General features: G+C 32.3%; 3 protein-coding genes and 2 long non-coding RNA genes across 7 annotated transcripts in view; all 5 read left to right on the top strand.

Annotated features, from left to right (window-relative positions):
- Positions 1 to 2,939: 2,939 nt before the first annotated feature.
- On the top strand, positions 2,940 to 5,304 carry LOC108347721 ((+)-neomenthol dehydrogenase). The gene is made up of 5 exons (XM_017587142.2): positions 2,940 to 3,122; positions 3,232 to 3,478; positions 3,922 to 3,996; positions 4,400 to 4,576; positions 4,762 to 5,304. Exons 1-5 carry the CDS (start codon positions 3,103 to 3,105, stop codon positions 5,140 to 5,142), a joined length of 900 nt encoding a protein of 299 aa, XP_017442631.1. The 5' UTR covers positions 2,940 to 3,102; the 3' UTR covers positions 5,143 to 5,304.
- A 3,574-nt stretch (positions 5,305 to 8,878) lies between these two features.
- LOC108347720 ((+)-neomenthol dehydrogenase) lies at positions 8,879 to 13,872 on the top strand. The gene is made up of 6 exons (XM_017587140.2): positions 8,879 to 8,989; positions 11,487 to 11,541; positions 11,663 to 11,909; positions 12,352 to 12,426; positions 12,787 to 12,963; positions 13,313 to 13,872. Exons 2-6 carry the CDS (start codon positions 11,522 to 11,524, stop codon positions 13,691 to 13,693), a joined length of 900 nt encoding a protein of 299 aa, XP_017442629.1. The 5' UTR covers positions 8,879 to 8,989; positions 11,487 to 11,521; the 3' UTR covers positions 13,694 to 13,872.
- Positions 13,873 to 18,969: 5,097 nt separating this feature from the next.
- Positions 18,970 to 21,827, top strand: LOC128194020 (uncharacterized). Of its 3 annotated transcripts, none has more exons than XR_008245286.1 (5): positions 18,970 to 19,053; positions 19,912 to 20,113; positions 20,289 to 20,428; positions 20,563 to 20,667; positions 21,622 to 21,827. It is a non-coding gene; the product is annotated as an uncharacterized LOC128194020 (long non-coding RNA). The 3 variants fall into 3 exon arrangements; XR_008245287.1 differs by having other exon boundaries at positions 20,284 to 20,428; positions 21,637 to 21,827; XR_008245285.1 differs by having other exon boundaries at positions 20,284 to 20,428.
- Positions 21,828 to 52,002: 30,175 nt separating this feature from the next.
- Positions 52,003 to 54,488, top strand: LOC108346319 ((+)-neomenthol dehydrogenase). Its single transcript, XM_017585371.2, has 4 exons — positions 52,003 to 52,155; positions 52,281 to 52,530; positions 53,097 to 53,312; positions 53,422 to 54,488. The coding sequence occupies exons 1-4, from the start codon at positions 52,130 to 52,132 to the stop codon at positions 53,797 to 53,799; spliced, it is 870 nt and encodes a 289-aa protein (XP_017440860.1). The 5' UTR covers positions 52,003 to 52,129; the 3' UTR covers positions 53,800 to 54,488.
- A 5,315-nt stretch (positions 54,489 to 59,803) lies between these two features.
- LOC108346320 (uncharacterized) overlaps positions 59,804 to 60,948 on the top strand; it is a 4,743-nt gene continuing 3,598 nt past the window's right edge. The window contains exons 1-2 of the long non-coding RNA XR_001833799.2: positions 59,804 to 60,083; positions 60,177 to 60,280. This is a non-coding gene — a long non-coding RNA (uncharacterized LOC108346320). The remainder of the gene's footprint in view (positions 60,084 to 60,176; positions 60,281 to 60,948) is intronic.

The following is a 60,948-nucleotide window of genomic DNA, read 5'->3' as shown; positions in this document are numbered from 1 at the left end:
CCAACACATGCAACTAAGTCTTTCCAAATCAAAACACAATATCAACAGTCCAGTAGCACAACACTCAACATACAGTTCATGCAACCAATTAAAGAACATTCTAGCTCCCCTTACCTTGAAACTTCTTTGCTCAACTCAAAGACCCACAGCTCCAGTACCCCACACGCGAATAATCTAGACAGCACCCTACAACCCGCAATGCGGTGACTAAGAACAACTCTTAGAGTAGAATGAACGGAGGAAAACATAAAGAAGGGTACACTAGGCACATGCAACTTGCCCTAGGTCCCAAATAGCGGGGAACAGTGCTACTTACCCGCTGAAGAATGAAAATCTATTCGGATGGTTGCGAAGGTCTCTACGCCGCGGTCACTTCAGCACCACCTAAACCAACATGCAACCACTAAACGTGAGGGAAAGGTAGAGAGAAGGCAAAGAGAAATGGAGGAACAATCTTTTTAGAGAGAGAATGGGAAGCTGAGATAATGAACTCAGATCTGAAAAGTCCCTCCTAAGGTCATAGTGCCCTTAGTGTTATGGGCCTAGCTTCTTCAACATAAGGCCCAACTGTCATATATTTTCAGGCCCTTACATTCTCCCACTCATAAAAAAAATTTTGACCTCGAAAATTAGACTTACTAGTGAAAAGGTGAGGATAGGACTCCCTCATGACTCCCTCTAACTCCCAAGTAGAGTCACCAGTCCTACTATCCCAGACGACTTTGACTAGACTAATGGTTTTGCCTCTAAGTTGTTTGTTCCGGCTCTCCTCAATTCTGACAGGCTGCACTTCCACAGACAGATCTTCTCTAACTTGAACATTCTCAGCTTCTAGCACATGAGACGAATTTGGCACATATTTCCTAAGTTGTGAGACATGAAACACTAGATGAAGGTTTGCAAGTCGGGGTGGCATGGCTATCTCATAGGCAACTGACCCTATACATCTCAGGATCTGATAAGGACCAATGTACCTAGGAGACAACTTCCTAGCACGAATAGCTCTACCCACACCAGTAGTAGGAGTTACTCGGAGGAAGACATGATCCCTAACCTCAAACTCCAAGGGTCTACGTCTCTGGTCAGCATAGGACTTCTGTCTACTCTAAGAAGCACGCATCCGCTCTTGAATCAGCTTCGCCTTCTCCGTAGTCTGTTGTACTAACTCGGGCCCTGTTAACACATATTCTCCCTCCTGAAACCAACACAAAGGTGTCCTGCAGCGTCTTCCATATAGGGCTTCAAACGGCGCCATACCAATACTGGCCTGATAGTTATTGTTGAAGGTGAACTCCACCAACGGCAACACCTCATCCCAGACTCCCAAGTGATCCAAAATACATGTCCTCAACAAGTCCTCAAGTGATTGGATCGTCCTTTCTAATTGTCCATCGGTCTGGGGATGATACGCTGAACTCATCTGTAGCCTACTGCCCATCTCACTTTGAAGTGTTTGTCAAAAGCGAGATGTGAACCGCGGATCTCTATCTGATACGATGCTAGAAGGTACTCCATGCAGTCTCACAATCTCCTTGATGTACAACTGCGCCAACTTCGACATCCTCAAATTAATCGCTAAGAAATGGGCACTCTTGGTCAACCTATCCACAATCACCCAAATCGCATCATGACCTCTAACCGTGCGTGGTAAATGGGTAACAAAATCCATGACTATGTTGTCCCATTTCCACTCAGGTAAAAAAATAGATTAAACTGGATTGAATTTAACATAAAAAAACAAAGAAATTTAACTTGACTCCATCAAATATATTTTAAGTTGGATAGTGACTTTTTCCAAACCCATGCACTATAACTTTATTAGTAATTATTTTTTACTTTAAAACATTATAATTATTAAATATTTCTTTTAATTTATATATTTATTGTATAAAGATTCATGATGTTCTCGAGAGAATAAATTTTCTTGCAAATAGTGCAGAACTCGCTAGAGTCTGACATCAATACATGTATCCAAATGGTAAAGTCTAGTATTTATGAGTGCATGTGTTAGAATTCATTGATATGGATGTTTATGTGTGTTAAAATCTATATAAATGTTATGAAACCTCTTTTGGCACATTAGCTTACCATTTCTTCTTTGTTTGTATGTTTGTTTGTTTTTTCTTATTTTTGATGATCACCTAAATTGTCTGAGCAGAGGAAGATGTCTATGTATAGATAAGGTGCTAGTTGGTGATGATGCTGAAGCATAGAGTAGGATATTTAGAGGAAGATGTTTATGTATAGATAAGGTGCTAGTTGGTGATGATGCTGAAGCATAGAGTAGGATATTTAGTTTCAGTGTATAGTGATTTTTGTAAAACTCTATTACACTTTTAGTTTCAGTCCAATGTAACTCTTAGTAGTATGTACCTTGTAAACATACAATTTTGTTATTATAGTTGTATAAGGATAACTATCATAAAATTCTTTTAATTGTTGAATGCTATTAAAATCCCACGTTACAAGTGATATAATTTGATAAAAAAACGATATTATTTTTTAATTAAATTGATACTTGAAAATTGTAATTTTCAATTTTTTTTTTCCAAAACCTTAGTTCAATTTGTCTGATATAGTCCAATTCGCTCAAAAATAGATTGAATTGGATTGATGTTAACATTAAAAAAAAAACAAAGAAATTTAACTTTGACTCTTCAATTATATTTTAAGTCGGATAGTGACTTTTTCCGAACCTATGCACTATAACTTTATCAGTAATTATTTTTTACTTTAAAACATTATAATTATTAAATATTTCTTTTAATTTATATATTGTTTGTATAAAGATTCACGATGTTCTCGAGAGAAATTTTTTTTCTTGCAAATAGTAAATATTTTATTCTTTTTCTATGAAATTTATTTTCAACTTTTTTGTCCTTTTCATTTGGCATGGAAAGAAGCAAGACATAATCGACAAGCACTGTAAAATATTGTAGTTACAGACACGCCGGCTTGAGCATTGGTATTCTTAGTAATGAATAGGAAACCATAATTTGTGGAATTCATATTCAGAGCTCAAAGATATGCATAAATAACAACTTGGTAACCATAACAGGTTTGTAATAAGCTGCATACCACAGTTCAGAGTTGAAACTGAAGATGGGGGAAGCTACAGAGAGGTATTCTTGCTTTTTTTCTCGCAAGTTTCAAATACCAATTATATTGCTGCCCTCAAAATTTACATTTTCTGAGTCCTTTTGACCTTTGGGATGTGGTTGAATTTAACAGGTATGCAGTGGTGACAGGAGCAAATAAAGGGATTGGATTAGAGATAGTTAGGCAGTTAGCTTCAGAAGGAATAAAGGTGGTACTCACTGCAAGGAATGAAGAGAGGGGTCTTCAAGCATTGGAGACACTCAAAGCCTCTGGTCTTTCTCATCTACTGTTGTTTCATCAGATAGATGTGGCTCATGCTGCAAGTGTAGCTGCTTTTGCAGATTTTATCAAATCCAAATTTGGTAAACTTGATATTCTGGTAAAATCAGACTTTGATGCTTCTCTCTTTTGTTTGTTCTAAGTTAAAGTTTGTCTCATAAATCTTCCGTGCTTAGGCTTCAGTTAAAAGTGAAAGACTTTTGAATATTTCTTATTATTCCTCTTTCTAAATTTCCATAATTATCTCATCTCAAACAAAAGTTTTCTGTTTTTGCTCATTTGTTAAAAGAATTCATCGGATTTGGATAGAAATTGTTCAGTGCTGTTGGTGAGTGCATTAACCATTACTTTTAATGATACTTTTAAGATAGAAGAGGCACTAGAAGTTAAAAAGAGATTTCATTGAATCAATTTGACAGATTCCTTTTACATCTAGTCATTTGATTAGGATAAATTTTTGTGATGGCTTGAAGGGAATCAATTCTTTACATATGGTAACTTTTTGTGTTAGCATGTTTCAATATGAAATGTTGTTCTATGCAGGTTAACAATGCGGGAATCAATGGAGTTGTAATTGAAGACAGAGACTTATTCACTACAGTCATCGTGAATCGTGGGGTAAGAATATAAGCGTGTTCTGAAATCTAATTAATAGACATGGAAAGTTGCAGTGTCTAAAAGAGACCTAAAGTCTGCAACTTTTCTAGACAATTTGAAAATCTAGATCCCATCCCATGTCAACTATTGAAATGGTAAAAGTAGAGCTTATAAAGGCTTGGAAAATTCTCATCTCATGAACTTGCATTTGTTGTTAAGCCCAACACAAAGTCAAGGAATTATGAAAGCATTTTAACAACAGTTAAGGATTTTGGAATTGGCTCTTCTTTTGCAGTGTTAATGATTAGGTTATCCTGCATATTGTTACTACAACTCCATAGATTTCTTGAATGTACAAGAGACTTAAAAAGTTATGTGTAATTGTAGGATTTGCAAACCGTCATTGAGCTGGCACTGTTTTCAGGTGATACCAGATGAGGAAGCAACAAGGGCAGTGACTCAAACATATGAATTAGCAGAAGAATGCTTGCAAATAAATTACTATGGCGCTAAAATAACTATAGAATCCCTTATGCCCCTCTTGCAATTATCTGACTCTCCAAGAATTGTGAATGTATCATCCACTCTCGGGCAATTAGAGGTAGGCAACAACTTCTTCTGCAAATAACTTCATCTCATCTGAATAGTTAATGAATAGCCAATCATATGTTATGCAATGTAACCTTGAGTGTTTCAAAACTTTCCTGTAACAGATATTAGTTTACTATTGCATCTTGTTTCCTTTAATTTTCTGAAGGTCTTGTTGCTTGTTTATGTAAAATTCAGAGTTTCCCTAAAAAATCATGGGCAAGAGGAGTGTTGAGTGATGGTGATAAGCTGACAGAAGAGAAAGTGGATGAAATAGTGAAGAAATTTCTAAGTGATTACAAAGAAGGTTCATTAGAGAGTAAAGGGTGGCCAAGGTATCTAGGTGCCTATATTGTGTCGAAAGCTGCTATGAATGGCTACACGAGAATCCTTGCTAAGAAACATCCTTCATTCTGCATAAACAGTGTTTGCCCTGGTTACGTGAAGACAGATATAACATCAAACACTGGTGTTCTAACAGTTGAAGAAGGTGCTGCTAGTCCTGTCAAGCTTGCATTGCTTCCCAATGGCTCTCCATCTGGTCTCTTCTATTTCAGAACTGATGTCGCTTCCTTTTGATTTCTATTTATGCAATTTTCTGGTTTGCGGATAAAACCAGTGATTTTACTTCTCAATTGTTGAACCTGTTTCAAGCACATTATATCATGTTGTATTAAACTTGTGTTGTTTGTATCTTAAAGTCTAAACTGTGTATGCAATAAAGTTAATATTTAAGTACTATAGGCATTTGTTTTACTTTTGAGACATCAAAATATTTTTTGAATATTTGAGGAATAAAAGTAGATTTATTTTTAGATATAAAAGCAAGATATCATTTCACTATAAATATACATCAAATTTTGTGAAAAATATTAGTTCACATAAAATATCTAAATAGTAATATTAATTATAAAAAATAATATACATCCATATTTGTTTATCTTTTCCAAATTCATACAGTGAAGTCTTTGAACCACTCACTTGAGCTTAGTAAATAGATTGGAACATCTTAATTCATAATAGGCTTATTAATATCTTTTAAGAAAAAGTAAGGAGTTGCGTCAAGATTTATCATCTAATCAAAAGGTTACATCCACATATCACTTTTTTCTACCACCAACTCAAATTAATACTCTTAATTGTTTTGATTACTTTTATTATCTTATATTTTATTTTCGTGTTCAAATTAAAATTGTAATATTTTAAATAAATTATCATAAGTTAAAATAATCTTATACATGGATATAACAAAAAGAAAATGAATAATTTATTTTGGGTACCATAGATAAAATAAATGGATTTTTTTCATTATATTTTGACATCTATTTTTTTTTTTTACATTTGACGGTATCATTCCACTAACATAAAATTCAATGTTAGAGTTAGTGACATTAAATTGAGGTTAGAGTTAAAAATTAATATGTTTTAATGTCAATTACACTCAAGGCGGATGTCACTTAACGTTGACATCATATTGCACCAATGTCACACTTCAAACAATAAATATTTAGTGTTTGTTAATGTTTTTAACTTGCATTTTTCTCTCAAGTTTCATTTATCTTTACAATTGGTTTCAACCTAAAAAATAGAAAATTTTCCAACATAGTATATATCTCATAAAATTTCCCAGACTATATGTAATTCAAAACTAAAACTATTGTAACACAAAATGTACATTTCATAATCCAAAAATTATATCTTAGACAGTTTTCAATCAAATTCACTAATGTTAAACTTAAACCTAACTTCATGGTTCAAGTAGAAATATTACTCATTCTTGTTTTATTTTCTTCATTGTCTCGTTTGTTGTAGATGATGAATTCTTGAATCGCTGAAAAAATTATATAACTTTATTATATATATATATATATATATATATATTAATGTTTAAAGTTTGATATGATTTCTAATATGTTAAGCATATATATTATTATTTTTGTCCAATCATCTTTGATTCATGTTGAAATAATGGTTTTCATCTTAAACATAACATAATAGCCACATCCAAATGAATTTTTATGCTTGTTACACTAAATATGTTAGAAAATAATCATGTATTAAGGACATAAATTGACGTGTCAAAATTAATAACTTACATATCAAGAGAATTCCGACCTTTGGACATATTAGTTGAATTTGCATTGATTTGGACTTATCCACAATTCTAATTAAATTGAAAACATATGTTAGTAACAATATATAATCTAAGATAATGGAAAAGAAAAAATATACCAAATTCCATCGCACGAAAAGAAAAGGGACAAAGTACAATGTATGGAAACCAAAACTAACCTTATAATTAACAATCAATTAATGAGAACTAAGTATTGAGCGAAAAAGAAAAAGGGACACCAGAGCAGCGAAAGCAACCTCGTTGTCGTTGGAAGGTCACCTTTAAGCCTCGTTACCATTGTTTGAAGGTGACCTTGAAGCCTTTGGAATGCCCTTGGACGAAAACCAATAAGTGAAAAAAACACAATTAAGGCACCGAAATAACTTCAATGTTAGCTTCCCTTACCTTGAATTTGGACTCTTATTGCTCCATAGATTCTTCCTCCACAGTCCACTTGTATCGACGACTCAATCTACACAAAATAACTTCATATCAATTATTCAAAACTACCACTAGAATCACAAGTATGCAGAGGACCAAATTGGGGAAGATTGAGCTACATGTAGCTTGTCAAGCTCACATGAACAAAACAAACAGTTTGAATTTCTAGAAAAGGGGTAAAGGAAAAACTTACTCTAATTGTTATTCAAATCAGACGAATGTGTAAGATTCTTCATTGAACTCAAAGGTGGTGATGGCAACCTCCTTAGCTAGGTTAGGCCAAAACTAGGAAATGTGCATGAAGGTGTGTTTCCTTGGATGGATGATGTGGAAAAGTGGTGGTAAATCGTCCAAGGATGATGATCTAAGGTGTGGATGGTGTAGAAGCTCATGACATTTAGGAGGTATGATGGTGATGGTGTAGTGTTTGGTGGCTCCAAGAAAGGTGAGGCCAACTCAAGGAGGAAGGTGATTAGAGGAGCGTAGGGTTTCTCTAGTCTTGATCTAGGAAGTGTATGACCATAATTTGGCAGCATAACATTACATTAATCCAGTGGAGACACCTCTATTTATAGGCTAAGGGTGTCTCCTAAACCTAAAAGCATGATCTTCCATCTTTGCTCTCATTGGCCAAAAATGAGGCCTTCTAAGGAGTGGACAAATGTCCACAAATCCTCTCCAATGATGGAAGGACATGTGGCCACTAACAAAACACAATCATCTTCATTCCTAGAGTATCATGTGGCCATTACTAAAAGCAAATCCTCTCCAATGATGGAGGAACATGTGGCCACTACCAGAAAGAAGTCCTCTCTACTCCTAGGGTGCCATGTGACCACTTCTAAAAAGAAAATTCTCTCCAACTGAAGTATGACATATGGCACACACTTTCCACTTGGTTTGGATGTTTAACTTAAGGAAAATCCTATGCTACTTAGGTCTTAATACAAGCTTTAAACAAACTTACACACATGACCGAATACAATGGCCTAGATATCCTACACTACTCTTAAGTCCATGCTCTATGATGACTCCAAAGGTGGCCCACAAGGTAGAGTTGATGTTATCTTCGTGGATGACTTCCACTTTCTTGAAAGTGTTTGACCATGGCTAGGAGATTTATTATCAAGTGATTTCTGATTGAAGAACATATGACTTAGAGAGCTTAGAGAGACTCCAAGAAGATTGAGGGAAAAATGGTTTTAAAAAGATGAATAAGTTTTTTATATGAACTTTATATAAAGAAACCTATTTATAGTTTAGCCTCTCACTAATAAAATATTCAAGTGACTTCTTAACAACATCTTATCTAAATTTTTATATGTTCACAAGAAGTAGATTTCAGTATGACATTACTGAAACAATTTTATAAAATTATATTAAATTTAAATTTTATTTTCTTAAAATAATATTCAAAATATATATAGGCCATATTATATTATATTATATTATATTATATATATATATATATATATATATTTATTGTAAAATTTATTTTTTTATATGAGATTTGTGAGTTTGAGTTAGATTTAAATTTTATGTATTAATTATATAAATTATATAATTTTATTTATGGTAGAAATATCTAATATGAAAGTTTGAAATTTTTATAATGTTTAAAATATATATAAAAAAATTGAAAGTTATTAAAAGTAGTGGTTTAGAATGGTATGCAATTTGATTTAAATTCGACTTTCTTTTACACCATTCTGACTAGTATATGGTAATGGTAGGGTAGGCTTACCTTTCAGAAGTAAAAGCAGGAATAATCGTTTCATTTTGTGGTATAAAAGAAAAGAAGGTACAAAGAAGATGTTGAAAGGAAAGAGAAGAGAAAAGGGTGAAGATAAAGGTTCTAAGATTGGAAAGAAGGTACGTTTCTTCAGTTCTTCTTCTTCTTCTTATTCATGCACATATTCGTATCAATGGCTGAATCTTTATAGTTTCATACTAAAGTTTTAGAATTACTTGCTTATATGCTTCTTAGTTCTTCTCATGTTGCTTTCAAGATAAGATGACGTTCAATAATGGTTCTGCGAGGACCACTATTTTCCTCATTTTTCTAAGATATTTCTTTCTTTTTTTGTGAGAGATAAATTTTGAGCAACAAATGTTGTTTCATGATTTGTATAAGTTTGACGTAGATTGATGTATAAGTTTACACTTATATATATATATATATATATATATATATATATATATATATATATATATATATATATATATATATATATATATATATATATTTGGGATATTTTTTTTCATCCATTCTAGGTAGTGCCGTCAAAATGGGTTGAAACTCGTGAGTCAACCTGACTCACCACGGGTTTGAGCCGGGTTGAGTTGGAAAAAAATGCAAAATTTTTTATGCGAGCCAATTTTAACCCGGCTCACTAAGAATTCAGCTCACACGGGTTGAACTCGTGGTGGATCTGATTGGCTCACCAACCCACCTATTTTTTTTAATTAAATCAAATTAATTAAATTAATTATTCAAATCTAATTTTTTTATTAAAATTAAATTAATTATTCAAAACGCACAACCTTTACTTAGTAATAGAGTCTTTCGTGTTGCTGTCTTTCCAAAAGTTCCCTTCTGCAAATAAAACCCTAAGATTATAAATTAGATAATATTATAGATGGAGATAAAGAAGAAAATGTTTCAAGAGAGCATAATTCAGGACTCCAATTTAATAGATGGATAATATTATAGATTGGATAATTCAAGAATATATCATTTGTTTTATCTTGTTTTTAGACCTATCTAGAAGCATGACAGTTTTATCTTGTGCTATATATTTTTGATTTTTGTTAATAGCTATATGTAGTTTCTTGGTCAAATGGTTGTGTATGTCTCATTAAACTAAATTGGCAAGATTTTATGCTTGATAGCTTAGAATATATATAACAATGAGCCAACTCGTGGTGGGTGGGATCGGGTTCGAATTTTTTCGGCTCGCTAATAAATGAGTCGGGTTGGATTGGCTCAGTAAGTGACCAACCTATGGTAGGTCAGGCTAGGTTACCCATTTTGACAGCTCTAATTTTAGGTGCATATATATAATATTATCTTTTTAGTTTTTTATTTTGTTTTTATAATTTTTTATTAAATCCATAATGTTAATTAGAAAAGGGATAGGACATGACACTTTTTGTTTTTTTTTTTATTTTTAAAATTTTGTATACAAGAAAAATGAGCTATTTGTTTATTTACTTTTAACATAAAAAACTAAACTCTTCTAAATTTTGGGTAACGATTCTCTTGAATTGGTTATCAATTCGTACTTTGTCAATCAAATATTAAGACAAAACTTTTGTGTTGTTTTCTATGGATCATTATAACATGAAAATCATAAAAACATGAAGATCTTCTTAGTCAATGCATTTTTAATAATAACAATAAAAGTTATTTATCATTTCATTGTTTATATTAATCACAAAATATGCCATAATCACCACATCATTCAATTAACAAAATAAATCAAGCAGTAGAAACTTTATTAAAAAATATTAAAATTTGAAACAATTAATAAACCAAAAAATCTACTAAAAATATTTAAATTTATTATAATTTTTAACCTATTTACAATTATAATTATGATTCAGTAGGAGTTTCTTACTGTGTGCACTGTCGACAAAAGTTGAAAAGTTGAAGAGTTAAATATCACATGAGTTGAAATGACAAGCATTTAGTATAAATAAGCATTTTGATATGATTTTATTCTATGTAATTCATGCATCATGAGTGAAAAAGTCAACAAAAAAAAGAGGACAAAGTCCTCGACATACTCATCTTCATAGTAATTTTTTCCAATATTCCCCCATAACTTTGAAAATTGAGTTCAACAATTATCATAAGATTCTGCTCCCTTAATTTGAAAATTGGCATGCCAAATTTGCACTAAGAAATACTATAAAAACTGGCAATCAATTTAGAAGAGTAGAAAGTCAGGAATCAAAATTTGGTAGTTTTTCTTAATCTTTTGCTGCATTTCTTTTCTGTTTAGTGCCCTCACAATTCTCTATCTCAAAATAAATCATAGACTATCTCTTTCTTTTTTTTTTTAACTAAAATTGGTATTAATCGTTCTTAGATTTATTCTGTGTTCATTACTCATTCATTCATTTATAATAATAAAATAAAATAAAGACCTTTTGAATTTAGAATTTTTCTTTTTCACAACCTTCTGTTCTGTATTTTCATCTTTACTCAAAAAGATAATCATTAATACAAGGATACACAAATTACAAGGAAATGCAGCATTTGTCACTTTCATATTTAACAAGAGTTGCAGACATACTGATGGGGCATTATTACCGTCAAAATTTTCTCATTATAAAAAGAATATGACATTAACAAGCTCAACAGGTTTGCAGCAACAGACTTGAAAGTTGAAACTGAAGATGGGAGAGGCAACAGAAAGGTAGAACATTGGCATTCTTTGTTGTTTTTCAGTTTTGTTATTCAACTTTCAATTTTGTTGTTGAACTGAAATCTTACATTTTGCGAATTCCTTTTGATCTTTGTGGGTTTGAGTTTATCAGGTATGCAGTTGTGACAGGTGCAAACAAAGGAATCGGATTGGAGATAGTTAAGCAGTTAGCCTCAGCAGGGATCAAGGTTGTGCTCACAGCAAGAAATGAAGAGAGGGGTCTGCATGCAATGGAAACAATAAAAGCCTCAGCTCTCTCTCACCTTGTAATGTTTCATCAGCTGGATGTGGCTGATGCAACCAGTGTAGCTAATCTGGCTGATTTCATCAAATCTAAGTTTGGAAAACTTGACATTCTGGTAAAATTCAACTTTGATTCTCATCTCCCCTTTTAGTTTGGTTGTAAATGAAAGTCTGTCAAAGAAATGTATGCAGTTAGTTCTTCTTTTTGTATCATTCTGAACATGAAATTTACTTCTTTTCTTAGTTCTTTCCATTTGCTACGGCTGTTATTCGTTGTTAGAATGTTAGTTGAGGTTCTGCATGTTAAGAATGTATGAGATATTGTTTTATTTTGCTCTTTGTTTGATGTAAACCGTCTTCATTATGCATCAGGTTATGCTCTTTTCCATCTTCCATTATGTATTAAGTATGATTCAGTTTCGATTTACCAACTTGAAAGATTTCTTTCATATCTAGTTATTGAGTAGTGATAAATTTTCTTGATTGCTTCAAAGGGAATCTCATAATCTGTGATTTTAGATATTTGCATATTTCATTAAGGAAAATTGCACAATGCAGGTTAACAATGCAGGGATTGGTGGAACAGTAACCAAAGACGTTGGTTTATTGCCTTCAGTTATCCTTAGCCGTGGGGTGAGTGTCTAGGCCTTTTCCAAATGCTAGTTAATGGAAGACTTTATACTGTTCAAGCTCTCTGAACTACAATATTTCTCTATTAAACAGCCTATTCTTAACTTGATAACATGGTGAAAACTTCTATCAATTCTGGCTGGAGCTTAGGCATTTCAGAAATGATTAATTTCTCAATTTAGATTATCATGCTTATCTTGATAGTATTCAGAATGTTGAAGTTTCCCCTTTTTCCAATGTTGAAGTCATAGAACATTAGAAATGTAGCTCTTAGAAAGGTTGTGATATGTTTTATATTGGATCAGGGGACATTATTAGAGGTTTGAAAAACTTTCTTGATAGAGTGTTGTGAATATTCTGCAGGCTGTATCAGAAGAAGATGGAACAAAGGCAATAACTCAAACATACGAGCTAGCTGAAGAATGCTTGCAAATAAATTACTATGGCACTAAAATAACTGTAGAATCACTCATGCCCCTCCTTCAATTATCTGATTCACCAAGAATTGTGAATGTTTCGTCCTCTTTGGGGCAATTAGAGGTAGGCAATAATAGCTTCTTGTGCCAATAAATTCTTAATGGTTTTGCATGAAATCTGACTGGAAAGGATAATGGGAGATTGAATTTGAAATTCTTAATTTTATAGTTGAAACGGAGTAAATCTTATCTTACAAACTAATTTTGTAAAGTTGAGTTAAGTTTAAAGTTTTACGATACCTCCTCTTCTTGACTTAAAATCCTAGTTAAGTCTATATCGATCTGATAAATAGCCAATCCATCTCTTCTTAACATTATACAAAATTTCCTGTAACAGATATTAGTTTATTGTTGCATCTTGTTTCCTTTAATTTTCTGAAGGTGTTGTTGCTTGTTGTTGATGTAAAATTCAGAGTTTCCCTAAAGAATCATGGGCAAGAGGAGTGTTGAGTGATGGTGAAAAGCTGACAGAAGAGAAAGTGGATGAAATAGTGAAGAAATTTCTAAGTGATTACAAAGAAGGTTCATTAGAGAGTAAAGGGTGGCCAAGGTATCTAGGTGCCTATATTGTGTCGAAAGCTGCTATGAATGGGTACACGAGAATCCTTGCTAAGAAACATCCTTCATTCTGCATAAACAGTGTTTGCCCTGGTTACGTGAAGACAGATATAACATCAAACACTGGTTTTCTAACAGTTGAAGAAGGTGCTGCTAGTCCTGTCAAGCTTTCACTTCTTCCCAATGGTTCTCCATCTGGTCTCTTCTATTTCAGAACTGATGTCGCTTCCTTTTGATTTCCGGTGATATGCAATTTTCTGGTTTGAGGACAAAACCAGTGCTTTTGCTTCTCAATTGTTGAACCTATTTCAAAAACATTATATCATGTTGTATTAAACTTGTGTTGTTTGTATCTTAAAGTCTAAACTATTTATGCAATAATGTCAAATCAGATAAGATAGACATTTCGATCAAATTTTGAAAAAATTATAATTTTAAACTAAGTATTTTGTTTAATTTTAAATTAAAAATAAAACTAATTAAAAATAAAACTAATTTTAAGTAGTGGTTTAATTTATAAACTCTAAGAAATTAGGATAATGATACTTTGACAACATATTTTGACAACATTTTGACACGGCCACGTGTCAAGATTTCAGTGGACTAGATGGAAAAGAAATTAGAAATAGGAAAATGACGTGGAAAGAAAGTGTTACATGGTTTCAAGTGGCGAGGTTTATTTTGTGATTTCAAAATTAGAATCTAAGTTTGGGTTAGAGAGAACCCTAGAGAGAATGATGACCCAGTAGAGTCGCATGACGAAGAGGAAAAGCATCGTTTGAGGACGTTTTGACCGTTTCGTCGACCAGTGCTGTTCACCGGCTGAACATCCACCGTCGTTGGAACCTTTGGAAGCAACGAGCATCGAATGGGACGCGTTCTCTTCGTTACGTCGTCGTTGGAGCATTCGTTTGGGAATTCGTTTGTTCTTGTTCGGTGTGTTTTAGTTCTTTTCTAATTTTTTGATCATTTACTGGTTTAGTTCTTTTGACACAATTATTATGTCATTTATATACAATTTCATGTCCAAGGAACCATTCTTTGTAAAATTCATGGTGCAGAAACTGCAGTGGTAGCAAAGGCAAAATAAGTGGGGACTTCAGTCAAAGATTTTGCACAACCAGGTCAACTACGTTGCAGGTACAACACTTGCACACTCCAAGCCAACCATACTTGTAAGTTTTTAATGTTTATTTATGAAAATATAAAATTTTATTGTTTCATTGATATGTTAAATAACATTATTTTTATGTTGGACTTTGTTTGATGTAGATATGATTGTGGAGTTATTGTTTTGAAATTTATGGAGTTGTGGGATAGCGTTGAGAAATACGATTGCAACACAATGCCCACCTACAGAATTGTAAGTTATAAAAAATTTCATTTTTTGGAGCTTTGATAGAAGATGTTGCATTTTATTGATATGTTGTGCATTTATCACTTTTCAGGAGGAACAACAACAGGTTAGGAAGAAGTATGTTTGTGATTGGATTTTGTATGTGGACAATGTGCGGAGGGATAAAGTGTTGCAAGATTTAGGCCTTTCGTAGATGTTGTTGAATATGGATTTTTGCAATGTGATTGATGTTTTCTTTACAACTTTTTGAATATGCATTGATGAGGTCTAAATGTACATATCTTTTGTTAGAAATATTCAAAGAAATGTATTGGTTACATTTATTGATAATCAAATTTAAAGATGAGAATGATCATTGTTTACGATGTATGCACTGTAGTCCCCACGAAATTTGGATGTCATCTACGAAATTTGGATGTCATTATTTAGGAAATCTTGTATATACAGGGTTCTGTGTAGAATAAATGATGAAAGGTGAAAAATATTTGGCTTAAGTCTCAATGAATGCGTCAATTGTGCACTATGTCATTTATATACAAATGAATTGTGCACTTTAAAATGAATGTCATTTTCATAACTGACCTGATTTGAGGACAAAACGGGTGCTTTTGATTCTCAATTGTTGAACCTATTTCAAAAGCATTATATTATGTTGTATTAAACTTGTGTTGTTTGTATCTTAAAGTCTAAACTGTTTATGCAATAATGTCAAATCAGATAAGATAAACATGGCACCTTTTGATCAAATTTTGAAAAAATTATAATTTTAAACTAAGTATTTTGTTTAATTTTAAATTAAAAATAAAACTAATTTCAATATTTAAGTAGTGGTTTAATTTATAAACTCTAAGAAGTTATTTTAACTAGATATATAAGCTTTAAAAATTGGACAATGATACTTTAACAACAACATTTAACAACATTTTGATACTAACCACGTGTCAAAATGTGAGTGGTTCACGTGAAAAAAAATATTTAAAAATGAGAATGATGTGGAAAGAGAATTGGGGGAAGGGTTTGAAAGTGAGGAGGTTCATTTTCTCTCTTTAGAATTTGAATGAGGCAAGGTGTGAGAGAGAACCCAAGCTTAGAGATAGAAAGCAAACCCTAGAGTGAGTCTTGCTCCCTCCCACCCAACCAACCTGCCTCTTCCCAGAAAACGTGTCGGTACAAGCGTGGTCCGCCGAAGTTCCGCGTGAGGAAGTGGTGTTTGTTTCGGTGACCGGCGGTGTTGGAAGCTTTGATTGGAACCGCCACCGACAAAGGCGTGTTTTGAGCTACCGCCTTTTACGTCTACTCACCCACCTAGTCATTGTGGTTCGTCTTCCTCGGAGTGTCGCGGTTCTTTGTCTGCCGGAGTGCCGCCGTCGACGTTTACCCACCCACCCATCTTGCTCTATGCCACCCACCGAGAGGCGTTGGTGTTCATTAAAGCGTGGTCGGACTCTCTTTGTTCATTAAAAGTTAGTTTAGTTTGTTTAAATTTGTTAGGGCATTTATGTGTTGTTGTGTTTTTTGGGTATTTTTCATGGTATGGTTTAGTGTGGGTTGAAGTTGTGTAGAAGATTTAGTGGTTGATGGCATTTTTGGGTGGAAAGTATGAAATTCTTTTCTAATTTTTTTGACCATTTATTGGTTTAGTTCTTTCGACGCAATTATTATGTCATTTATATACAATTTCATGTCCAAGGAACCATTCTTTGTAAAACTCATGGTGCAGAAATTGCAATGGTAGCAAAGGCAAAATAAGTTGGGACTTCAAGCAAATGTTTTGCACAACCAGGTCAACTACTTGCAGGTACAACACTTGCACACTCCAAGCCAACCAAACTTGTAAGTTTTTAATGTTTATTTCTGAAAATAAAAAATTTTATTGTTTCATTGATATGTTAAATAACATTATTTTTATGTTGGACTTTGTTTGATGTAGATATGATAGTGGAGTTATTGTTTTGAAATTTATGGAGTTGTGGGATGACGTTGAGAAATACGAAGGCAACACAATGTCCACCTATGCAACTGTAAGTTATAAAAATTTTCATTTTTGGAGCTTTGATAGAAGATGTTTCATTTTATTGATATGTTGTGCATTTATCTCTTTGCAGGAGGAATTGCAACAGGTTAGGGAGAAGTATGGGACATGGTTCTGGCATCCATTGATTCTAGGTTTCTGAAATTCATGTTTTCTGAGTTACATACTTCTATAGATAAATCTACTAGATTTCTAATTTTTTGTTTTGGTCAATGTAGATTATCTTGGTCACAAAAGCATGTTAATGGTTCTTTTCTTCCATGTATGCTTCTTATTCCAAATGTTAAATATGAAATCCTTAGTTATTTTTGTTTCATTTATTTATTTTTCTTAACTAAAACAAGAACATAATATGCCATAGAAGCAAAGTCTACTCTAACATTTTCATTTGTGCTTAGTATTTTTGGACAATGCAATAGAACCTCACTTTCTACATTTAACTACAGGCACCCATATAGTGTTCCTGGCCCTGAATGTTGTTGAAGGACTTGGGATACTGTTAATGTTCAAACCATTCTTGAGTGTGAAGAATGAAACACCATCAGAGTAGTAACCCTAATATTAATAAATTTTATATAAAGGGTCAAACATTTAGGGATAAATTCTATTAATTGATTTTTGAGAGATCATATATGTATGATGAAATTATTCTGGATGTGTGTTAGCATCTTAATTTGGATAATGATTATTGAGATTTTAGTACGGATGATTTAATGTGTATTCAAAACAAGTCTCTTGCCTTGTGCATATACACACACAATAAATATGACCAAACTCAAAAGTGTATTCAATATACATTACACATGTGTAACGTCTTATGTCCAAAACTCATTCTCATGAACAATCCCCATGACAATGTTTATCTCATGATAAGCTTTAAAATATAATCTAATTAACACGATAAATACTACAAAAATTCAACACCTAATCACAATAACATGATAATCATATCAAACACCACATAGAATATTTATAATAACTTGACCAACAACTAACCAAGTTTATACAACAAATATGTCAATCCACCACCACAACTCATACCACATGGCATCATATAAAATAACACGACAACAAATAGAACAACTTTATAGAGAAACATCACAACCTCAAATAAAAATATTATAATTTCCTATAAAAACACTATTATTATAACTTCACATCTTATAAAAATATTACGACATCCTATATATCACCACGACAACATATAAAAAAACATTAAAATTTACAAGCAATCAATGTGAATTCAGTTCACATTGTTTGCATTCTTACGCTAAATTTAACAAAACTTACCAATTTGACCTGATATACATATAATGATATAACTAAGGATGGCAACAGGTCGGGTTGGGTACAGATAGTGCCTACCCGCAACCCGACCCGCAAAAAAAATATTCGTCCCACAATCCACTCGCTATCCGCTTAGAAAATACCCACAGATATTTTAAAACTCGTAGGTACCCGCAGATACCCGCAAAAAATTAAAAAAATATATTTTATATATTTTTTAAATAAAATGATAAAAAATATATATAATATAAAAATAAATTAAATATAAATTAAAATTTAACCTAATAAAATATAAATTAATTTTATTTTTAACTAAGTTAATTTAAATAAAAAATTAAAATAGGGATTAGGAGGGAATAAGCCCCATTCTGTTAGTCATAATGACCATGTGGATGACTGTGAAATTGGCCAGTTACTACTGGCAGAACAAGCATAGGCTCCACACATGTCTCAGCCACAAGTTCCAGCTAGTAGTGACTAGGGCTGGGCATAGTTAATTAAAAAAACTTAAATTATAGTTTATCTGTACTGTTTTAAACTTAAAAAACTTAAACTAATTTTACTTAAAACTAATTATACTTGTTAATAGTTCAGTTTAAAAAAAACTGAACTGCTTATATTCTAATACAGTTAACTGTGTTTCAGTTTTCCCAAATTATTTTTCTCAATCACAGATTCTCTCAAAATTAGGTTTTCTTTTCCTTTTCTCCATCACAATTTTCACGCTTTCGCTTGCCGCCTCGAAGGTTTCCGAAGGTTCGTCCCTTCCCGTTCGTCAAAGGTTCGCTCGCCGCCGTTGAAGGTTCTCGAAGGTTCGTTGCCGTTGAAGACTCGTTGTAGTCAAAGACTCGCCGTCGTCGAAGACTTGCTACATTTGAAGGCTTTGGCGCACTGTTGTCGAAGACTCGCCCTCGTCAAAGGTTTGTTTACCAAGTTGCTGTGAACTTTTGGTGTGAACCCTAGCTGCTGTGAATTTTCATTAAAACTCTAAGAACTTAGAATAAGGGTATAATTAGAATTTTAATTATAGGCTAAAGGCTATGTGTCTTTAACCTTTGCTGCTAGGTTCAGTGGTTCTTGAATTCAGGGATGTGTGGTGGGTGAGTGGGGTAGTGGGATAGTATTGTAGTCGGAAAGCATGTGATAATTTGAAGGTGAGATAGGGTAAGATTTAAGGTATGTGATTAATTGCAAGGTGGTGAAAAGAGATTAGGAAAGTGACAAGGAGATTATACATGGTTGGTTGCATAAATGATAGGGTCCAGGATTTGAGAAATTTCCTTCAGTCGGGCAGCCTTTTGTCAATTTGTATATGGAGTGTACAATAAGGGCGGACGCAACAGTGATGGCAGTAGCCAGCCAAAGCTGAACATTGAGTGGTGCTAGGAAACATATAAAAAAGTCAACAAATTCATTGTCATTCAAATAGGATTCTTTTAATCATGATCTTCTAAAGAGGGCCATTTATTTTTAAAGATAAAATAACAAACCTTAACCTGTTGAAAAGGAATTATATGTCAATATTGCATATCTATATATAATAAATCATACATGTATCGAAATATACGTAGTTTTTATTTTTTAATAAAATCTTGAAATTATATACAGTTACTTTTCTCATCAGTATTTACCAAAAATTGATAGATAAACAAACCAAATCCTTACATTAGATTTTGTAAGAACATGAATGAAACTTAATAATGAAGTTGTACCTCCAACAAATTTACAATTTCAAACAAATTTCACTCATTGTGTTAAGAAGTACATGTTTTTTTCAGCCTTGCATGTGCTATTACTTCCACAGCACGTGGCCTATATCCCCTCCAAATCTAAGGTGTACCTCAGGTCAAATTGGAGTAGAAGTGCTATCCACAGTTCCAGGTTTCAAACCAAAACCAAGGAATCCACAGTTTAAAAGTATAGGTTGATATAGACATTTAGACATTACTGAAGCACGCGTGAAGATCTTGTCATCTCAAGGTACCCTGTATTCATATTCATCAATTATAGGCCTTAGGAGACTTTACTTCATGGAAAATATTTAGCTTTTCCTATCAGCAGCACTCTGATGCATGAATCAATTTCATATACGTACTTTAATTCTGTCTAACATATGGTGGAACACTCGTGTGCGTGGCCTGATATTGAAGCATAGATTGAGGGGCCAGAGTGTGGAAATTGTAGTGGCTGGAATGAAAGTACAGGAAGCAGTGATGGGAAATAGAAAAATGGTATTGAGCATTAAATCTGTCTAACCAGCTATAACAATTTTGAGAGAGAATGGAATTTATTCAGGTGAATAGAAATGTGTGTATTTTGTATTTGTTATAATTAGCTTCAAAATATAGTATTTTTATATATAGTCCAGTATTATGTATTTGTTATAATCAAACTACTAAGCGTGACCTTTTATCCTTATCTGCTGATAGGTTCAAAATGGTGGTGACCACTCAGGGTTTGACAACTGCTATTCCAAGTAGCCTTTGACAATTTCTTGAGCCTCTCAGGGTTGCTTTTTCTGTGTTCTGCATCATGTACGTATTAATCTTTGTATTGCAATAGGCGTAATATTCTTCCTCATATCATTTTCTAGGATCAGTATCTTAACTTTCATTTGAGGGTATCTTTGATTTTGAATTATAAGTTTCAACAGACTGATTTATTTTTATTCAAAAGATTATCTTGGACATGATTCAATAACTGACTTCAACATTTTAACTCCACGACTATGATGTCTATGTTTGCAGATATTCTCAGTAGATAGAAAACATTTTTGGAAGTAATTAATAAGTATACATTAGCATTCTGTCTCTTTCAGTATTTTGTAAATTGAGCATGATTTACGCAACTTAGTGGAGTGGAGAGGACCTCTTTTTTTATTTTGAAATGTGAATCACATATGCCGGCCACCTTGAACACACCCCAGGTTCCATTGAATTCCAAAGACAGTGAAATGATGGGTATAGGGAATGAAAACAGGCAGTGCCTTAAGGCAAAGGGAATTAGATTCATTAAGATTAAAAAACGATACAGATTTAAAAATAGAAGAATTGTAATTCTTGTATTTGTTAGAATCACTTTGTTGTTTTTGTAATTCTTTATGTTGGAAATTACTTTTGCTAACATTCTTGGACCTTTTCTTGTCTTTATACTGAAATTGTGTCCTTAGCAAATGATCTACGTTCATTATTCATTATTCATGTGTTTCAAATGTGTTTCAATGAATGTTGTAGTTCTCAATCTCATAGTCTCTAAATCATATGTTTCTTCAATGGCTATAACCACGTGGTCAAAACTTCATATAGATGGCTACCTATCAAGTAGTAATATATTTTAATATTTATAAACTCTGAATTTGTTTTCAGAGTTTATCACAACACTTTCATCAATGTAGTGATGTGATTTCTGAATTTTTTTTCAGACCCTATATCATCATCATCATTTAGATAAGTTTACCTTTTGTTTGATTGAACTCTTAATTAATGTAGTGACGTGAATGTCAGAAACGGTAGAAACCCTCACACCAAATACTTCTAGAATGGATCATTTACCTTCTTATATCGATTCATCGTCAATTGAGAATAGTAAAGGTCGATCAGATGTGTGGGGACATTTTACTAAACAAAACCCTTATTCTGAGAAGAAGGCTAAATGCAATTATTGTGGTGATTTGATTAAATATTTGGCTGGAACAAGCGGGATCAGATGTGTGGGACCTTCAAGTGCTGCTATTAATTTGGATGATTGAAAATCAAAAAGAAGCATTGATGTAAGTCCTCGAGCTTAATGTAAGGCTATTGAAGATGTTATTCTTGAGCTTGAACTTAATGACTATTGTGTCTTGTTCTCCATCCACGGTTGTGTATAGAGAAAATTAGTATTTGTAGAGTTTGTTAATTTATGGATCACAAGTTGTTTTCCCTAACAATGGTTTTATGAAGTTTTTAATTCTTTACTCCATCTTCAATAGAGATTTGCAATTACTGTCAGTATGCTACATTTTCATGGCCATATTGTTATAAGATATTGTGATAATTTTTCAGGAATATTATGATTTATTTTAAAAATGTGTCTCTAATACTTTTTCTTTGGTTTAATTATATGCAATAGATGGGAGAAAATGGCTATGGCTCTATATCCTGGTATACCAACAAGCTATATGGAGGGTTAGTATTTGCAGTAGGAATTTCATTTCAATTTGATTTCTGGCTTGAGTCACTGAGCAACACTTTTGACAGCATACTGATATATTCATTTTCATGTAAAAGTGATTACAACAACGTTTTGTTTTACTGTATATTGAGTTTGAAGGCAATTAAACTTTTGTGAGGACTGTTTTGGTTTTTAGATGATTGATGGCTTTTTTGGTTCACAATAATAGCTTATTTCATTCAGTTATGGAGAGAGCTTTTGAAGAATACGTGATTTTTAACCAAACATATTACAACTTGAATATCCATGTCTGTATTCACTTGTTATTCAATAACTTCGGGAAAAAAATTGAATTTTGTGCTGAGATTATTTTCTGTATTACAGTAAACTTTAGTTTTATGAAATCATTGATATTCCCAGTTTAGATTATCTTCCCACATTCTCATTATCTGGGAAGGGAGGCATATGGTACCTCATCATGTGGGTGTCCCTTTTCTCTTTCTTCAATTTTAATGTTTGACTAGTAATTTCAATTTGTAGCAGAAAACTAGCTCTGTTGTAATCCTTGATTTTTAAATTGTAGTTAACTGAACTGTTTTGTAGTTAACTGAACTAAAAAATAGTTTAGTTCAGTTTTTTTGAACTGTTTTTTAGTTCAGTTCAGTTTTTTAAAACTATTTTATAGTTAATTGTAATAGATTTATAGTGCAGTGCAAATAGTGCAGTTTGCCCACCCCTAGTAGTGACCCTTTACAGGGCCTGCATTTCTACAGTAAGGGCCCGGGGACTTTCCTAAGCCCAGCAAGAAGCATAGGCCCAATCACATCTCCCATAATCCAGAGTTGCTATAGGGTCAGGCGTAAAACTTTATAAACGTATTTTAACTTTCAATTTCTATCGATGTGGGACTTTGGCAATGCAAATCATAGGTAAGTTATTAGAATCATGTTCCCTACATATTAATAAATATTTTTTAACCGGATCTTAATTAAAAAGAATTGGCGATCAATTTTACTTCAAAAATACAAAGAAAAATAATAGTAAAAGTATTAGAAAACATAAATTTTTAGTTTACATATAAATGTATATAAATGTTTCAAGTTTTACTAACTAACAAAATGTGCGAGGTGCATGGTTGCACTTTCATCATAAATTTGATTGTGCATGAAATATGAAAAATATTGCATTTATCTGAGTTCTTATTCATACAGCAACCCTATGATTGAAAATCCTATTCATTTTGATTTTGGTTGTTTTAGAATGGTCTTGATAAAATGACGTGAAAAGAGAATTGGGAGAAAAGTGGTGTTCGTTCTGGTGACTGGCGACGTTGGAAGCTTTGATTGAAACTGCCACCGACAAAGGTGTGTTTTGAGCTACCGGCCCACCTAGTCATTGTGGTTTGTCTTCCTCGGAGCGTCACGGTCCTTTGTCCGCCGGAGTGTCGTCGTCGACGTTTATAATAGAAAGTGGGTTTAAGCCTAACTCAACCCCACAAAACCGGCTTGTAAGGTGAGGTATGCACCTCACTTATATATTATAATTTGACCTTATCTCTAGTCGATGTGGGACTTCCAACACACCTCCTTCACGCCGAGGTATAAACATCTCGTACATGACAGTAGAAATTGGGTGGTCTGATAACAGCCCGATAGGGGGTGGAATATAAAAATAGAATGCCCACTTAGAACTCGCTAAGATAGACTCCAACTATGGCTCTGAACCATATTAGAAAGTGGGTTTAAGCCTAACTCAACCCCACAAAACCGGCTTGTAAGGTGAGGTTTGCACCTCACTTATATATTATAATTTGGCCTTATCTCTAGTCGATGTAGGACTTCCAACAGTTTACCCACCCACCCATCTTGCTCCGTGTCGCGACGCTCCGAGAAAAACGAACCACAATGACTGGGTGGGTGAGTAGACGTAAACGGCAGTAGCTCAAAACACGCCTTTGTCGGTGGCGGTTCCAATCAAAGCTTCCAACGTCGCCGATCAACAAAACGATCACCACTTCCTCACGCGGAACTCTAGCGGACTACGCTTGCACCTGCACGTTTCTGGGAAGAGGCAGGTTGGCTGGGTAGGAGGGAGCGAGACTCACTCTAGGGTTCGCTTTCTCTCTCTAAGCTTGGGTTCTCTCTCACACCTTGCCTCAGATTCAAATTCTGAAGAGAAAAACTGAAGCTCCTTACTTTCAAACCCTTCCCCCAATTCTATTTCCACGTCATTCTCATTTTTAAATATTGTGTTCCATGTGGACCACTCACATTTTGACACATGGTTAGTGTCAAAATGTTGTCAAATGTTGTTGTTAAAGTATCATTGTCCTTAAAAATTATACTTTAAAGCTTTGACTTTTTTCACACACTCTTTTTTCCTCTTCAAACTTCTCTGTTGTCTCTTCCAAGACTTGTTCCCATCTTCCAATTTTCTCCTCCATGTGTTTCACTTCAACTTCTTTTTTCTCCAATTCTGCCAATTTATCCTTTAATCCATCTTTTGTTGGAATAAAACAAAAATGGGACCCTCCACTTTCTCTCTACCACTCCACCGAAAGTTGAAGCCAAATGAAGTTGTCTCCCACCTTGCTTATTTTACGGAAAATGAGTGCACCATTACCATCCTCTTATTTGGACACTTGCATTTTCTCAATTCCATAAATTGAGAAGCAAAGGAAGTGAAGCCATACCAACACAAAAGAAGACATCCACCGTGAAGAAAAGAGAGCCACGGTGAAGGAGAGAAATAGAGTTTTTTTTTGTGTGTGAGAGAAATACCGAGAGGTGTAGACACAGTACAATAGAAGATACTATGAGTGTGAAAGTGAGAGTTTTGTATATCATCCGAGAGGGTGAGATTTATTGAGAGATCCTCAGAGAGTGAGAGAAACACTGTAATCCTACTTTCATAGTGGAGATATTTTTCTGGACTAGGTCCCGTGGTTTTTTCCGAGAGGATTTTCCACGTTAAAATTTCCAGTGTTAATTTTCTCTTTTTCTACGCTTTTATTTTTTACACTTTCATTTTTTACGCTTCCGCATAGTGTCCATTTTGGGGTTCACAAAGGAGGGAACAAATACCGCTGTTTCCCAACAGTGGTATCAGAGCTACCGGTTCGAAAAAGTCAGAATCCTGTGAAACTCAAGATGGAAGGAGACATGTTCAAGCTAACTGCAGATAATTATTCCTACTGGAAGCCGATGATGGAAGATCATCTATACTGCAAGGATTTGTATGAGCCGATCACAAATCAGGAAATTCCGGAAGGGAAGACCGAAAAAGATTGGGAGATTCTGAATCGTAAAACAGTGGCTATGATTCGGAAATACATCGACAAAAGCTTGTTTGAGCATGTATCGACTTATACCGATGCGTATGAGTTATGGACAAAGCTTGAATCTATGATTCAAAAGAAGACTCCGAGAAATAAAGCTCACCTTGTCAGACGACTCGTAAAGTTGGAGTACACTGACGACCAGAATATGATCGAGCATCTCAACACCTTCAAAGGTATTGTGAACCAACTAATGAAGGCGGATATGAAGATTGAAGACGAGTTACAAGCTCTTTTACTCCTTAGTTCTCTACCAGAGAGTTGGGACACGTTGGTGGTCACTCTCAGTAACTCAGCACCAGATGGAAAGCTCAGTCTGGATAACATCACAGACAGTTTACTGAATGAAGAATCCAGAAGGAGTGAACACAGAAGCAAAGGAAAACGTGAAAAGTCACGAGGAAGATTCAAGTCTCGTTCCAAAGGTTTGACATGTTTTTATTGTGGAAAAGATGGTCACAAGAAGCCAGAATGTAGATTCCTGAAGAGAGATCAGAAGAATGGAACTGTACACCCTGATGTGGTAGATCCCAAAAAGAAGCTGGAAGAAAAGACAACAACGGCGGTGGTATCAAATGATGAGAATGTGTTCCTTATCACTGAGGTAAACTATCTAAATATTGCTTTTGATGACTGCACTTGGATAGTAGATACCGGAGCATCATTCCATGTTACTCCTCATGAGGGATTCTTCTCATCCTATCAAAAAGGAGACTTTGGAACAGTGAAGATGGGAAATCATGTCACAAGCAAAATTGTGGGCATAGGAGAAGTGACTTTGACGACAGAAAATGGAAACAAACTTGTGCTGAAGGAGGTAAGACATGTACCAGAGATACGTCTAAACCTTATCTCAGTTGGCAAATTAGATGATGCTGGAATGAACAACCAATTCAGCGATGGAAGATGGAAACTCTGTCGAGGAAGCATGATTGTTGCTCGAGGCAAGAAGGAAGGCTCCTTGTACTGCATGCAAGGAAAAATATACAAAGGAGAGACAAATGTTGCTCAAGAAGAAAGTAAGGAGTTGTGGCACAAAAGACTAGGCCACATGAGCGAGAAAGGATTAGAGATCCTTGCGAAAGATCATCTCCAAAGTATAAAAGGACAACCACTTGAATTATGTGAAGACTGCCTAGCAGGTAAGCAGCGTAGAGTGTCCTTCCGTAGATCTGAAAGTGGAAGAAGAAAAGAGCATATTTTGGATCTTGTACACTCAGATGTTTGTTCAACATCTGAAAAGTCCCTTGGTGGTGCTCAATATTTTGTTACCTTCATTGATGACCACTCTAGAAAATTGTGGGTCTATCCATTGAAGAGAAAAGATGAAGTTCTACGAATCTTCAAGGAGTTTCACGCCTCAGTTGAACGTGAAACTAGTAGAAAGTTGAAATGTTTGAGAAGTGATAATGGTAGAGAGTACAGAGGTCCGTTCGAGCACTATTGCAAGACTCATGGGATCAAACATGAGAAAGTACCTCCCAAGACACCTCAGATGAATGGTGTAGCTGAAAGATTCAATAGAACGATTGTCGAGAAGGTCAGGAGCATGTTGTCTCACGCAAAACTTCCCAAGTCATTCTGGGGGGAGGCAGTGGTGACAGCAGCTGATTTAATCAACTTATCACCTTCAAGACCATTAAACGGTAAGATACCAGAAGAAGTATGGTCCGGTAAAAAGGCCTCATATCGCAACTTGAGATTCTTCGGATGTAAGGCATCAGTTCACATTCCGAAAGATGAAAGAGCAAAGCTCGATGCTAAAGCGAAAGAGTGCATATGCCTTGGTTCTCCAAGAGATGAATTTGGTTTCAGATTATGGGATCCTGCAAACAGAAAGATTGTTCGAAGCAGAGATGTGGTGTTCTTTGAAGATCAGACAATCCAAGACATCAAGAAAGTGGAGAAACCAACACTTAAGCTGATAAGTGATCAAAGCCCTATTATGATGAACAACTTAGGGGGAGAGACTCATCAAGCCAAACCAGAGTTACAACTTGATGAAATGGCTGAAGAAGCAGATCAACCTAATCTGACGGAAGAAGATCAAACAATTGAGGATGCTCCTCAAGAACCCCAATTGAGACAATCAACAAGGCAGAAGCAACCGTCAAGAAGGTATTTTTCAGATGAATATGTTAATTTTACTGATGAAGGTGAACCTCAAAGCTTTGTAGAAGCAATGGAGATGAAAGATAAAGACAAATGGTTGCAAGCCATGGAAGAGGAGATGCAATCCTTAAAGGAAAATCAGACTTATGATTTGGTAGAATTACCAAAAGAAAGAAGAGCATTGCAGAACAAATGGGTGTTCAAGCTCAAGAATGAAGAGAACAACCCAAGCCCAAGGTACAAAGCACGAATTATCGTGAAGGGGTGCAACCAGAAGAAAGGAATAGACTTTGATGAAATATTCTCACCAGTAGTGAAGATGACATCCATTAGAGCGATTCTCGGTCTGGCAGCAACACTAGACTTGGAGATTGAACAACTGGACGTCAAAACAGCATTCTTACATGGAGACCTAGAGGAAGAAATTTACATGAAGCAACCAGAGGGTTTTGAAGAACCAGGCAAAGAACACTTGGTGTGTCGTCTGAAGAAAAGTCTCTATGGTCTGAAGCAAGCTCCAAGACAATGGTACAAGAAATTTGATTCCTTCATGATCCAACATAATTTCAAGAAGACCTCCGCAGACCACTGCGTGTTTGTGAAGCATTATGAAAATGGTGAGTCCATCATACTTCTCTTGTATGTTGATGATATGTTGATTGTAGGGAAGAACAAAACTAAAATAGCTGCTCTCAAGAAGGCATTGGGCAAGTCTTTTGCCATGAAAGACCTGGGTGCAGTAAAGAAGATACTTGGAATGAAAATCTCCAAAGATCGTTCTAGAAGAATGCTATAGGTATCTCAAGAAGATTACATTGAGAAGATTCTCAAAAGGTTCAACATGCACAATGCCAAATCTACTCGTGTTCCAATTGCTGGACATTTCAAACTCAGCAAGTTGCAATATCCAAAGAATGAAGAAGAAAAAGAAGAAATGAGCAAGGTACCCTACTCTTCTGTCGTGGGTAGCCTTATGTATGCAATGGTTTGTACTAGGCCAGATATTGGCTATGCTGTAAGAGTTGTGAGCAGATTCCTATCAAATCCAGGAAAAGAGCATTGGGAAGCTGTTAAGTGGATACTAAGGTATCTAAGAGGATCTGCCAAAAGAAGCTTGTGTTTTGGCAATGGAGATCTAAAGCTAATCGGATATTCAGACTCAGACATGGCTAGAGATGTCGATTCAAGGAAGTCAACATCAGGTTATCTGATTACTTTTGCAGGGGGAGCTATTTCTTGGCAGTCAAAACTACAGAAATGTGTGACATTGTCTATCGCTGAAGCAGAGTATGTAGCAGTGACTGAAGCCTCTAAAGAGATGCTATGGATGAAGAATTTCCTAAGTGAATTAGGACATGATCAAGATGATTATGTGGTGAATTGTGATAATCAAAGTACCATTCATCTAACCAAGAACCCCATGTTCCATTCACGCTCGAAGCATATCGACGTGCAGTATCACTGGATACGAGAAGCGCTGGATGAGAAGAAATTGAAGATAAAGAAAATCCATACAGACTTGAATTGGTCTGACATGATGACTAAGTCAATACCAACTAAGAAGGTTGAAGACTGTTGCCAAGGTGCTGGTATCTTGGTACCTTCAAATTAAGTCAAGAAGGGATGAAAGACCCATTTTTGTTTTATGGGGGAGTTTTGTTGGAATAAAACAAAAATGGGACCCTCCACTTTCTCTCTACCACTCCACCGAAAGTTGAAGCCAAATGAAGTTGTCTCCCACCTTGCTTATTTTACGAAAAATGAGTGCACCATTACCATCCTCTTATTTGGACACTTGCATTTTCTCAATTCCATAAATTGAGAAGCAAAGGAAGTGAAGCCATACCAACACAAAAGAAGACATCCACCGTGAAGAAAAGAGAGCCACGGTGAAGGAGAGAAATAGAGTTTTTTTTTGTGTGTGAGAGAAATACCGAGAGGTGTAGACACAGTACAATAGAAGATACTGTGAGTGTGAAAGTGAGAGTTTTGTATATCATCCGAGAGGGTGAGATTTATTGAGAGATCCTCAGAGAGTGAGAGAAACACTGTAATCCTACTTTCATAGTGGAGATATTTTTCTGGACTATGTCCCGTGGTTTTTTCCGAGAGGATTTTCCACATTAAAATTTCCAGTGTTAATTTTCTCTTTTTCTACGCTTTTATTTTTTACAGTTTCATTTTTTACGCTTCCGCATAGTGCCCATTTTGGGGTTCACAGAGGAGGGAACATATACCGCTGTTTTCCAACATCTTTGAAGAATTTTCTTTTATCATTCAATTCCAACTTAAATTCCTACTTTACATTAAGAATAGCATTGTGTTCATCTAGAAGAAGTTTTTGCAACCCAACCTGCAAAAATCCAAGTTGTATTCGGCATAGGAAAGAAAAAGTAGAGGATTATAGGTGATAGAAAAACATTCTTACAGCACTAATTTTATGACCTGTTTGACAACTAAATAACATTCCAATGAGGCTTCTCCTTGTATCTTCAAGGTTTCTCTCTGTATTACTAAGTTCATAGATTTGCCTTTTAGTAAAAATCGTATCTAGTGTGTCATCTATCCCCAAGTCTTCACGTGTTTTGTATTTTCCTCTCGTGTCTTTGTTTCTTTGGTAGTTGTCAATGACAAAACCTCTCGATCTCTCCAATGCTTTACTCTGTTCAAGTTTATCTTTCATTTGTCATGTCCTAGATTTTGAATCGTTTAGGAAACAAACGAGATTTCGTAATCAATTTAGAAAGTTACTGAATTTTGAAACCAGACGTAGAAAGTTACTTGAAATCTATTTTAGAAAATCAGATTTTGATATCTAGTTTAGAAAATCATTAAATTTCAAAATCTATTTCAAAAATTTACCAAATTTTAAAACTAATCAGATTTTAAGAAAGTTATTGGATTTTGAAATTCAGTTAAAGAAATTATCGGATTTCAAATCGAATCAGTTAAATTTTGAAATCTAAATATGAACTTACTTAGATTTTGAAATCCAATAAGAAGTCATCAAATTTCAAAATTTAATTAATACTTATCTTTCATTTTGAAATTCACCAAATTTCGAAACTAACAACAGTTTAAAATCTGATTAAAAAATTACCGAAATTCTATTTAGAAAACCAACAAATTTCATAATTCAATTTAAAAAGCAAACGAAATTTAGTTAAAAAATCACTAAATTTTAAAATTGAATAAATACTACTCTCAAATTTTTGTAAATCTGATATTTATTTTTTCAGATTTTAAAATCCCATTAACATTTTTTTTCAAATTGCAGTATATTATATGTAAACATATATTAAAAAATAAAATCTAGTTAATATATAATATAAAATCCTCTTAATTATATATATATATATATATATATATATATATATATATATATATATATATATATACTTGGTGAAGTTTTGAACAAAGATTATTATTATTATTTTATTATTATTATTTTATTATTATTACTATTATTATTATATTTTATAATTATTATTTAATGCATGTTAATTAGTATCATTTTAACTAGTATAATTTATTATTATTGCTGAAATTTGGGGATGCAGTACGAATTGAATAGAGGTATCAATATCAAATCTAGAAATTCGGGCGAAATGTTAAGTGGATTTCAAAAAAGAAATGGTTATCAAATTTCAAAAATTAAAAAATATTTTTATCAAATTTCAAAATGAGTTTCTTAAGTGAATTTCGCAATCTAAGGAAATTTTTAAGGAGATTTCAAAATTTTAGTTCCTTTAAGGAGATTTCAAAATATTAGTGAGTTTATTAATTAGATTTCGGTCAATTTATTTACTAGATTTCAAAATTCGATAAATTTTTTAATCAAATTTTAAAATTAGGTGAGTTTTAAAATTTTGAGCTGAATTTTGAAATTCTTAAGTTCCTTTACCATATTTTGAAATTTGATAGAGTTTTAAAATCTTAAACTAGATTTCAAAATTGAGTGAGTTCTTAAAATGAATTTCAAAATTTAGTAAACTCTTAAATTGAATTTGGAAATTCTATGATTTTTTAAGTTGGATTTTAAAAACCTGTTAAGTGAAGGGAGGTGTGGTGGTAAGTTTAGATTAAGAAAAAGTAAATGTTAGGTAAGTGGGATAATTATAAGAGAAAAAAAATTACCCTTATAAAAAAAAAGGTAAATATTGAGAGAAAGTTTGGAGGTGCAAAAAGAAAACTTGGAAGTAGAAGGAAAAAGCCTCCATTCCAATTGCACAAGCACTAAGCACCACAAACTTTTGGAGGCCCAAAAGTTAAAAAAAGCCATTAAAAAAATGGATAAAATTCAGCCGCTTACATATGACCATTGACCGCTTTTTGTCCAAAAAGATATAGACCAAGAATAGAAAAATACATATAAAGACTATCCTCAAATGTTGTTTGCATAATGAGCAGAGGCAAAAGGTATTAAAACAATCTTATCACCAAAAAAGTAATAACAATTCAATTTGAATATGAAAAAAAAAATGGTTATGTTGTTGGCCAACAACAACCTAAACAAAAGAACTGAGAGAGTTTATACCTTAATCAATGGATTGAACTACAATTCATAAAACTGGAAAATAAAATATAAAAAAAAAAGTGAGAATTCAAGAACGAAAAAGGTTTCATGTTTTCTAGAGAAATAATAACACCTTAATCCGTGCTTAATCTTTTTCCAAAAACAAACAAAGAGTACCGAATAAGAAAATAGTCATGAAATTACTATTAGGATAAACTTAGATGTAACAAGATTAAATGAGTTGTTTGTTTTTTTAGGAGTTTTGTCTTTTTTAGAGTTTAATGTGTGATTGACAATAATAAATAATAATGATCTCTTAATAATAAAGTTTATGACTTTGGAGATGAAAAGTCAAGATGTAAGTCTATAAATGGTAAGTGTCTAGTTGACACATAATGAAATAACACACATAAAGCATATTCAGAATATAGGAGTGAGTGTCATTTTTCTAACAAATTGGCATCAGAGTTAAAAGCGTTTGTGTTGGAAGTCAAACATCGACTATATATAAGGTCAATTTATAATATATATATATATATATATAAGTCGGTTTTGTGAGTTTGAGTTAGGCTTAAAGTCCACTTATTAACATGGTATCAGAGCTAGGTTAGAGCCTATCCTAGCGAGATTTGTGTGGACATATTGTTCTACCCGCTATCAGGCCACTATCGGACTACCCATTAATGTCTAGTCTCACACTAGAGATGTATATATCTCGGGCGTGAGGGGGGTGTTGAAAGTCACACATTAACTAGATATGAGGCCAATTTATAATATATAAGTGAGTGCAAACCTTACCTTACAAACCAGTTGTGTGAAGTTGAGTTAAGCTTAAAATCCACTTATTAATAGTCTGCGTGTTTATCAACACTCAATTTCATTCGCATAAGTCAATAAAAATAAAAAATAAGAAAATAAAAAAAATAAAAGCATAATAATTAATAGTGGGTAAAAAAAAGGAAAAAAATAAAATAAATTTTCAAATTTTAATTTAGCCCAAGAGTTTTATGCATACCCATCAGAGGACAATCATTAGAAAATATGTTTGAAATATTGTTTCTAAATAAAGGAATGTTTTCTAATATGGTAATAGTTTGAATCAATATTATGCCAATAATTATAAGCAATATTCCTGACGATAATTAGAAATAATATCTTGGTATTATACTATAATTTGTTGCGTCAGTTTCCTTTTCTTTTTTAAAGATAACGATATGATCCTAAAAATTGACAAGATTTCTGACAATAATTATAATTAATGTCTTAGATATTATATCATTTGATTTTTTTTTAAATATATTGGAAGACCATTGCTTTCCCTATTTTGTTCATTGTAATTAATTCACAATTAAAACTAGATTACCGTAATATTGTAATATGTGTATATAAATACGCATCTTGTCATAGAAAAAAGGAAGCAAAAAATAGGGAGAGACACGCAAAAATAATAGAGAGATAGAAACATAGAAAGAAAGTATAGAGGAGAATAAATTCTCACACAAAAAAAAGGGGCTCAGTCAACTACAACTACTAAGGAAGAACTAGCAGGAGTACCAAAAGGTAGGAAAGTATGTCATCTCTACTCTTTATCTTTTGATTTGGGTATTATATTATTTTGTATGCACTTTTCTTTTATCACTTTGGTAATTTTCTTCTAAGAATATTATTTTTACTATTCGCAAATATCTTGTTTTAAATCATAAAAAAAAGGTTTTCGTTTTTTTGGTATTCCTGTGATCCCTTCCATCACGTGCTATTTATTTTCAAATTTTCTTAAAAAATATATATTAAATAAACAATTCGAAAAAATAAAGAATATTTTCTTATTACATATTTTTCTAGTTAAAAAAAAATTAATAAATCATAAAATAAGAGATAAAGATATTTTCATATATATCGACATCCTAGTGTTTATTTTTACTCTAAATAATTAAATATTGTTTTAAAAGGGATAAGTACTCGTGTGACCACTCGCGTCGGCATATTACTTATTTATTTTCTTTTTCCCACCATTCCTAACATACCAAAAAAAGTACAAAAATTTTTAAAACCAAAAACATAAATATTGTTAATTTTTTTTAAGAACTACATAACCCTAGAATACGTAGAAGCGAGGTCAATCCTTGTCGGGCCTATAAAACAAAAAAAATATTTTTGTTTCTTTATAGTATTACTTTTAGAGAAAATTAAATATTTTGAAAACCATGTCAACTGTGTATAGTTAATTAAAGGTATTACCTTTGGACAAGTGCGATAGAGTGCTAATACCTTTCTTACGCGTAACTGATTTTCGAACCCAAAATTCAGTTTTTGTAGATCATATCTTATTTTATGGTTTTCCATTGTTTTTATAGAATAAATTATGGTGGCGACTCCCAATTTCTTCTTAAACCCGTTTATTTTTTGTTTGTCGTCCCGTCGTGATCCCGGTTGCGACTCTACTAGGGATGCTAGAGAATCATACCTCGCTAATTAGATGTGCAAATTGATGTGATTTCTCTTTATATTTTCATTTTCACTTTATTTGTCTATATGATTGGTTCTTATTCATTTTTATAATTATATATGTATTCTTATTTTTTATCATTGAAATAATTATTACTTGCATATCATGAGTGGAACCATGTACTTGGGTCTAAGTGTAACATAGAATTAGATGGATTGTCTAGCAGTGTCACTTAAGACTATATCCTGTTTGGCTATCGTGAGAACCCCAACCAGAGTCTGTTCTCTTCACTAATAATTTCACACCTAGTTGCGCCTCAACTGTTGTGGAAAGTGTTGTGAAAAGGACCACAACTTTGGTGGCCTTAATTTTAGGTTTAGGATGTTATCCCCATGAGGTTGCATATACAATGCTTAGACCTTAAAGCATTGGACCTGCCTTAAAGCATAAAAAGGGAAAAAGAGTGTGGACTTTTAATTATTATTTGACATATACATCTTCATATGTTATATGCATTAGCAACATTTTTTTTACTGGTCCTAGCGGAAATCACAGGATTGTTTGATTGATCTCGTAAAGGTTTGAACTTAACATGGAACTTGAAACTATGCAAAGGTTACCTGCTATCACTACACTTTCCTAATACTATGACTCTCCACTCAAATGCTTTAACATTTCAAGATTTCCAATTGGCCCCAACTATAGAAGAGTTTGAGCATATTCTGGGCTTACCACTAGAAGGTACAACTTCATACCAACACTTATATCATCATGCTTCTATTACTACCATCGCTACAATTATCAAATTACATCCTAGAGATTTGGAAGACAGGTTGGTAAATGGAAACCAAGCTCGGGGACTTATTTAATGGTATTTGGAGCAATACGTACATCATCTGGCTAATAGTGAAAAATGGGAAACCTCTATGGATGTGCTGGCCTTTACCTTATATGACATTATGTTGTTTCCTAAGGTTGAGGATTTTGTGAATTATGTTGCAATGAATGTTTTTGTGGCATGTAAGACAAGATCAGAGAATCATGTCACTACAATTCTCATTGATGTTTATGGGACAATGAGTTTTCTCCATGAAAAGAAAGGAAAGAATATTCTCTATTGTTTCCTCTATTGGACATGTAACATCAACTACTCCCTTGAACATGTGAGAAGTCAACCACAGTTATGATGCTGACAAACAATAGAGAATCTTCTTTCCTTTCCTTTCATGGCAGAAGCTCATTGTCTCATAAACATCAACGAGAATTGTAGTGACATGATTCTCTTGTCTTACGTTCCACAAAAGCATCCATTACAACATAATCCACAAAATCCTTAACCTTAGGAAACGACATAATGCCATATAAGGTAAGGGCCAACACATCCATAAAGGCTTCTCACTCTTCAATATTAGCCAAACGATGTAGGTATTGCTCAAAATACCCTTGAGTAAGTTCCCATACTTGGTTTCTTGTTACCAACCTGTCTTCCAACTCTCTAGGAGGTAATTTCATAATGGCAACAATGGTAGTAATAGAAGCATGATGCTCCAAGTGTTGGTACGAAGTTGTACCTTTTAGTGATAAGCCTAGGATATGCTCAAACTCTTCTATAGTTGGTGTCAACTAAAAATCTTGAAATGTAAAGCATTTGAGTGGAGAGTCATAGTATTGGGAAATGGCAGTGATAGAGGGTAATTGTACGCCTACCTCCATTAGATTAAGTAGATTTTCATACCTCTTCTTGAACGCTTCTCTTATCATAGTCTTCATTTGCCTTCCCAATTTTATCAGTCCTGCCAAATTCATACTAGAGACTCTAAGGTGTGATTTTCTTCTCAACATGGTAGAATCAACTTGTTGCATAGTTTTAGGTTCCATGTTAAGTTCCAACCTTTACGAGATTAATCAAACCATCTTATGATTTTTGCTAGGACTAGTAAAAAATGTTGTTAATGCATATGATGTATGAAGATGTATATGTCAAATAATAATTAAAAGACCACATGTTTTTTCCCTTTTTATGCCTTAAGGCAGGTCCAATGTTTTAAGGTCTAGGCATTATATATGCAACCTCACAGGGATAGTTTCCTAAACCTAAAATCAAGGCCACCAGAGTTATGGTCCTTTTCACATCACTTTCCACAATAGTTGAGACACAACTAGGTGTGAAACTGCAGATGAAGAGAACAAACTCTGGGTGGTGTTAGCAAGATAGCCAAACAGGATGTAGATGTGCAAATTGATGTGGTTTCTCTTTACATTTTCCTTTTCCCTTTATTGTCTATATGATTTGTTCTTATTCATTTTGGTAATTTATCTATATTCTTATTTTTTATTATTGGAATAATTGTACGATGCATATCATGAGTGGGACCATATACCCAAGTTTGAATGTAACATAGAATTAGAGGTGTTGTGTAGCGGTGCCACTTGGGACTACATCTAGTTTTCCTATAGTGAGAACCCCGACCAAAGTCTGTTCTTTTCACTTGTAGTTCCACATCTAGTTGCGCCTCAATTGATGTGAAAAGTGTTGTGAAAATGACGATAGTTCTGGTGGCCTTAATTTTAGGTTTAGGAAGCAATCCCCGTGAGGTTGTATATACAATCTGTAGACGTTAAAAAGCACTAAAGTTACCTTAAATCACAAAGGGGAAAACATGTGGTCATTTAACTCTTATCAACATTATTTGGCACATGCATCATATGCATTAGCAACGTTTTTATCATTTTCTCTTCACCTTTTCTTTGTACATAACAATAAATATGTCATAATATTTAAAAATAAAAAATGTCATGTTTTAATGAATTCATATTTGTCCATCGAATTATTCTTATGAAGAAAAGGAAAAAATAAGTAAATAAGGCAAAATAACACTATTTAGTCAAATGAATTAATAGAATAAATTAATAAAACCTTTGTCATTATTTTGAAGCATTTATGACATGAAATCATTAAAATAAATTCTTTCTTCATCACTTTCCATCATTCATTTTATCCATAAAGAATCAACCTACAAGAGGCATTATCTCAAAATAATCGCAAGCAATCCTTTGAGCATATAAAAAAAACAAAAATATATAAAAAACAAAACCAAGGGCAACTTATCACATTTGAACTTTGTTTTTCCTTTGAGATAAGAGTTTCAAAAATAAAACGATCATGATTTAATATGTGAACATGTTTCTTCATAAAAAAAAATTATCATCCTTTATAACCTATTTTGAGTCTTAAAAATAAATCCAAAAAATTCTTTCAAATTCCCTTGAACAATTCAGGTTGATATACTATTATTTAAGAGATAGTTCATCAATAAAATATTTTTTTAGGGTGTAAAAAAGAAATAAATGTTTTTGAGCGAAAAAATGAAAAATTGAAAAAGGAAAAAGAGGTGAACGAAAATAAATCAAACATATATAGGATACAATATTATTCATAAACCCTTGTTATAGATAACCATCACATCATTTTCTAGTGTTTATTATTCATTTTTTTACTACGATATAAGTTTAAATAAAGTCCACATAGATCGAAGTTTGATTGTTATATTTCAAAAGTTATAATTTAGAGGACAATGTTTTGACATGTAAACAAGTTTGTACAAACAAAAAAAAATATATTAAAACTTTTTTCTGAGAATTTCTTTTTCTTAATGTGTTTCCAAAAAAATATTAGACAAGGGGAACCCCTTTCTTTTTTGATGGACTTCATCTTTGTTTCCTATCATAGACTTCACTTTGAATTCATATCTTGATCAATCTTCTCCTACCATCATTCATTGCCTTCGTTTTGAAATCCAAATTGGGACAATTGTTATTATTTGTCATCTTTAAAACCTCTTAAAAACCTTGAGCGATTTCATATGTATTATTCAAATAATATTTCAAAACGAATGACAAGTTGAAGTCTTTTAAATAAATTGATCAGACCAAGAAATTATAATCTTTTTTTCATGAACTATGATAACAAAATTGAAAATTAATTGTTTCAAAATTTCAAATAAGTACATAACAAAAACAAAAAATACACTTACCTTACAATACTAGCTTGCATTATTGTGACCAACAAAAAAAAACATTTGTTTCTCTATCATTGTCTTAGGCCAGACTCGTGTTGAGGTCAGATAGTACTATCATAAAGTTAATTTATTTTTGAAATTATGTGTGGTCGTCTTTCTTTATCTAAAAAGAATAAAAATATCCAATGCTACCCTATTTTTTAGCCAAAATAAATAAATTCTTTAAGAAAAAAAATTTCCATACAAAGGTTATCATCACTTTATAAGTCAACTTAAGATGAACACAAAAAGCACTGAGTGATTAAAGATAAAGAATACATTAAGAAAGAAAAAATAAATAAAAAATCACGAAGTGATGAAAAATGAAAATTGAAATTAAAAAAAATGGTTTTTAAAACTTTTGATAAATAGATTATGCGATGCCGAGATGGTAACTCATGTTTCAAATAAGCTACAAACATTCATTTGGACCTTTATATCGTTTTTTTAATACCTTTCAATCTGTAAGCACATTACAAGTTCGATAAGTCCGCACACATTGAATAATGGTTGCTCAAACTTTCATAAAGTTTAATTTTGTGATAAGGCAAAATGATCAACAACGATGAATAAATGAAACAAAAACCCAAAAAAGAAATGATGTCTTAGGAAGAGGGAAACTCCCTTCAAACTAGCCAAAAGCATGCAAAAGAAATAAAACCAATTGGGGAATCCTTTCCATACATGTTCCCTATCTTGAACAAAACACATGCCTAGAAACTAAGATAACTTTGACATTCATGGATCCATATCCCCATACTCTTTCTCCCAAACACCAACATCATTTTGGTATGTCATTTCACGTTGATATTTACATAATATATCTCCTTTGAAGAGTATCTGAGGAATGACACACCAACATGGTTATCCCAATATCTTTTAAATCCTTTTAAATATTTATTGCTTTTGACTTTCCTGTGAATTCAAGCATGCACACACCAATGTTTCAAAAGAAAATGTAGAGAGTGTTTGAGAAAGAAAGAGTGAGAGACGACCAACCTTGCAAATAGTGTGTCTTTGTCTCAATTGAAAAAGAATGCCAGCTTTTATAACTTGAGTGTACAAATGAGAGATCTTATTGGATCCCAAGATGTGTGGGATGTAGTGAGAATGGATACGAAAAGCCCACAAAAAATGAAGAGCAGAAGGTTGCCCAGGTTGTTGTGTTGAGAGAAACGTGAGTGAAGGAAACATTAGCCTTGTACATATTGTATCGACTTATGGAAAAATTTATTTTTGAGAAGATAGTAAACGCTAAAACTTTAAGAGAAGCATGAGAGATCTTGAAGAAGATATACAAAGGAGACACTTGTGTTAAGCAAGTCCAACTTCAAACTCTCAAAGACAGGTTTGAAAGCTTAAGAATGAAGGAGAAAGAACAAGTAGCCGAGTATATAACTCGGGTGGAGGTCGTGGCTAATCAACTTAGGAGAAATAAAGAGGAGTTACCTGTCAACCGAATTATGGAGAAGATCCTAGGGTGGTTGACTAAGGACTTTGTGAATATAGTGTGCACCATTGAGGAGTCCAAGGATTTATCCATGCTCTTGGTTCAAAAGCTTGCCAACTCCTTAGAGGCACATGAGCAGCAAATAAGGACGACCTGTGAGCCACTTGATCAAACACTTCAGGCAAAGCTTGACCTTAAGGGAGGAACTTAGAACACTTAAGGTCGAGGTCCTGGTGGAAGAGGCCAAGATGATTTTGAAGACGACAAGGAACAAACCGGTTTGTAGAATTGATGTGTACGTGGACAAGGAAGAGGTCGTGGAGGTCAGTCGAATAACTTTGGTGTTGAATGTTTTAAGTGTGGCAAGCACAACTACTATGCAAATGATTGTAGGTTGGCCAAATGCTATAACTATGGCAAGGTCGATCACAAAACAAAATACTATTAGGATAAGAGAAAGGAGAAGACACATTTCCTTACTAAAGAAGTTAATAAAGAAACAAGAATGTTGATGATGGGAAGAAACCTAGACGCTGAGCTACCAAGCTGAAGCTTGGACGCCGAGTTGTCAAGCTAGAGCTTAGACGCTGAGCTACCAAGTTGGAGGCCAGAAGCCGAGCTGCATCCAAGTTGTGTAAATTCGAGTATACTGAATGCTAAGTTGTGTCCGAGTTGTGTAATGTCGAGGAGACCGAATGTCGAGCTGTATGATGATAAGGAGATTAGAGGTCGAGTTGTGTTCGAATAGAAGATCAAGTGTTGAGCACAAGGACAATTTGGCATGTTTGCCAAATAGAAAATAGAGCTTGACAACATTGTCGAGTGAAAGAAAGAGCTCGACAAGAACGCTGAGTAGAAAGGAGAGCTCGGTAAGTTTGTTGAGTGGAAAGAAGAACTTGACAAAACAACCAAGTAGTGTAGAGAGCTTGGACAAACAATTAAGTAGAAAGGGGAACTTGGCCAGGAAATCGACTATCATGAAGAGTTCGGCGAGACAACTGAGTAACCTTGAGAGGTTTTAGTGAAGCTTAGAAGAACTGATGGAAAGGTGCCTTAAGAGATCATAGAACTCGGTGGAGAGTTCGGTGAAGAAATCAGCGTAGAGCTTGGTTGTGAGTTTAGTGAAGAGCTCGACGCAAAGCTTAGTGGAGAGTTTTCTGGATTACTCATTGCTGAGTTTGGAAGAATGTGTAGACAGCTCGGAGGAGCATGTAAAAGGCTCTGTAAAGTATGTTGATAGCTTAGTGGGGAGCTCAAGTATCTTAGAGCAACATATGGGAAGCTCTAATATCTCTTTGTTTAGACTAAGTAGCTCGATAGAACGTGAGACCAACCTAGTTAGCTTGGTTGTCCCTTTACATAGCTCGAAGGAGAATGTAGGGATCTCGATGGAGCATAAGGCAAGTCTGCTCAACTTGTTGGGATGCCTAAATAGCCTAGAAAGCTTGGCAGAAAGTGTGGAGATCTTGGATAACCCCAAATAGAACATGGAGAGCCTGATGATGAATGAAGTTAGCTTGGTATATCATGTGGTGAAGGTCAAAGAGGAATTGGATGTGTAAGTGGAGGAGAATGTGATCAAAATTTTGAGTGAGGTTGAAGATGACAATGATGTTAAGACAAGATCGTCTAGAGAGACTAGACCTAGCAACCCAAGTTTTCATGTTTAACAATAAGTAGTAAACGAAATATCCTTTCAGGAAGAGAAGTGCTTAGTTGACCTATAACATCTAAGCACTTGCTTAAGTCAAATGAAAACCTAAGGTTTTATAAGAGAAGCTATGCAAAAACATCCAAATGCTAATACAAGGTCTTCTCAAAATAAGGACATACATAACAACGATTCTCTGAAGTTTATATTGTCTAACACATTGTTTGCAGGAAACGTTTGATAAAGAAGAAAAACCTACATGAAAGCTTTTAATATAATAGCCCTACGAATTTGTACTCATGAAGAGATGAAAAGAGAAAATATGTCATGAAGGAATTGTTTTAAGAATGTGCGCAAAACAATATGATATACTCTTAAGCTCTCAAATTGAAATATCTTTTCACGAGAATCGTAATAACACTGAAGCTTAAATGTCTTCATAAAAAAGCAGTTTTGTAAGTGAAAGTATTCCATAAAGAATATCATCTAATGAAAAGCGTGCTAAAATATACATCCAAAACAAATTTTCACAAGAGTCTAATGTCTTATGTCATATATTGTCAAAAGTGTTATACATCATCCAACTCTTCTTAAATGATATACTCAAATTATGCATTAATTACTGACAATACGTTTTGAATAAGCAATACAAATTCACGGCTATAAGCTTTCAAAACATTTAATGCATGTACTGTAAAGTGTTATTTTTTTTTTGCATACCTTGTCCTTATTATCTATGCAGAACAGGAACACATAAATGATTAATCATAATATTTGCACACATTGGATAAAGACGTTGAGAGAAGCAAAGAATATTCTGAAGTAAATTTCTTTAAGACTTCTACTCTGACAAATTCATACAAGCCACTCTTCAATGAAAACTCTAATGAAGCATTGTCATCTGATGAAAAGACTAAAGTTTGATCTCTCACCTAAAGGTTGTCTACTCTTTTGAAAATCAACTCAACATTCAACGATCATATTTCAAAAGGGTCTATATAAAGAAGATCAATATAAGAAAAGATAGCTTGCTGCTATTGAGAAAGATGTAGAGGAGCAATTAAAAATATAAAAGAGAGAGCAAATGAAGAAATACATTCAAGAATGGTCTACTCTACTCCACCTCAGTGCATATATAGTTTGATGCTCTTCAAATAAAAAATATGATGAAGACATGAAAAATGAAGAAGAAAAGAAAAAAAACAATAAAGAAGGAAGAAAGAAGAAAGTAGAAAATAGAAAAGAAGAAAAGAAAGCCTTGTTGAAAATTTGCTCTAAAGTTCATCTCTAAGCACATACCGTCTAACTCAAATGCTCAAAGAAGAGAAGTGAGGGAAGACAAGAGAGCCACAAGAAATCAAGTGTTTTGCTCTGAACACATATCATCTGATGCTTTCAACCATAAAGAAAAAGAGAGAGCAATTACAAAAAGTTAGGAATATGTTGTATTAACTAAACATCCTCTCTAAGAGAGTTATTCCTTCTCTAATCATACACTTGTAAACAAGGAGTGTGTTATACTCGGTGCCAGGAGTGACTATAATACTCAACCAAGAGTGGATAAACTCGATTTAGATAGTTGTCTAGGGATAGATCCTAGAGATGCTAAACTCGGACAAGATGTGTTGTCTAGAGGTGCAAAGAGTGACATAGAATACTCAACCAGAAGTGGGTTATACTCGGGAACAAGAATGGTGAAAGAATACTCAACTAGGAGTAGGTTATACTCGGGACCAGGAATGGTGAAAAGTACTTAACTAGGAGTGGGTTAAACTCATTGTAATCTTGAAAAGATTAATGGAAACCCTTAAAATTTCTTAAGGAAGAACTGAACATAGCTTAAGTTTGAGTGAACCAATGTAAATATTGTGCCTTAATGTGTTCATCTTTCAAAATCTAGTTAAACTTCTATGTCATCATCTAAAAGAATATTTATTTACTTATATTACATACTCAACGTCTAAACATAGTTCACTTATGTATGCTCTTATAATAAATCATTAAACAGTACTTTGCGAAAATATTTTGAAAATAATATTCACCACCTCTAGTGTTTTCTTGTATACTTCAAATGATGATGACAATGATGATGAAGATGATGCTTTAGAGGAGAAAAATGAGGAAGATAAGGATTTGGAAATTGCCCAAAGAAGTCTTCGAGCTTATTTTAATCAAGATGATAATCGAGGTCCTCCATCAAAAAGAGGTTTCAGGCTTGTTGATGAAATTGCATATCTTACAGTAGCTAAAGCTGCATAATTGGGTCTTGTTTTAATGAAGAAAATAGGAGTGAAGGAGATACCTAATGTGGGATTTATGAAAGCAGAAGCGGGAAATTTGGCTAGAATGGCAATGAAATCACCAATTGAGGTCAAGGAGGAAGAAGCATATAGTGTTTTTGAACCAGAGGATAACGGGAAACTCTAGGAGGTTCTCGTAGAACTTCATCGAGAGCGTCAAGCACACGTTGAAGCGGAAATTATAAAGTTGAACTTGCAGGTTTCATTCAACTAATTGAAGACGTTGGCTCATGAGGCTACAAAGAAGTACGATAAATTTGGCTGCCTACGAGACAATGTTGTTCATGAGAAGAAGGAGACGACAAAGCAACTAGAAGGAATGATGAAGGAACTCGACGCGCTGCGATTTGAGATTGAGAATTTGAACCATATATTCACTAACATGGATAATATCTTGGTGAATGGGAATGATGAAGATGAAGATGTAGAGAGGAGCTCAATTATTAACGAGCCAACCATGGTTAATAAGAAGGCGATTAAGATAAAAACAAGTTTGCTAAGGTTATTGAGAAGTTGACCAAGGTGAAAAAGATGACGGTTACAATGAAAAACATTTATCTGTTTTAGAGTGCAATTGTCAGTAATTTAATGTAATGATTATGAAACTAATAAATAATAATAATATTTGAACGTAAAATTTATGATTTTGGAGATGAAAAATCAATATATAAATTAAAAATGTTTAATTCATACATAACGAAGTGACACACAAATAAAGAAGTAAAGTAATGTGTCATTTTCCTAACAATTACAAATTTTATTCCAATGGAGCGATAACTAACCGATTGAAGCAAGCAACTTACCTAATGGACATAATTGACTTTGACATAGCTGCATAACAACATTAAACAAAGTATGAAATGTATGAAAATAAATTTATTATAATCTCAATAGTTGATGAATCAACAATTATTACTCCCTACGTTATTACATACAGTGTACAATTTAGAGAAATCAAATCCTTCACTTTTACATGTTTTACTTATTGTAAATTCTACGATTATTCTTTCAACTAAGAATGATTACAACAACAAGGGGCAATTAAGTAGCACGTTGGAAGCTGCACTTTGCGGAGGGAGAAGACTAAATATTGCTTTGTGATATTTTATTTGTTTTTAAAGATAACTTGTTTTTAATTATTAAGATTGTCTTCTTCAAAGGAACCGCGACTAGATGGAAAACAATAGAATCTTGATTATGATTAGTAGATCAACAATCAAATTAAAAAATTAAAAAAAAATCAAAGTTCATGTGAACTGATTCCATATACCCCGATCACGGAATATGAATATACATATTCACCTCTAAAATAATCAAGGAATATGAATGTGCACTCAAAGCCACGGATCTTTCTCGTATTCAAGAAAGAAATTACAAGAAATTTAAGTTTGGAGTTATCTTATTATTTTGAGTTCAAAATGATATAAGATTTCTTATATATATATATATATATATATATATATATATATATATATATATATATATATATATATATATATATATATATATATATATATATGAGTGTATAATTGCAAACATTTGTATAAATATCAGATATATTTTCCTTTTAAATTAATGAAGATGTAAATTTGCTTAAAATCATGTTATCAAATACAGAAAAGATGAAATCATTCTCTATCGACATAATCTTTGGACTCAAAATTCAACAGAATGTGTTAATAAATCCCAAAATGATTTATTTTTTTATGTTTAAAAGGTATATCCAAAGCTGATTTTCTAAGAGTTGCTTGACTTGAAGAAATCAAATTTTTAAGAAATATACCACTTCAATGGTAGACTCACTTTAATGAACTTATTTTATTGCATATAAGACACACTTCCATTAGAGTAAAACATTGGATTCTTATGTATATCTAAACAAATTTTCAAGTAGAATTTATTTGAAACATATTTAAATGAAAGTAAAAAAATATATAAAAGTGAGTTTATTGAGATTTCTTAGCAAAACTAGCTGAGTTTTCTTAAAAATGATATGTAATTAATACCACGAATACCGTGGGGACTAAAAAAAGGTTTTTAAAAGAAACTCTTTCAGAGATCTCTAATGTGGAGAATTAAGTACTTTGTGCAATGATCCCACTATGAATTTTTCTATTCTATTTAATAATTATAATATTCTTTTGAAGTTTTCTATGTTAAAAACATGAAAGATCTTCCTCATCATGAATTCTTCTATTCTATATAAAAAAAAAAAATTCATATAGTTTTTTTAAAGTTTTTCATATAAAAGAAATATGGTATCTTCAAGTTTACTGTGAATGTGGAGGCTTCTTAGAGAATGATGATAGGAAATGGATTTTTTTAAAAAAATTAATAAAGAAAAAGGAAGAATGAATATAACAATGAAAAATAAGAAAAAAATGACCTAAAATTAGAACACACAATATCAACTCATATTTAGAACCAATAGGTATGGAGATGCTATATGGGTTGGTAAGTTATGCCTTGTTTGGTACTAAAAACATTTATTGGAAAGGAAATACCTCAATCAGAAACAGTGTTTTCAAATGATTTGATGACTAAGAAATGAAATAAAGAAATGAAAAATATTAGATTTTGCATAAGTTATCTTATTAGAAAAGAAACTAAATAATTTTGAAAATTCGGTCATAAAATTAAACACTTTATAAGAAAGAAGGTTGATAAACATAATGTTAATGTTTTTTATTAAATTGATATCAATTGTTTTTATATTTTTTTTTATAAATTCTTCTTAAAATACTCATCAATAATATATAAACGGATAATTCATATCATAATCGATTTAAATAAGTAAATATACATGAAAATTTTAAATGTGAGAATTTTTTTCTTGTAATAAGAAAAATAACAATTTAATCATTCAAATAAAAAAAAACTTAATTTTTCTTTGTTTTCTTCCATTTCTTTTATTTCTTAAATTAATATACTCTTTTTTATCTCTACAATTTTCTTGGAATATAAATATAGGTCAAGAGTTTCTAGAAGATTTTTAAAACAACAATTGCGTTACAACGTGGGCAAGAACAAAATGTTTTTACTTATGAGATTATAAACTACAGCAAGTGACAGTGATTGATGAACTCATGAAGAGGAGATGTTCTGGAACCTAGACTCGGTTCTATACAGCATGAGTGGTCAACAGTTTCCCACATAAATGCCACCAAAGTCAACGCAAAGTTTGCTTCATAAATTCTAACCACCATTTTCTCACGCTCTCTCTTTCATTGCCATTCATCTTCTTTTCTCTTCATTCTTTATAGCTTTTTCTTTTTCCAATAAAGAAATTAAGATGATTTAGGTCCATTATCTTTTTATTTCAATAAATTGATTTTTAACTTTGCACGTTTGCTTCATGCATGTTATATATAATACAATTGGATTTTTTAGCTTTTGACCTTCTTACAACAATTTTGTGCTTTTGTCATTCTATCTAGAACAATGAAAATTCCATGCGATTACGGCAATCTAGAACAATTTCTAATACTAATAAAGAAATCATCAAAACCCTAATGCAAGTTCAACTAATATATGGTGAGCATGAACGGAAACATTTGAAATTTTAATCGATAAATTATTTTAACATATTGTACTTTTCTCGTTCATTTTTCGACATAATAACTTAAGTTATATTTGAAAAAATTAAATAAGAAAATAATTAAAATAAAATTGCTAATTAAGCTAGTTTATTTAATATTTTTTTGGTAAAATTAACTAATGATGTGAAATAATAAAAAAAACATTATTTTTATATTGTATTTTCTTTTTTTGTGAAACGATGAGTGTTTAGGTAAGTAGAGTTTTAGTTATTTATATGTTATTAAAGGGGAAAATAAACGAGGAATTGATTAAAGAATTATGAGTAAGAGAAGAAAAATAAAAAATTAATGAATAAAAATATTCCGTATAGAAACTAAAAAATAAAGTGAAAGTTAGACTATATTTTAATTTAAAACATTCTTTCTCAAATAAACCATTCCTTGAATTAAATTATATTCAATTCAAAATAAAAATATATCACGTAAATATATTTATTAAAAGTATGATTTTTAATATTATATATATTAAAATTTTAACAAAATGATTTATTTAAATATATTGTCGTTGCAACTGCCACTTGACATTTGGCAAATACCTCTTCAACATGCATTGTAATTCGAAAATTTCAAAAGCACCTAAAAGTCAAATTTGGGATTTCTTTTTTCTGGAAGTCTAGAAGAATAGAAAAAAAAAATTAAGAAGATAGAATGGGAAACTAATTAATTAATTTATTGAAATTAAGATTTGTTTGGATTGGAATACGAGAGCGGTGACGGTGTTGAGTTCTGGACCATAGGACTCCGCTGTAGGCGGGTCCACCAGTTTCCCATGCGCTCTTCCAAGTCAACAAGAAAGAAACCGCAAAATACGAGTTTTTGATTGTCACATTAAGCCCTAGATTAGCTCTATTTAATTGGCTCATTCAATCGTTTTTTCAGTTTACAAGTTTTATTCTTTATAATTTTTCGTTTTTAATAAAAAATTATTTATTTTCATCTATGTAGTATATGACAATCCGATTTGATGATTCAAACGTTTTTATCCGAAACCAACATAATTGCTTCACACTTTCTGAGATTGTGTCAAATATAGATAAAATATAATTATTATTAATTAGATTATGATTAAATTATTATTAATTTAAAACTTATTTCAAAATTTATAAACATAAATTTAATTTAAAAAGATAGATAATAATATTTAATATATATTAATTATTTGAACAATCAAATCTTTATTGATTTTAACATGATTTCTAAATTTAACATAAACTTATAATTACGCTAAGAAAAGACTCAGATATAAAATATTACATATAATTAATACGTATTTTAAAAACTATATAAGAATGAAATTTCACAGCAACAATAAAGACTCATTAATCTTTTATGTTATTCAAATTCCCTTGCTCAATCTATTAAATTTGAGATATGAAAATTAAATCAATTTTAAATGGAACGGCCCACTAGAAAGCAGAAAAAAAAAACATAAAAAGTTATAAACATTGAAAATTTTAAGATGTCATTTGATTGAATAAAATTAGTGCCGTGAAAATAGGTTTTAACTCCTAGAGCCAACCTGATCGACCACGGATTTGAGTCGGGTTGGGTTTGAAAAAATTGTAATTTTTTTATGTGGGTTAATTTTCAACTCAGTTTACTTAGAACCCGACTCATCCGGGTTGTACCCGTGGTGAGCTAATTGAGTCACCAACCCACCTAATTTAATTTAATTATTTATTATTTTGTGTTTCAATACTATTAGTTGGATTTTTTTTTTATTATATTGTAGATGAGGATAAGAAAAAATATGTTTCCAAAGAGAAAAATATTATAAATTTATCTATTGAAGACTCTAACATTATAAATAGGCAGGTGATATAAAAGTTATCAATATTAAAAACTTATTTGTTTGCCTTTTTACTTATTTTTGGATTACGCTTAAATTGTATGATTTTTTTTTATTTTGAATTTTCTTTGGAGTTTAACATCATTTTAGAGTCAAATTTATTTAGATTTGAATTAAAAGAAATAATAATTTTTTTTTATTTTAAAAAATCTTATAATTAAGTAAACTAGTGAGCCAACCCGTTTAACCCATCAACCTATGGTGGATCGAGCCGAGTTCGAATATTTTCAATTGGCTAATAAGTGAGTCGAGTTGGGTTAGCTCACTAAGTGACTAACCCGTGGTGAGCCGGACGGGATTGAGCCAGATTACCCGTTTTGACCGCTCTAAATAAAATATAAAGGCATAATTATAAAAATATGTACAATAATAAAAAATTTTGATTGCGGATTTCAGTTTAAATTTATTTAAAATAAATAAAAAATGCATTTAAACATTAAATCAACCACGCTTTATTATTAAATAAATAAAAAGGTAAATTTGAAAATAAGACAAGAGAAGGCAAGGCAGTTTATTCAACGAAGACAAGGCATTTATATCCTATCTTTTTTACCAACTTTCTCAAGTGGGTTGTGAAATTGCATGCAGATTTTATTAGTTGGAACAACCTTGAAAGAGTTGCACATAATTAATGCATTAGTGATTTTTATTTTTTATTTTTATGTTTTGACCACTTTTATAACAAAATTATTAGGATTATTATGTAGTATGTAGGGTTTTAGCCATCAATTGCATAGCGATTTAACATTTTAAAGATATTTGAACCTTTCAATTGTGCCATAATTCGAAAGTTGTTATTGTGTTTTTCTTTGACCTGATGTAGTGTAGCTAGAAAAACACCACCTTTTAAGTTGATTTGGTGCATTTACATTAAGGTTATTGGATGCATGTATTTGTTCGTCAATCACATTTACATGTTGGTGGGGAAAAAGGTTTTCAAATTCAGTAAAATTAATTAGGCTAGCTTTATTTAATAGTGTATGATACATTTTAATCTCAAAATAATGATTTATTTTCAAATAAGTTTAAAACATGTTTTGAAGACCTTTTGCCATTACTATATATCCTATTTTAAAGTCCGAAAAGTTAGATTTAGTAATTATAATGATGAGATATAACATAATAAATTAATTTTTTTAGTTTTGATAATATGACTCCATAATTATTTTCCTATCATAATGAAATATTATATATTAACTTGTAATTAATATGGATGTCACTATTATGTATCTTTAACTTTTTATTTATTTTTATCATATTCAATAATTTCATACGAAATCAAAATCAAACTTAATTTAAATAATTTTTTTTCTTTTTTTATTTTTTGACATTTTTTAAAATAAAATCGTGACACACAAAACTCTAAAATAAATAATACATCAAATATATAATTAATTCTAAAGTCATTTGATCGATTTGGAACCAAAATACTGCTAAAAAAAATAAAATAAATTTAAATCAATTGATAAAATCAAATGTTGAAAATCTTTCATATTGAAAATATATAAAATCTGGAAATATTTATCACTTTCTTTCTAAGAAACATTTTATTTATAAATGACATTATTATGTATTGTTAAAATCTTAAACTTAAATGTTACGAAATATTTGATTTTTCATGTGTATTTTAAATGTGATTTTTCTTTTATCAAATATGTTATTTGAAGTTTTTAATATTATTAAATTACGATAGTATATTTTTTTGACATTATTATATATGTATTTTAACTATCAGTATTATTTTATTAACAGAAACTCAATCATAATTTAACAATCACTGTTCCACCCTGCAAATCTTAAACGGGTGATTTGACCTTCAATTTTTTTTCATAAACTTCCATTAACGTAAACTAAAAGTAACAGGAATAGAATATGGGAAGTAAATACCAAAATAACAACTTCTATTAACGTGATTCTATTTATTTTTTTCTTTAGAAAACTGTAAACAACATTGTAATAATTTCAAACTGTTACCTTTTTGCAGTTCTTCTTTCTCTGTGCTGTGTTTCTGTACTAAAAAACACAAAGTAAATAATAATTAACACAGGACTCAAAGTCAATCTAGAACAAAAGTCTTTTGCGGTGTGCAATCACTGTTATGTTAGGTAAACCTCTCAAGCCATTTTGCAGATTTCATCTCTGTCTATTGTCTCCACTTCCTCTTCTGTCTGTAATAATACTCAGTTTTTCAACTTTTTTCTAGATGACCGAATTGTGGTATAATACTTTAAAAGAATCCAGAAGATATAAATAACCATTATCTTTTTTTACTTTGTCGCAAACATCCAGAAGAAATAGATCATCATTTATGATATAGACAATATCACATCACTGACAAAAGGTCAAAGTAATATTTAACACAGCTTCTAAAATATGTTTCAACCCACATGACTATATAATACGGCACTAACTTTTATATTTCATATTCTGAAAATTGAGCTTACATTATTTTATAGCCGTCTTTCACTTTAAATATTATCCTCTGCTTTCTGCTTTCTGCATCCAATTCATTCAGATTCAACAACTATGGGTATGGCAGATGCAAAAGAAAGGTAGCACTTTCTCTCTTCATGAAGTTGTGGATCCAACATGATATTCACATACCCTTTTGCTTCTAGTGTATGTAATTTGTATTTGGTGATTAACATTTTAATGATGTTTGTGTTTGCTTTTTCAGATATGCTGTTGTGACAGGTGCAAACAAAGGGATAGGATTGGAGACTGTGAAAGGGTTGGCCTCAAATGGAATCAAGGTGGTGCTGACAGCCAGGGATGTGAAGAGGGGTTATCAAGCTGTTGAGGAATTGCAGAAAGAATTTGGCTTTTCTGGCCTTGTGCTGTTTCACCAGCTTGATGTCACTGACTCTGCTAGTATTGCATCTTTGGTTGAGTTTGTGAAGAACCAGTTTGGGAGACTTGATATATTGGTAAGATTTTGATGTTATGTTTAATGTTCTGAGCTATGCTTTTCCTTTTTTTTAACTACTTTCTCCTTTTCTGTGTCTAAAGGGAGTTTGTCAAGTTTTTTATATATATGACAGTGAATGGAATCTTGCATTGTGCCCCCACTCAGTTGTTTCAATTGAATAATATGATTCACAAATACCATTTTGTCTGGTGATTCTGATGCAGAACACTAGTGATGAATAGTGTTTATCTAATATTTTTCATTTTAACTCTTCTTATGCATCTTCTTAGTGGTCCAATTCTCCATCTTTTCCCCTAATAAGTTTTCCTATAATGATGCTTACAATTCTACATGCTTGCAACATATTTTGATTTTGATCTGCAAAATCAATGAGTTTGTATCGGTGAAAAGTGCCTGATCTGGCTGACACCAACCTGATTCAGAGTTTATTAGACATAGTATAAAAGACTTTCCATGATTTATACTGATGATGTTGAAAAATCTGAATGACTTCACCATAGCAATAACTGTGTTTGTTTCTCTTTAGATGAAGGATCACTAAACAATTTTGAAATTCATGTGCAGGTGAACAATGCAGGAATCAATGGATTCAACACAGATGGCATGGTGCCATCAAAAATTAACTGGAAGGAGCTACCTCAAACTTGTGAGATGGCTAAGAAATGTCTAAGAACAAACTACTATGGTGCTAAGGAAACAACTGAGGCATTTCTTCCCCTTCTTCAGTTGTCCAATTTACCCATGATTGTTAATGTTTCATCTGAAGCAGGACTTTTAAAGGTACAAAAACAACATAATTTTGAATTACTTTAAACAAGAGTTTTACACAGTACACTAATCAGAAATCATACTAATTTGAAATCTGATGTTATAATATGGTGTGTTTCAGTACATATCAAATGGATGGGCAAGGAGGGTGCTTGATGACACAGAAAATCTGACTGAAGAGCTAATAGATGAGGTGCTGAGGGAGTACATGAAAGACTTGAAAGCAGGTTGTCTAGAAAACAAAGGGTGGCCAACCTACTTGTCTGCATATATGGTCTCAAAAGCAGCCATGAATTCATACACAAGGCTTTTAGCCTATAGATACCCAAAACTGTGCATCAATTGTGTCTGTCCTGGTTTTGTTAAGACAGACATTAACAAAAACACTGGCATCTTATCTGTTGAAAATGGTGCTGCTAGTGTTGTCAGATTAGCACTCTTGCCTAATGGTTCCCCTTCTGGCCACTTCTTTACTCGACAAGAAGTGTCAAGCTTTTGAAAGCATTTTAAGGTCATGATTGGATAATTTTTTTCATAAATACTTGTAAAGAAAAAGTGAAAAAAGTTTCTGCATAAGTAAAATCAACTTATACATGAGTTGATTTGAAGTAACTGCTATATCAGTTTGTGAAAGAAACTTAATTGTTTTTTTTTTCTTTTGCAAAAAGTATTGGTAAAGAATTTATCCAAACAGGACCTGTTGCTTACAAATTGCAGATGGAATGAGAAAAAAATTGATAGGAGGTGTTATGTGGCTTGGATTGGATGAAAGTTTTACCCTTCTAGTCTTCTTTGTGACATAATATCATGTGGGGAAATGCATCTGAGTTACTTGGTTCTTTTATCTTCTCACATTGTTGGTTCTTCAAATGGTCAAAGTTCAAGTTGCAGTGATTTTTGGACTGTATCATATGGCACGACATGAAACTTTCGGCAGAGGAAATTATCAACAATGGTCATTATTATGTCTGTCCCTGTCATCTTAGGTGTGAATCACAGTGCTCTTGGACTTCAAACTTTCAACACACGTGCAATGCTAAAGCACTGCTGATAGTAAAGCAGCAATAATGGATGTCGAGATTTCAGAAAAAGACGACTATTGTAACACGACATACCATCATTCGTGTCCATCTTCTGTAACATAATATTATTATCTGTAATATATCAGTGGATCTTATCAAACGTTAATCCATGCTCAAATCAGAATTTACAAATTTAATTTGGGTTGAAGTTAAGTTTGTAAGAATTTTCAAAAATAATTTGAGTTTCTAGAAAAGATGTTAGTTTACCAACATGAATATAAAAAAATGAAGAGTTGGAAAATCAATCCAATACAAAATTGACACGTAAACAAATCTTCTTCACATTAATTGTGCGTTCCATTCCAACTACCTTTACTCATGTTCTTAGAGTGTAACTAGAACATGTCATTTTGTTTGTATGTGTATTTTTTTACATTTTTATGGTATGATGTTTTAATATATAGATGAACATAAAGATAACTCTTTTATATATTATTTTACTCTTATGAACAAAAATGACTTTCACAATGCTTTCTTTTTTCTTTTCTCTAGGTTTCTCACAAGTAATTCTATGTAATATCATATATTAATCAATAGTAGGTTTATATTACATAGTGTTACATTTAAATACTTTTATTAAAATTATTAATATTTAAATAATTTTATATGATTATTTAAGTTATTATTGTAATTTTTAATGGTTGAAAGTAATATTTATGTTAAGCATACAAAATACAAAACTATATAATGTAAATCATCATCCAAATATATTTTACAAAGTTTTTCATTAAATATATTTTTTAATAAGAGAACATATTTTATAACTAAATATGTTTATAAGAAGTTTATTTTGTAAAATTATCAGAAGAAATAAATAAAAGTAATATAATAAAAAAGTAATAAATAAACAATGTAATAATTAATTATTATATTTTATAATATTTAAAATAAAAAAATACAAAATACAAATAAATTAAAATATTTTTATTTATAAATAATCTTCTAGGAGTTGTTAGGTTTCTAAATTGGAACCTGATCAAGAAAATTAAAATGAGTATTATTCACAGTCATGTATGTGTACAGAAAGAATGAAGAGGTTTAACTTCTTCACAGGACTTGTCAACAAACAATTCAAGCTCTCATAAACCGTCCCTATCGTTCCTCCCTGAATCGTATTCCTAAAGCCCTCTTGAATCCATCCCAAGAATGGTTCTTGTTTTTCTCTCGCCAAAAATGGAACCAACTTTTGGCATAACCCTCTATACTAATAAAAGTCAATTGTAGCTAATAAAAAAATTATAGTGATAGTATATATCTTATCCTTCGTATTCACTATTTAATCTTATTTCTTAGTTTAGTTAATAATTTAGTCAGGTTTTTATTTGTTTTGATTACTATTTTTTTTAAACTCAACTATATAATACCTAGCACATAGTTAATAAAATAAAAACAGTCCATAAAGACAGAAAAAATAAAATTAATTACAATCATCTAGTATAACTATAAATTAAAACTTTATTTACAAGATAACTAAACAAAACTATATACATGTAGCTAAACTACATAAACTCTAAACATCAAAAGCTCCTCCGTATAAGGCATGCTCCACGGAAATCTCATCTCCATCTACTCACATCTATAAAATAATCATAGCCAAGATTAAAGCACCAGACATACAAACATCATATAAGAAAAAGGTAAGCTAGTAACACAAATTATTAATGATATATTTAAATATTTTAATCAATCTACACCTTATGCATGATAAGACTTAGACTGGACTATCCAGATTAGTATGAATATTGAGTTATGACAGTTTGTATACTTGTCGTGATGAAACAACTGGTCCACCCCAAACTACCACATAATGTTAGTCCGTTATCACTAGAGCTATCAACTGAACCCCAACCCCATAGGTTGGCCCTAGCCCCATTTAAAATTAAGTCCATTTTCTTTGGCCCATTTAATGGGGGGCTTTTCAGAAGTCCCAGCCCCCAAAGCCCCTAAGAGGAGGGTTGGGTTTGGGATGGGGTGGGGCTGGCCCTCAATCCGAAATTTTATCTTTTCACTCAACATCTTTTGCGAATTCTTCTCTTCCACGACTCAGTTTCTTCGTTCTCTCCCTTCCGCAAGGCCAAGGGGCTCACTTCCTCCATTTTTTAGGGCATTAACAACTAAAGAATTGATTCGCGGCTATTGCGAACTCCCTTCCGTCCTTCAACGTTCTTTCACTGTGTTCTTCATTGTTGCAAAGTTCTTTACCCTTGTTTTATTTTTCCTCTGAAATTTTATATATCACTTTCTGATTTTGTATATACATTTGTGCAAATTTTTAGACATGATTTTGTATATACAACCTGTAAAAGTGCTCTGTCTATGCTAGCTGATGGGTAGAGTGGAAAACAATGTTATTTAATACCATAATGTTTCTGTCTTTCTGTTTATGCTCTGATTTGAATTTAAAGGTAGGTAAATGGGTGGAATATATGTTTTTGTCTTCTGTTTTATGCATTTCAAATATGCTAAATTTCTTTACTTGTCTCAACATTAATTACAAGTCTGTTTATTAGAATGAATGGTGGATTAAACTTTGCATGTCACTAGTTTTTCTCAGCCATTCTTTAGTTGATAATTTTTTAAATGAAAAGTTCTAACTCTCGGCTTCAATTTCATTGACTCTTCATATCTTTATCTAGGAAAAATGTTAAGCAAAAGAAGTTTAACTCTGAACAGAAGAAAGCATACACTCCATTTATTTTAAGTTTTATTTTTTAGGTGCGTGAGTAAAAAAATGAAAAACGAGGTGATAAAAATAAGTGAGAAAATATAACTGTATTTGAAAATGTCTTTGAAAGACAGACAAATACTATTGTAGTTGTTTGGGTGTGTGCTATTTTGTTGTATAAATGTTGTGGGAAGTTGAAACAATATATTGGCCACATTGATTTGTGATGACAAATAAAGATTAGGATAGTATGAAAGATGTGGAGATCAGAGTACAGATGAAGATATGCTCTTTATTAATCTTAGAACATGGGTAATGAAACTAGTGGCATACTTTTTCTTTTATAAAAAAAGGTGGCAGATTCATTTTGAAAGAGGATCCTTTCCGTTTGCTTAAATGTGCAAAAGACGTATCTTAATTTATCTTGTTTTTAAAAAATTCATCCTTTTTTAAAGCCGAAATTTATTAAATATGATAAATCCTGCTTTAGGTTCAGCAATTATTTAACTTGTTGTGCTATGATAATAGTCATATGTATGTTTGTCTAATTATAAGCTTTGGATTGTTTGGTGTAATTTAATGAAATCATTAGTGTCATATTTGTTTATAGGTGACTCATGCAAAGATCTCTTACATAACTAGTTTGTCTTAACTGTTTTAACTTTGATATCCCTAGATTCTATGTATAAGAACCTGTTATATTTTTGAACTTGTTCAAAACCAATAGTTAAAGTAGCTACCAATAGATATACACACCTCCAATAGCTGCTGAAATAAGAGCATATACATATTGGACAAACTGAAGAATAGTTTTATAGTTTGGGGGGAAATGCCCTTTCTCATCCCAGCTATGGTTAATCGGTTTTAAGTTTAACGGGTTGTTTTCTAGGTCACGTCTTTCCCTTTTCAAAAGCAGTTTTCCTGACCCAACAATATCTTTATTGAAGACCTACTAAAAATATTGTTCATTTATATAGGCAGTTGTGTGCAATAGCTTTTAAATATGGACCACCATAAGAGTAACCTTTGATTTTGGTTGATGATCTTGCATCTGAAACTCCTGGTCCATCTGAGAGTGCTACCACCAATAAAAAGGAAATCTCAAATGTTTGGAATTTTTTCACAAAAATAGGAAATGATGAGGATGGCATTGAAAAGGCTGCATGTAAGTATTGTGGTAACAGCTACAAAGTTGGAAAAAACCCAGTTACTAAAAACAATTATGGAACTTCACATTTAAGTCGACATGTCCATGTATGTAGAAGTATTGCAAACTTAGGTGTGGATCTGAATCAAGAAGGAAAGTTTGGGACACGAAAAATCAATCAAAAGATTCATCGGAAGTTACTTGCGAGAGCCATAATTAAACATAGCCTTCCTTATAATTTTGTTGAATATGAAGGAATCAGAGAGTGGATAAAATACATTAATCCTAATGTTGACATGAAATGTAGGAACACTACTGTATCAGATGTGGAGAAGGAATACATTGAACAAAAGGATAAAGTTAAGCAAATCATGTCTAGGATTCCTAATAGAATTTGTTTAACCTCTGATGTTTGGACTGCAGTTACTTCTGAGGGATATATTTGCCTAACTGCACACTTTGTTGATGAAAACTGGAAATTGACAAGTAAGATTCTTAACTTCTGTCGAATGAAACCACCATATACAGGTGTTGAACTAGAAAGTGTTGTGTTTGATTGCCTAAAGCAATGAGGTATTGATAAGAAAATTTTCTCAATTACCCTAGACAATGCTTCTGCCAATACTAATTTGCAAGACATTCTGAAAAGTCATCTTTGTGTTCATAGAAATTTATTATATGATGGTGAGTTTTTCCATGTTCGATGTTGTGCTCATACTCTTAATTTGATAGTTCAAGATGGTTTAAAGGTGATTGACAAAGCACTCCATAGTATTAGAGAGAGTATTAAGTATGTTAAATCATCAGATGGAAGAACTCTCAAATTCAAAGAATATGTTAGTGATGCTGGCAAAAATATGAGCAGGGGTTTGAGATTAGATGTGACTACAAGATGGAATTCAACCTATTTAATGCTTGAAAGTGAAATCAAATATAAGGAAGCTTTTGAAATTCTTAAAGTGGTTAATAGAAATTATAAAAATTTTCCATCTTCTGAGGAATGGGATAGGGGAGAGAAAATATGTCAATTCTTATAACCATTTATGAGATTACAAACATGATGTCTGGTTCATCTTATCCTACTTCAAACTTGTATTTTATGCAAATTTGGAAAATTCAGCTCATCATTGAAGAAAATTTGTTGAATGAAGATGTCATCTTAAAGGACATGGCTTGTAATATGAAAGAAAAGTTTCAAAAGTATTAGAAGGAGTATAGTATTGGGTTAGCTTTTGGAGCTATTCTTGATCCACGACTAAAGGTTGATTTTATAACATATTGTTATAAAAAAGTGGATCCTCTAACCTATGTAGAGAAAACAAAGAAAGTGTTAGAGAAGTTCAAGAGGTTATTTAAAGAATATGTAAAGAACTTTTCTACCTCTAGTGTTTCTCTTTCCCAATCACCTACTGAATCCATCTTGATGTCTCAGTCCAATACTGAGGGGAAAAAGTTTAAGAGATCAAGGATTATTTCGGTAAGCGTTTTATATCTAGTGTTCAATTTTTTTTCCAATTTTTCTAGTTTTGTTTTGATAATTAATATGTAATGCATTGTAGGATTTTAAAATGTATCAGAATGAGTCAAAATCTATCATTGGAAAGAACGAGATAGATGTTTATTTAGATGAACCAACAATAGATGATGATGAAGACAATGAAGATTTTGATGTGCTCAAATATTGGAAGACTAATGAGAAAAAGTTTGCCATATTGTCTATATGGCTCGAGATGTGTTTAGTATTCCCATTACTACAGTGGCATCAGAGTCAGCTTTTAGTAAAGATGGACGTGTACTTTCGAAATATAGAAGCTCCATTCTTCCTGAGCATGTGCAAATGTTGATTTGTACTCAAAATTGGCTATATGGATTTTCTGAAAATCCCAGTGGTAAGTGTATATGTTATTATTTTAAAAATTACTTTACATTAAATTATTGATTCTAAACTAGTTGTTTGATTGTATTTCAATTGCTTGTGATAGATGAAATTGTTGAAGATATTTTTGATCATGAGGGAATTGATGAGTCTAAACTTTTAGAAGATGTTGAAAGTCTTCAACATTGTGGGCAGTGAAAGTGATCACAGGTAGACTCGGTGACACCATAACTTTAATTTACTTTATAATTATTAATTATTGTTTATAATTTTTGTAGAATGCTAGTCGTTTAGATTTCAATATGATTTGTAATGTCAAATTTCATTAAGGGAATGCTTTTTCACCAAGTAATTAAGCGCTATGTAATTCAGGCTTTTCATAACAAAGGGCCCGGAGTTACTGAAGATTGGAACTTGTTAGGAAAGAAATATGCAAGGTTTATTTTTTTTTTGTTTAATTGCAATTTGATGTTTATGATATCATTAGACCATTGATAATTTACTTGTGAGCTGAATATTTTTTTCTAGTTACTAAATGTTGTGATGATTAACTAGTATGAATACCTGATCTAAGTGAAAAGCTTATTGTGTTTGGTCGAGTCATCAAGGGAGAGGATATTGTTCAGGTGGCTGAATTTGCATAATTCTCATTATCACATCTGATATTTTATGCTCAGTTTTTATTTTTCCTTTTCTTTTGTTGCTGGTTATGTCCTTTCTTACTCCTATTGGCTAAAGTTATGCATATCAATTTAAATAATTTTTTCTGTTTAGTTATTAGTAGATTCACTAATTTGCATAAGTCATAATGGTTATAGAAGTCAGTACCATATTTATATTGACATATGAACAAATTGTTTAAAGACAGTAACATCAGA

Source organism: Vigna angularis, chromosome 9 (assembly GCF_016808095.1).
Source record: "Vigna angularis cultivar LongXiaoDou No.4 chromosome 9, ASM1680809v1, whole genome shotgun sequence".
Taxonomy (NCBI): domain Eukaryota; kingdom Viridiplantae; phylum Streptophyta; class Magnoliopsida; order Fabales; family Fabaceae; genus Vigna; species Vigna angularis.
Note: the sequence above shows the minus strand (reverse complement) of the source record. Positions and strands in the feature narration are given on the sequence as shown.

Coding starts and splice junctions, on each gene's coding strand:
- LOC108347721 (XM_017587142.2), top strand. CDS start 3,103: ATGGGGGAAGCTACAGAGAG. Junction 3,123..3,231: donor ATGGGGGAAGCTACAGAGAG/GTATTCTTGCTT, acceptor TGAATTTAACAG/GTATGCAGTGGTGACAGGAG. Junction 3,997..4,399: donor CAGTCATCGTGAATCGTGGG/GTAAGAATATAA, acceptor CACTGTTTTCAG/GTGATACCAGATGAGGAAGC.
- LOC108347720 (XM_017587140.2), top strand. CDS start 11,522: ATGGGAGAGGCAACAGAAAG. Junction 11,542..11,662: donor ATGGGAGAGGCAACAGAAAG/GTAGAACATTGG, acceptor TGAGTTTATCAG/GTATGCAGTTGTGACAGGTG. Junction 12,964..13,312: donor CCTCTTTGGGGCAATTAGAG/GTAGGCAATAAT, acceptor TGTAAAATTCAG/AGTTTCCCTAAAGAATCATG.
- LOC108346319 (XM_017585371.2), top strand. CDS start 52,130: ATGGGTATGGCAGATGCAAAAGAAAG. Junction 52,156..52,280: donor ATGGCAGATGCAAAAGAAAG/GTAGCACTTTCT, acceptor TTGCTTTTTCAG/ATATGCTGTTGTGACAGGTG. Junction 52,531..53,096: donor TTGGGAGACTTGATATATTG/GTAAGATTTTGA, acceptor ATTCATGTGCAG/GTGAACAATGCAGGAATCAA.